Source organism: Heloderma suspectum, chromosome 2 (genome assembly GCF_057233095.1).
Source record: "Heloderma suspectum isolate Gila_16-S chromosome 2, 16-S_ref, whole genome shotgun sequence".
In the NCBI taxonomy this organism is placed as follows: Eukaryota; Metazoa; Chordata; class Lepidosauria; order Squamata; family Helodermatidae; genus Heloderma; species Heloderma suspectum.
This window is the reverse complement of record NC_139459.1, coordinates 379,774,027-379,844,906: the sequence shown is the minus strand read 5'-3', so window position 1 is coordinate 379,844,906 and position 70,880 is coordinate 379,774,027. Positions and strand designations below refer to the sequence as shown.

Here is a 70,880-nt window from a genome sequence, read left to right as displayed (position 1 = left end):
AAATTACAGCTGCGGGAGAAGGAATAACCCGCTGGCCATTCTTGAAGGGGTTGAATCTGACCTGTCCATCCTCATTTCCACCATGTCAGGCATCTACAAAATCCCACAGGTAGGAATGGGGAGGGGAGGGGAGGGGAGGCCAGCGGCTTGTCAATGGGAGCTGAGCACCAGCTCGGCATGGACTCCTTTCCAAAACACCTCTGGCCACTGAGGAAGCTTGGAGGTGTGTAGTGGTGGTGGAGACACCTTTGAATGGGAGGCAGGGCATCAAAAAGCAAAGCCAGGGGAAGAGCATAATCACGACTGGCGTCAGGGATCAGCATGGTGGGGCAGTTGCTGAGAGCTCCTGGGTTCAGAAGGGCCCAACACTGCCAAACCCTCCTTCTTGCCTTTTGGTGGTGACTGAATGGAAGCGAAGCAAAGGCAGTGCTTGAACACAGGGAGGTCGGCACAAGGCACGTGACCACATGGGTGAAGGTAAAGCAGAACTGGGCAAGAAGCAGCCAGCAGGTCATCTAAGGCTCCCCTGGTGATTTTTGCAGACCCCTATCCAGTCGCTGCAATTGGGGTCTGAGAATCATCCAAGCAGTAGAGATGTACGAAAGGCACTTAACTTTCACGGATTTTGTTTATGGTTGGGGGGAGGTGTTCCGTCCCTTCCCCGGAATCCTCGCTGGGGGGGAGGCGCTCCATTCCTCCCCCCCCGGAACCCTGGCTGGCCGGCTGTGCTCCACAGGGATTCTGCGGAGCCGCCAGCCGGCTCCGCCAGCAGCCGGACATCCGACCGCTGGCTAGCAGGGACACAAATGGCGGCGGCCATGGCCGCCGCCATTTGCGTATGCACATTGTTGTTGTTGTTTTTAAAAAGGTCAGACATGATAGGCTACGTAAAGATTTACGTAGCCTATCATGGTTTTCTTAAAAAACCTATCTGTGATAGGCTACGTAAATCTTTACGTAGCCTATCACGTTTTTTTTTTTTAAAAAAAAAACTGGAAATGGCGGCGGTGGCAGCCGGTCGGAAGACCGGCCACCGCAGCCGCCACTGCCACCCTGCCTCTGGAGCCACCTCCGGAGCCGCCGCCACCAGGAAGATCCGCCCAAGGTATGTCTCGTCCCGGGGGGGCAGGGCGTTCCGCCTCCGATTTCAGGGGGCCAAATGTGCTGGCATTCAACCTCCCCGAGATCCGTGGCAGAATTTTCGTACATCCCTACCAAGCAGCTTTTGGGCAGGCTGTGGGGAGCCCAATTCTTCTGGGAAACAAAGTGCACTCTCCCTGCACAAAATGTTCTCCAGTACTCCAGGATTTTGGCCATGTGTGGTGATATCAGTAAAGTGCAGGAGCTCCGGGCTTTGAGGGCTGGCACTGCACCCTCCGGACAAATGAAATTGTCCTCTCCTGAGCTAAAGGGATGACCTTGCAGGCCTTTCTGCTCGTGTTGCCCCTTCTTGGTGGTAATTCCTGGAAAAGGCTCTAGTGTGCCCTGAGAACAGTATCTGGAAGAGAGGTGGGAGTGTGGCTACACCTTCCCTTTACAATGGGTTCAGTCATTTCGGGGAGCAGGATTAACCCATATCTTGTAGTGTCTTCAATTGCACTGCTCTACTGTATTTTGAAGAAGTGGAAGTTTTGGATTCCCTCATATGGGGAAAAGGAAAATACTGCCTTTAGCATCCTGTTTAGTAGTAGTAGTTGTTTGTTTAAATCCTGGGTGGGAGGCTTCTGTGCCCAGGACCCCCATGGGCAAAGACCCCAGTGTACCTTAGGTGTACCATAAAGGATCCTTGGGATATTTCTGCTCTCCACCTCCACATGCACCCCACACCTTTCTTAGTGGCAGCCATTTTGTTAGATATTTATAATTTCAGGTTAATAAATATCTGACCTTTATCCTGAAAACAACACAATGCAGAAAGCCAGTTTCTTCCATTCCTCTCTAGATCAGTTATGGTGTTGTTGATCGTGTTCTGAGTGATAGAACTCAGTTCCCTTTTGTGCACCGGATGGGCCCAAGGGAAGAAACCCAGTACCCAGGGATCGTGCAACTGCTCCTGTTTTTTGGATGGACGTGGATGGGTCTCTTTGCTCCAGGCAATGACAATGGAGACAGGTTCATGAGAGCCCTGACACCCCTCTTGACCAGGAGTGGAATTTGTGTTGCCTTCTCACAAAGACTACACATAAGAAACAGACATGAGACTGAACTATCTGTTGTGTGGGGACAAGTCAATGTAGTTGTATTCTATGCGGATGTTCAATACGTATTTCTTCCAGTTATCATTATGCAAAGAATGCTTGAAAAGAAAGAAACTGGGCCAAAAGTCTGGATCACAACAACCTTTCCGGATATCGACTACAACTTGTTATTTGCACCTACTGCCTTCAGGTTCATCCATGGTTCTTTGACCTTCAAAGTGAATACACAGAAAAAGACCAAATATGACTATTACAAACCATTTTCCTCTTTTCTGTATGTGTTTTGGAATGAGTCCTTCCATTGTTTGTCTTCAAACCACATGTTGTCCAAAAGAAGCTGGAAAAGTTGCACAGAGAAAGAGAAACTGGGGGAGCTGCCCCTGGAGGAGGTTGAGAGAGCCCTGTCTCAAGACAGCTTCAGGACCTACAACAGTGTCCAAGCTGTGGCCCATGCTTTAAATGCTGCTTATTTATCCCGATCCAAGCAGATAATGATGGTGGGTAGACAAAACAGGCTGGAACACGAATGGCTGCAAGCATGGCAGGTATTCCATTTTTGTTTTGTGACACCACCACAAATAGTGAAAGACTCAGCGTAGAGACATCATAACATGTCCTAAGCATTGAAGTGTGGGCAGGAAACAGTCTAATTTTCTCAGTAGTATCCTCAAGGATCCCCCTGGGGACATGTTTGGCATTTTTCATTTTATACCATCTACTCTGGTATCCTTCTGGACAGTCTCAGTAGGTTGAGTATTGGAGTGTCCGTACACCATTGCTTCCATCTTCTACCTACAGGTCAAGTTTCAGTAGGTAACACTGGAGGATCATTCTTCAACCCCTTAGCTCTTGCACTGTGGTATTCCCCAGTTTACAATCTTGTCTCCAATGTGACTTAGCATCTGTATGAACTCCTATTCAGTGCTGGACTCAGTAACATGCTGGATGAGAGCCAATAAACAAAGTACAAATAAATTGAACCTGGTCAGATGGAGACTATGTGGGTGAGTGGTTTCCATGTCTGAGAGATAGCCTGGTATCCTGTTGTGCTCCCACTGTAGGAAGAACAGGTTCATAGTCTGGGGTAGGCCTAGATCCATTTTTGTTGCTGAAGTTTTCACTGACCTCAGTAATTTGGCCTGCAATTTAAAGCTTTGTCTAGTATGACAGCAACATCCTCAATGGGGATAGCTTGGCCCCAGTGGTAGAGGTGTTGGTTACTTCAAATCTGGATTAACACAATGTGCTCTATGTAGGGCTGCCCTGGAGACTAGTCTGGAAAGAACAGCTAGTGCAGAGTGCAGCTGCTTGACTGTTGTCATGTGACACTCCATATCAGCATGTGACACTTCTGCGGAAAGTGTTGCACAAACTGCCCATCAGCTTCCGGGCCTGGTTGAAGGATCTATAAAGGTCTATAAAGCAAAGAACATTTTGGGACCAGGATACTTGAGGACTTGCCTTCTCCCTTATCATCCTGAGGGATCACCGAGGTCTTCTCAAGAGGCAATCCCGGTGGTCCCACATGGGTTGGAGATCTGCTTGGAAACCACCAGGAGTAGGCGCTTTAGTGTGATGTCTCCCAACCAAAGATTTGCCCTTCCAACTGCAATCATGGATACACTGACACCACTTTTCCTTTCAGGCAAACATTTCTTGACTGAGTTTCTGCTCAGACTAGACCAGGACAGATCCAGCTTTCTTAGCTGAAGTTGGACTCTTTGCATCAACCTTTTCTCTGTTAGTCCCATTCCATAGGCTTCCTCTTTGGTGGTGGTGGGGAATCTATGCAGGGGTCTTTCAGACAGGGGAGCCCTCTCTGGCTCTGTCAGTCCCTTCTTCCTCCTTGCTCATGTCACCCTTGGGTCAGAAGACCATGCTGGGTTACGGTCCTTCCCTGATACACTTCTGGCTCAAGTCCCCACCCCGTAAAACTTGGGACAATCATTTGGATGTCTGGGTAGTTGGACCAAACACACACACACACACACACACACACACACACGCGTAATTACCAAACAAGAGTATGTATTGACATTAATAAACAGGAATAGCAGAAGCAAACCATAAACATAGACAAAAACAACAACTATATCCCCAACTTCAAAAAAGCTTCCCACTTCATCTGAAGATCTAGATGTGCCCAGGAATGTCTTCATCCTTTCACTTTACACACAGTTAATCCCAAAAAAATGCAAACCCTTCTTGCATGTCCCAATTCTCTTGGATTCCAATTTTGTCAAAACTCCAAAACAACCACAACCCAATGACGAATGATAACGCATCCAATTTATACATTGAGGGAGCAATCCTATGGCTACCAGACAGTGGCTTGACAGCCATAGGATATCTGGTGTTTTGGGATCAGCCCCATCCTCCACACTTGAAAAAGGAGCTCAGAGCGGCTGAAAAGGGGCTTGTCTGGAGGCGTTCTGGGGCAGGGAGGGCCAAAATGCCTGTATGACACCTCCAATGTGTTATACAGCAGCTTCGTACCCCGCTCCGTCCTCCCGCAGCTAGACAGCTGCAACAGGCTTAAAATGTGAAATGTTTTGGCATAAAATATGAGATTCAGTCACAAATAAGAGCATGCTACAATGCCTCTAATAAACTGAGCCAGAAACTATCAGGAATAGGCCAATTTTCCACTGGGGAATCCACGATTCTGTCAAGATGCAAAAATTAGGTGTGTTGCAAATATATTTAGTGAGTGGATGTCGGCAGTGGTCTCCACTAGGTCTCCACTTGCTCCTTGGGGGAAGAAAATCATGGGTGCATCACAAAATATAGTAGCCAAGTAGGTAGTATGGAAGCTGTTGCCCAAAATATATCTGGAGGGCACCAGATTGGAGAAGGCTGCCTTAGCATGCAAATTAATGTCTCTGGTCCTCTCAAAATGGCTGAAGCAGAAAGTTGAGATTGCAGAGGTATCTCAGCTGTGCTATAAAAAACCAATGACTGACATTCACTCGGAGTGCAGATGGGATGTTCTTTGGCCCCTGTTTATAGAGGATTAGAGCTCAAAGGGAGAGGTACTAAGATAATGAATCATAGAATCAGAATAGAAGGGTTGAATGGGACCTACAAGGTCATCGAGTCCAACCCCCTGCTCAATGCAGGAATTCAAGTCAGAGCATCCCTGACAGATGACTGTCCAGCCTCGTCTCAAAGGCCTCCAGCGTGGGAGAGCCCACTATCTCCCTAGGTCATTGGTTCCATTGTCGTATTACTTTAACAGTCAGGAAGTTTTTCCTGATGTTCAGCCAGAATCCGGCTTCTTGTCCCTTGAGCCCATTACTCCGTGTCCTGTACTCTGGGATGATCACAAAGAGATCCTGGCCTTCCTCTCTGTGACAACCTCTCAAGTACTTGAAGAGTGCTATTATATCTCCCCTCAGTCTTCTCTTCTCAAGGCCAAACAGGCCCAGTTCTTTCAGTCTCTCCTCAAAGGGCTTTGTTTCTAATCCCCTGATCATCTTTGTTGCCCTCCTCTGAACCCTCTCCAGTTTGTCTGCATCCTTCTTAAAATGTGGTGCCTAGAACTGAAAATGCTAGCATCCTTGCTAAATGCTGGTTGTTTTCTCTGTCGCTCTAGTTTCACAGTTTCTTAAGAGAAGGACGGCTTTCTAATATTTCCATGGATGGACTGTATCTAGATGAGAATGGGGAGCTGGAACCTGACTTCGATATTGTGAATTGGGTGCTGTTTCCCAATGGGTCTCATGGTAGAGTGAATATTGGGAGTGTGAAGAGACAGGCATTCACAGACGTGAAGCTCACCATTCGACCAGAAGCCCTTGTGTGGCCCAAGTATTTTAATGGGGTAAGAGAAATTATTCATGTCACATTATTGACTTGTTAAGTTCTAATAATACATTGAATACTGCTTGTGAGACTTCCAGTACAATGCTATGCACCATTACCTAGAAGGAAGTCCCATAGTGCATAGTGGGCTTTGTTGAGGAATCACCTGTAGGATTGCATTGTGAAAGAACCAGCCTATGGCAGTGCTGGCTGGAGTGTGTTTAGCTCCCCCAAGCCACCTCGTTTTGTAACTATGGTTTTGGCTTCTGAACACACCTTAGGATGCATGACTCTCTGGGAAATTTGCATGACAATTCACACTTTTAAAGTGTTGCTATATTGGTTGACTTGGTTGACTTGACAGCAATTCTGTCAAGACTCTAGGTGCTGTATGGAATGGTGAGATGCAACGCCCTCTCCAGTGCTGTGAAGGAAGGCTGTGCACGGACCACCTGCTTCACTTCAGATGGTGCTTTGGACCTTCTGAAGCAGCCCTGCTTTCCTTCGGACCAATTCAGACCCAACCCACTTTGCTCCAGATTTGGAGCTGAAGCGAGATTCGGGTATCTAAATTATTCAGATTTGACATTTTTTCTTTGACTTGCATTGGAAAACAGAAACCAAATTGGAAATAGAGACAAATGTCATGATAAATACATGAAATCTGGCAATCTGTCAGCCCCCATTGAGCCAATTCACCTGCCATATCTCAGACAGTGTGGCATGGTAGGTTTTGTGCTAGGCAGAATTAAAATTGGATTTTGTCACCCAAAACTCTCAAAGCAAAGAGCTATAACTTTTCATTGTTTCCACAGAAGTGCACAACGTTTGGGCACCCATCAGCCCCCATAGAGGTGATTCAGCCTGCCAAATATCAGAGAGTTTGGCCAAGTAGTTATTGTGCTAGGCACAGATAAATTGTGCTGTTCTCAGAAATTCAAACCAAGGGTCAAAAAGGGATAATCAGAGAAGTTGTGTGTGTAAGTGGTGATTAGGAGGAGGTCACTATCCCTAATCTCTGCTGTAGGTTTCTTTGAAGTGCAAGTAACCCCTCTCCCCTAGTACTACTTTCCTAGGGATGTACGAAAGTCACTTACTGTTTCACGGATCTGCTTCGCGGTGGGGGAGAGGCGCTCCATCCCTCCCCCCGCAATCCTCGATGGGGGGGGAGGCGATGCAGTCCTCCCCCCCAGAATCCTGCCCAGCCAGCTCCTAGCAGCTGCCATTTGCTTCCAGCCAGGCTGCCATGATAGGCTACGTAAGTATTTACATAGCCTATCACGGAAAAGTAAAAAAAAAAAAAATACGCAAATGGCGGTGGCTACAGCAGCTGCCATTTGCGTTCCCTATTTTTTGCCTTTTTATCCTACGTAAAGAATTATGTAGGCTATTACAGAGAAAAAAAGGGGAACGCAGATAGCGCCCACTATGCTATTCGCATTCCCCTTTTTTTCTCCATAATAGCCTACGTAAATATTTACGTAGGATAAAATGGCAAAAAATAGGGAACGCAAATGGCGGCCGCCATAGCCGCCGCCAGTTGTGTGTGCGGTTTTTTTTTTTACCTTGCCGTTATAGGCTACGTAAATACTTACGTAGCCTATCACAGCCTCCACAAGGACGCAAAAGGCGTCCATGCGTTAGCCCTGATAGGCTATGTAAGTATTTACGTAGCCTATCATGTCTATGAAGAAAAAGAGAATGGCGGCTGCGGACGCGGACATCATTCAGAAGTCAGCGGAGACAGCAGCAGGTAAGTGCTCCATTTCGCATGCCTGTAGTGGGTTGGAGGCTCCGTTCCGGGCCCATTTTGCAGTGGGGGGGCTTCGTTCCGCCACGGATTCCGGGGGTCAAATTCGGCCACACCAAGTCCCATGGTGGAATTCTCTGCCATCCCTGTACTTTCCTGTTCAGCTTCATAGTGGGCGACCTCAGGCTCTCTTTGGCTGAATGGAAGACAGATTACCTGGGAAAACAGCATGGCAGGCAGGCTGTGCCATGTGCTTTTTTCAACACAAACTCTCAAAGCAAAGAGCTATACGTTTTTACTGGTTGCAAAGAAGTGCATGAAATCTGGGCAATGGGCAGCCCCAATGCCAAGACCCCAAAGATGCTTCTATATTGAGCTTGCTTTGACACACCGTGCAGTCTTATATTTAAATTGTATATGTTAATGTGCATAGTGCTTTGCCCACTGGAATTTGAAATGTGGACTTGTGTGTAGTGCTTTGCCACTCACTGTTTGCTTGACCACAACACTCGCGCGCGCACACACACACACACACACAAGCAAAAGAAAAGCAAATGCAGAACTACCTACAAGAAAAGGGTTCTTATTTTTATTTATTTTTTAGGGAAAAGTTATAGAATTAAAAAATGGGCAGGGAAGGAATACAGGAATTGAGGGGTGGGGGTGGAAAGCCTAGAACAAGGAAAGGAAAGGATGGAGAGAGAGAGAGAGAGAGAGAGAGAGAGAGAGAGAGAGAGTTTTAAAATGATCTAGCAAGAAATACAGGGAACACTATGAAGAAAGAGTTGAATTGAGAATAGTCAGGGGGGGGAGGGGGAGCCAAAGGGCCAAGTAAGGAAACAAAACTACTTTTTATATATTTTTTTTTAAAGAATCTAGAAAGAAAGAAAGAGAGAGAGAGAGAGAAAACTAACAAGATTGGTTGAATAAATTAGAAGGATGGGGAGGGGAAGCCAAAGAATAAGACAAGGAAAGGAGGAAACTAAAGGACTTTTAAAATGTTTTGGTTTTTCAAATAAATAATCTAGAAAAGGAAGAAAGGGTATAGTTGAGTTGAAAAGGGCTGGGTGGGAAAGAAAAGGGCAAAGCTGCAGTCACACACACACTCACACACACCCCACAGATCTAGCCAAGTAACTAACCAAACAGCTCTCTCTAACCACCCCCACTAACAGCACTCTCTCTTGCAATGAAACAAATGCAGGCTGATCTCTCCAATATATGCAGTATTCCCCACCCCTCCACCGCTGTCACCGATTGCAGACTGCAGGGTGAAGTTCAGCATGAATTTGGCAACTACATTTAGAGACATGCTGTCTGGGTTTCAGAAGGCATCAAAATAACTCCAAATCTCTGAGGTGGACTGACGCACTTTGGCCATGACTCGCTTCCCTTCGGACTGCCTTGGTGCTGGTCTGATCTGCTTTGGATCTCACTGAAGCAGCCCCGAAGCACCCCAATTATCTTTGGAATTCAGATTTGGCACGGAAGTGAGGCACAGCTCTACTGTGAAGCCTGACATAGGCCTTGGTTCTCTGGTGGGCCCTGGGAAATGAAACAGGCATAAGACGCATTGTCAGGCCAATCGTACACTAGTAAAAACACATTATTGCACCTACAGAACAGCAGTGAGGGCAGCAAAGAAGGTCTCCTTGCTGCCTCCATTGCATCCTCAAGTAGCCATCCAGCAGAGCGTTTCTGGCTAGTTGTTGTCATATATCCCAGTATTTCCCATGGTAAAGCCCTGGGAGGCCTGCTGTGTTAATTTTGTGATGTACTTTGGGGATCAATCTCTATGCTCGCTTGAATGTTATTTGTAGTACAGTTTGCAATGAGGTGTCCAACATGTCTTTTGGTTCAACTGTGTGGAATCACTTTCCGTTTTTGAAAACTGAGGATGCAGAGAAGATGCTTGTCACTGTTAACCCTACAAACTGCTCTCTTGACCCTTACCCATCCTGGCTTATCTGAGCTAGCCAGGAGTAGATCCATGGAGTCAGGAATGTGTCTTTGCTTGATGGAATGGTACCCACCATCTTGAAGGAGGGGGTGGTGTGGCCACTGCTGAAAAGTCCTCCCTGGAGGTTTTTGCAAACTTCTGCCCACTCACAAATACTCCTTTTCTGGGTAAGGTTCTTGAGAAGGCAGTGATTGGGCAATTGCAGATGTTGTTGGAAGATACTGATTATCTTGACCCATTACAGTCTGGGTTACTTATTTACCTTATTTATATACCACCAAATATAATAATAACCCAAATATTATTTCTCCTGCAATATTCCATGGTTTTTGAAACAATCTTTATGATATTTTTCTGTCTACTCTGCAACCAAGAAGCAAAAAGTAAGAAATACAAATAAAATCATAGAAAGACAAGAGGAGATTTTCTAGTTCTGGTGCCAAGATTATGCAGTTGTCTCCTTGAAAAGTTAAAATTTAAGAGCAATCACACTGAGACTGACTGCACAAATACCTTTTGAAGACGTAACAAAGAAATCTGCTTTATATATAATATAAAGACTACAATCTGACAGTCCAGTTAAATGGTTTTAGTTGTATTGGTGCTGTTTGTAATTTTTATTGTTCTAGGACTGTACGTTAGTTTATTTTGATATTGTACCTTAGACATTTCAGTTTTGAAAAGTGCCTTGTGCACGTGTATAGAAAAGGTGTCTATAAATGTTGAAACGAACAGACCAAAGAGGTCTCCCTGCCATGTTGCTGTGCATAAATAGTGTTTCCATAAGAAAACCAAGAAGGCAAGATGCTGTCTGCTGAGACACTGGAAGCAGCCCAAGAAATAAGGAAAGCAAAAGACAACAGTGATAGGGGGAGATATGCCCAATTAAATGCAAAATTCCAGAGGTTAGCCAGAAGAGATAAGGAATTATTTTTAAACAAGCAATGCACAGAAGCGGAAGAAGATAATAGAATAGGAAGGACAAGAGACCTCTTCCAGAAAATTAGAAACATCGAGGTAAATTCCAGGCAAAAATGGGTATGATCAAAAACAAAGATGGCAAGGACCTAACAGAAGCAGAACAGAGCAAGAAAAGGTGGCAAGAATATACGGAAGATCTGTATAGGAAGGATAATAATATTTGGGATAGATTTGATGGTGTGGTCAGTGATTTAGAGCCAGACATCCTGAAGAGTGAGGTTGAATGGGCCTTAAGAAGCATTGCTAACAACAAGGCAGCAGGAGAAGACAGTATCCCAGCTGAGCTGTTTAAAATCTTGCAAGATGATGCTGTCAAGGTGATGCATGCATGCCATATGCCAGCAAATTTGGAAAACACAAGAATGGCCAACAGATTGGAAAAGATCAACTTATATCCCCATACCAAAAAAGGGAAACACTAAAGAATGTTCAAACTATCGAAGAGTGGCACTTACTTCACATGCCAGTAAGGTAATGCTCAAGATCTTGCAAAGTCAACTCCAGCAATTCATGGAACGCAAATTGCCAGATGTACAAGCTGGGTTTAGAAAAGGCAGAAGAACTAGAGACCAAATTGTCAATATCTGCTGGATAATGGAGAAAGCCAGGGAATTTCAGAAAAACATATATTTCTGTTTGATTGACTATTCTAAAGCCTTTGACTGTGTGGATCATAACAAATTGTGGCAAGTTCTTGGTGGTATGAGGATACCAAATCATCCTGTCCACCTCATGAGGAATCTGTATAATGACCAAGTAGCAATGGTAAACACAGACTACAGAACAACAGACTGGTTTAAGATTGGGAAAGGATACTCTCACCCTACCTATTCAACCTGTCACAGAACACATCATGCAACGTTCTGGGCTTGATGAATCCAAGGCTAGAGTTAAAATCGTTGGAAGAAATATTAACAATCTCAGATATGCAGACGATATCACTTTGATGTAGGGGTGTATGAAACTCAACTTACCTGGCTCCGCTGAGGTCCGCAGGTGGGGGAAGGTGATCCGTTCCTCCCCCAGAATCCTTGATGGGGGGAGGCAATCTGTTCCTCCTGCTTGGAATCCTGCCCGGCTGGCTCCACTCCACAGCCAGTCCACGGAGCCGCCGGCCGACAACTCACAGTGGGGCCTCCAGCCGCTGCCGGGCTGCTGTGGATGCAAATGGCGTCCTGCATAGGGGTAAATATACCCCTGTGGATGCAAATGGTGTCCTGCATAGGCATAAATATATATGTAGCCTATCATGGGCTAGCATAGGGACACAAATGACGGCCACTATGATGGCCACCATTGGCGGCCACAGCAGCCTGGCAGCGGCCGCAGCCGCCACTGCCGCTTCACCCGCCACCAGAGCCGCTGGTGGATCCGCTGCCGCATCCACCACCAGGTAGATCTGTCCTGGGGGGATTCTGCAGGGTGGCCGGGGGGAGGCTACTTTGATGGCTGAAAGTGAGAAGGAGCTGAGGAACCTTATGATGAAGGTGAAAGAAGAAAGTGCAAAAGCTGGGTTGTAGTTAAACCTCAAAAACCCCAAGATTTAGGGATGTCAGAGAATTCCGCGACGGATCTTGGTGAGGCTGAATGCCAGTGCATTCAGCCCCCCGAAACCCATCGCAGAACAAAGCCCCTGGCCCCCAACCCACAAAAGGTGCATGGGACGAAGTCCCCACCGCCCCCACCCCATGAGAGGCACGCGAAACGGAGCACTTACCTGCTCCCGTCCGCACTGCTGTGCGAATGGCTGCCATTCTGCGGCCACCATTCGCTTGCTCCTCTTCAGCCATGATAGGCTACGTAAATACTTATGTAGCCTATCACAGCAGGGGGAAGAAAACCCCAGCGTACGCAAATGGTGGCAGCTACCGCCATTTGCGTACACTCAGGTTTCCCCCCTCCCGCCGTGATAGGCTATGTAAATACTTATGTAGCCTATCACAGCCTCCACAGGGACGCAAATGTCCCTCAGGGTTTTCCCTCAGGGTTTTCCCTCAGGGTTTTCCCCCTTCCGTGATAGGCCATGTAAATTTTTACGTAGCCTATTACGGTGAAAGAAAGGGATGCAAGTGATGGTGGCTACGACAGCCGCCATTTGCGTCCCTGCAGGGCTACCCAGAGGACGGAGCGCCTCCTCCCCCAGTGAGGATTCCGGAGGAAGGGATGGAGCGCCTCCCCCCCCTGCAGCGGAACCCGGCGGAGCCAGGTAAGTGGGGTTTCGTACACCCCTACCAAGATTATGGCAACCAGCTTGATTGAGAACTGGCAAATAGAGGGAGAAAACATGGAGGCAGTGACAGACTTTGTTTTTGTAGGTGCAAAGATTACTGCAGATGCTGACTGCAACCAGGAAATCAGAAGATGTTTATTTCTTGGGAGGAGAGCAAAGAGAAATCTTGATAAAATAGTGAAGAGCAGAGACATCACACTGACAATAAAGGTCCACATAGTTCAAGCAATGGTATTCCCCGTAGTAACCTATGGCTGCGATAGCTGGACCATAAGGAAGGCTGAGTGAAGGAAGATAGATGCTTTTGAACTGCGGTGTTGGAGGAAAATTCTGAGAGTGCCTTGGACTGCCAAAAGATGAAACTAGTCCATACTCCAGGAAAGAAAGCCAGACTGCTCACTTGAGGGAATGATATTAAAGGCAAAACTGAAGTACTTTGGCCACATCATGAGAAGACAGGATACCCTGGAGAAGATGCTGATGCTAGGGAAAGTGGAAGGCAAAAGGAAGAGGGGCCGACCAAGGGCAAGAAGGATGGATGATATTCTGGAGGTGACGGACTTGACCTTGGGGGAGCTGGGGCTGGTGACGGCTGACAGGAAGCTCTGGCGTTGGCTGGTCCATGAAGTCATGAAGAGTCAGAAGCAACTGAACAAATAAACAACAAAAGATAAAGACCTGAGGTAACTTTGGGGTCACTAAGGCTAGAAAGCTTGTTGGGTCCTTCCCAGACTTTATGATTGATTTCCATAGGCATAAATAACTCTCAAACATTTTTCTTGGTGCTCCTTCTCTTTATTGCTAGACTGTGCCTCGTTCCAGGTGTGTCAAGAGCTGTCGCCCTGGATATACCAAAGAGATTCAGGACGGAGAGCCACCTTGCTGCTATGCCTGTGCTCCATGTGCAGAAGGGACAATCTCCACTCAGGATGGTAGGTTCAAGTGAATGGGCATTCACTTGAGGAACAGGGCAAGTATTTGAGTCCATCCAATATTCTCCCCTGCTCTGTTTTGATTCCCTCCTCTATTCTTTTCAAACACTGTAGCAAAACTTTCCATGGATGTATAAGATAAGGAGACTGTATGAAAGAGTCCTGCTGTATGGATGTAACTTAATGGGAGTTCCGTGGAATTAGCCACTTGCTACAACTTAGCCTCATGTAGCTCACAAGAACATGGTGAAGACAAAAATACAATAATCACATAGACACTCCCCTGAAAAGTGTTTGGCTTAACATTCTTCATAATTCATATCTGCACAACTCAGGAAGCTGTTTTATATCCAGTCAACCCCCAAATCCACCAAGCCCAGCACTGACTATTTTACTCTGACTGGCAGTAGCAGTTCCATAAGGTGTCCCAGATGCAGCTTTCCTGCTCTGACTACCTGAGATCCTTCTTTGGTGATGAGGCCTCATGTTGAACCTCCTGATCAGAAAGTATTTCATCTACAGGGAACGTTTCTCTCTCCCCCTCCCCTGCTGCACATTGTTGTTTGATCACCTCTCCCACATCCCCATTTTTCTTCCAAATGGAATCGAACTCTGAGTGGGTCTCCCAGAAGGGGCACAGTAAACCCACCCTCTTCCATAGTCTCCCTAATCACAGAAGCAAACATGTAAGTGCAGCGAGCTTTTCATTCTACGTCTTCTTTCCCCCAGATACAGCATGGAGGACTGGCAAGATTATAGGCTTACAACTCCGGATAAGGAACTGCGCCTCCCTCCCTCCCTTCCTGTCTTTCAACTAGGAAAGCATTCCGCTCTCCCCTTTAGATGTACTGGCCTTTCAGGGGGCAACACTTTATGGTTGTCCTTCAATGGATGTTGTCTATTTGCAGACCAGGCAGAGGGTGTGTGGCACACCAGGCCAAACTTTCCTATTGGCATCATCTTATCCCTGCTGCCCAATAAGGAAATTCCATAAGCAAACGCCTCCAGGAGAATTCTGGAATTAAAAATGAGACCCCAATGCGTAAGGCAAGCAAGGTTTGCCTTCCGACCCGGGAGTAGTAAAAGTGTGCCATCACTGAGACAGTACCACGACATTAGAGATAAATCATTTGCACCCTTTACTGATTTGAGAGGAATCCAGGTAAGGAGGTGTGAAATGTTAAATTTAGGGTTATGATTTTCTAGGGATGTATGAAAGTTCCGTCACGGATCTCGGGGAGGCTGAATGCCAGCGCATTCGGCCCCCCGAAATCGGTGGCGGAACGGCCCGCCCCCCCCTCCCCCCCTGGGATGGGACTTACCTTGGGTGGATCCTCCTGGTGGCGGCGGCTCCGGTTGCGGTGCGGCGGCGGCAGCTGGTCTTCCGACCGGCTGCCACAACCACCATTTCCAGGTTAAAAAAAACAAACAACATGTGATAGGCTATGTAAAGATTTACGTAGCCTATCACAGCTAGATTTAAAAAAAACACTGTGATAGGCTACATAAATGTTTATGTAGCCTATCACGGCTGACTTGAAAAAAAAAAGCGCGTACGCAAATGGCGGCGCCCATGGGCGCTGCCATTTGCGTATGCGCTTTTTTTTTTTCGAAGTCAGCCGTGATAGGCTACGTAAAGATTTACGTAGCCTATCACGGCTGACTTTGAAAAACTATCTGTGATAGGATACGTAAATCTTTACATAGCCTATCACGTTGCTTTCTTTTTTTTTTACATAACTTTTTTCTTTTGCGGCCGGAGAGGCGGGGCGCTCCCCCCCGGCCAGAATTTCGGCGGGGAGGGACGGGGCGCCTCCCCCCCAGCCAGAATTTTGGCGGGGAGGGACAGGGCGCCTCTCCACCTGCCAAGAATTTCAGGGGGAGAAATGGAGCGCCTCCCCCCCCCCGAAAACAGCTGCGGGACCAGGTAAGGGACTTTCGTCCATCCCTACTTGTCCGTGACAGCTCCCTGTTGGGCAGCCCCAGGGACGGTAGCGGCCAGCACTTTTGAGACTGAAGGTGGGGGGGGGGGTGGACTCGATGGTCTTGTAGGCCCCTTCTAACCCCACTATTCTATGATTCTACAACTGGGAAGGAGGGTATTGTCTGGCTCTCCTTCATGCAGAAGTCATGCACCAGTCCCACACAGCAGCAGAGATCGCAGAGGTCATGAACCGCCTGGTGGAGGGGTGTCTGGCTGGGTACCTGCTGACTTGTGGTTACATGTTCACGGATAGGGGAGCCAACATGGTGAAGGCTGTGTGTGATGGTGGATGGTTTGAGGGAATCTGCCATATTATGCACATCTTTGACCTGATAGTGAGGGATGCAATTGGTATGGGCAGCACCAAGGTGTATCCCAATCCCACCCCCTGGTCTCGTGTCCATAATCTCTTGGGGAATTGCAGGAAGGGAGCTGGGCACTTCCACTACAGCATGAAGGACTGTGTGCTGCTGTGGGAGAAGCAGGAGGACTTGGGCCTCCCGCAGCACAGGCTGGTGCAGGACGTGGCAACAACCTGGATGTCCACATACTTCATGCTGGAGCATATGGTGGAGTGACAGCATGCTGTCCACAAGGCGTCCAGGTTCGGGGACACTGGCATCCAAGCACGCATGGGCAGGCAGCAGTGGGATGCTCTGTCCCAGCTTGTGGTGGTCCTCAAGCCATAGAGGCCACAGAGGCCTTGAGGCCATAGAGAGCCTGAGCACCAGCACTGCCCTCCTCAGCCAGGTGATCCCTGTGACCGGGCATCTCCAGAAAGTTGGGCGAGTTCCTGGATTCCAGGGATCCCATCACAGGCAGGCGCTTCCTGCCCGACATATGGGAAGTGGTGCCAAGGCTGAGGGATGGCCTAGTATGGCAGGTGGAGCCCCTATCCTGGGAGAGGGCATACGTGCTGGCCACCATATGCTTCCCCCATCTCCAGGATAGGCTTTGTGCAGAGAACTCCTGGAGGGGGTGGAAGGAAATTCTGGTGGGGCAAGTGGGGGAGGCACAGGTGAAGAGGCTGCGGCAGGTGTTGGAGGAGGAGGAGGAGGAGGAGGAGGAGGTGGAGGGAGAATGGACCATCCCTTCTAGCAGCAACAGCCCACAGCAGCAGCTGCACTCCCAGGCCAGGACCACAGGCCAGGGGTTCTGTGCCAAGGCAGTGCAGGCAGCAGTTGCAGGGAGAGGCACCCGCCACATCCACCAGGATAACACTGCAATGTCTGTGCAGCGTTACCTGGTGGAGCCCATGGGGGACTCTCCCATGGACCTCATGGCCTACTGGTCATCCCACAGTCAGGTCTGGCTCGATCTGGCTAAGGTGGCCATGGAATGACTCAGCTGCCCACCAACCAGCGTCCCAAGAGAGAGGGTGTTTTCAACAGTGGGAGACATTGTGACACCCCACTGCTCCTGCTTGGATGCTAAGTTGGTGGAGTAGCTGGTCTTCCTCAAGGTCAACCTGAGCCTGCTGGGATACCCCACCCTCAAGCCCTCGGGTGAGGGAACAGCCCTCTTATTTTGGCTGGCTTTTTGTCTTTATTTCAGTCAGGAAGGGCAGTGTGTGTGTGTGTGTGTGCGCGCGCATCTCTGTGCTTTCAGAGCAGCAGCTAAAGTCTGACTTCAAAGGGTTGCTCTAGCATCCAATAGAGCCAAAACAAGAGCTTTTGCTATATAGGGCATAACCGAAGATCCATTGAAATGTCCAATACAGATGCCAAAACCGCAGTCCATGGATTACGCAAAATAGGACGTTCCAATTCCCTGTTCCATTCCTGCTATAAACCATTTGTGCCATATTGATTCATTGATAATAAATGTTTATAAACATGAATCTCAGGGCAATACATCTGGTCAGCTTCAATAAGTGTTTCCAATAGTGAAGGAGACTCCGAAGGAGTAAGAGCAGCAGGACCAAATCTAGATGCCAACAAATGTTTCAATTGCAAGTACTGCCATTCCACTGAAGCCGGCAAATCAAATTGAACTTGCAGAGCTGAAAATACTAGGGTTGGTGGAGAATTTCTCCCCGAAACTTTGGGGGGCTGAGCGCCAATGTGTTCAGCCCCCCGAACAAGTTTCGGGGAAAAATTCTCTGCACTCCCCCGCACCCCGCACCCCCCCCCGGGACAGGACTTACCTTTGCCGAATGTCCCTCTCGGCGGCGGGTCCGGACGGAGGTTCGTCGGGTCTTCGTCTGGAGTGGGAGTGGCAGCCGGTCTTTCGACCGGCTGCCACCACCGCCATTCCAATAAAAGAAAAAAGAAAAAAACACCCCCGTGATAGGCTACGTGACGATTAACGTAGCCTATCACGGCTAGATTTGCAAAGTCAGCTGTGATAGGCTACGTAAATCGTCACGTAGCCTATCACAGGTGACTTAAAAAAAAAAAAAGTATGTACGGATAATGGCAGCCCCCATAGGGAGCCGCCATTCCCGTTCCTTATTTGGTCGCTGTAGTCTACGTAAAGATTACATAGACTACGGTGAAAATAAGGGCAACGCTATTTGCGTTGCCCTTATTTTCGCCGTAGTCTATGTAAATCTTTACGTAGACTACAGCGACCAAATAAGGAACGCGAATGGCAGCTCCCTATGGGGGCCATCATTTGCATACGCGCTTTTTTTTTTTTAAAGTCACCCGTGATAGGCTACGTGACGATTTACGTAGCCTATCACGGCTGACTTTGCAAATCTAGCCGTGATAGGCTACGTTAATCGTCATGTAGCCTATCATGGGGGCGTTTTTTTTGTTTTTTGTTTACTTTTTAGTTCACGACCGGGCGAGGCGAGGCGCCTCCTCCCCGGCCTGAATTTCGGCCGGGCGAGGCGGGAAGCCTCCCCCCCAGCCTGAATTTTGGCCGGGCGAGGCGGGAAGCCTCCCCCCCCGGCCTGAACTTCGCGGGGGGAGCAGCGAAGCACCTCCCCCCCACCGCAAAAAGCTTCGAGGACAGGTAAGGGACTTTTGTGCACCCCTAGAAAATACCAAAAATTCATAATCAATCCACACTAACTGACCTTAAGTAAAGATCACCTTATCAGTCCAGGTCTGCCATAAAAACATTTTCTTGCCAGTTCTTAAATCCGGATTTCCCCATCAACTCCATTTAGCAAGGGAAAATGGATCAAACTGTAATTGACATGACATTACATGCCAAACTTCCCTAACTGCCCAAATTGTGGGAGGAGCTCTGTCTACCTTGATATGCTGAGAACCTAAAGCCATCCATTTAAAGAAAGGCTCCAGACAAGAAGGTAAGATATGTATAAGATCACAAGCTCACTAGAAAAAAAAGATACCTGTGACATGTCAAAGAAAGCTAAAATGTAAGTATGTTCTCATGCACATTAATCTCAATAAAAAGCTTCAAAATTCAATAATCTATTTATACATGTAAAGATTTAAAGTAGAAATGCTACAGTATTGCTAGGATTCTTAGATAAGAAAGTTAATTTGTACTAAGCATAGTTTTGAGGTATTTTATACCATCCCGAAAGTATATAAAAGAGACTGAGAACACGCAACAGTGGGCACTATGCCTTAGGATCAGCTTCCTTTGATGTGTTGCCCGTAGAATCAACTTGGCAAGCTTGACTTGTTTATCATTGAGAAAGGGGAAATGTGCCTGGCTCTGCTTACGCAAAAGAGATGCTAAGCCCAGGCTGTGATATGCTGAGGTCTTCCTGTGCCTGCCAATTAGGAATGTCCAGGTCTCCCAGAGAATGAAGGCCTGGGTGGTGCTTGCAGGTGAGACACTCCTGCAGCATCTGCCTTGGCAGTCATGGTCTGCCCTCTTGCCAGCCACTTTGACCAGCCTGCCTTCCCTTACTTTGCTCTCCCCACAACCCTCCTGTTCCTGCTCTTTATCAGTAGGGATGTCAGAGAATTCCGCCACGGATATCCGTGAGGCCGAATGCCAGCGCATTCGGACCCCCGAAATCCATGCCAGAATGAATCCCCCCACACATGAAAGGCTCACGAAACAGAGCACTTACCTCCTGCTGTCCACGCTGACTTGCGAATGGTGGCCGCCCTGGGGCCGCCATTTGCTTCATCATTATAGACGTGATAGGCTACGTAAATACTTGCCTTTTGCGTCCCTACGGAGGCTGTGATAGGCTACATAAGTATTTAAGTAGCCTATCACAGCAAGCAAAAAAAAAAACCCAACAGTGTACGCCAATGGCAGCGGCTACGGCGGCCACCATTTGTGTTCCCTATTTTTCACCATTTTATCCTACATTAATATTTACGCAAATGGATCTCTGGCTGCAGACAGCCCTGGCCAGCAGCTCTGCAGAGCTGGTCAGGGAATATTCCAGGGGAAGAGACAGAGCGCCTCCCCCTCCCCACCGTGAATCACATCTGCAAATGGTAAGTGACTTTTGTACATCCCTATTTCCCAGGGCCTGATAGTAGCAGCTTGAGGAGTCCCAGCTGTTGCCACTGAGGAGTCACTTTTCTCCCACAGCTATGGCGTGCTTCCCTCAACAGCTTGGGCCCTCCACAGGCCGTACTCCATGTTAACTGCATACTCACACCCAGCTCCCTCCTGCCCCTCTGCCTGGGTGTCTTTAGCAAGAGAAGGAAGAGGACTTGACCCAGTGAGTCCTGATGGGCTCTTACAAGAATACAGACAGTTCTGGATGTATGACCAGTGTTAATGATAAAGTCACCCTCTTTCTTTTCAGATGCAGACCACTGCAGCAAATGTCCAGAAAATCAGCATCCAAACAAGGCCCATGATGAATGTATCCCCAAGGAAATGACCTTCCTCTCCTATGGAGAACCTTTGGGGATCGTCCTGGCTTCCTTTGCAGTATTCTTGTCTTTAATCACAGCCTTTGTGTTAGGAACCTTCATTAAAAACCTAGACACACCAATAGTCAAAGCTAACAACAGGGACCTCTCCTACGTTCTCCTCCTCTCCCTCCTGCTTTCCTTTTGGTCCTCCATTCTGTTCGTTGGCCGCCCAAGGAAAGTGACTTGCCTTCTCCGACAAACAGCCTTCAGCATCATCTTCTCAGTGGCTGTGTCATCTGTGTTGGCCAAAACCATCACTGTGGTGCTGGTCTTCCTGGCCACAAAGCCAGGGAACAAGGTGAAGAAATGGCTGGGGAAGAGTCTGGCCAACTCCATTGTAATTTCTTGTCCCAGTGTCCAGGTTGTCATCTGCTCCATCTGGCTGGGCATCTCTCCACCCTTCCCAGAGTCTGACATGCACTCCCAGCCTGGGCAGATCATCCTGCAATGCAACGAAGGATCTGTCACCATGTTTTATACTGCCCTTGGCTACATGGGCTTCCTGGCTGCCATCTGCTTGACGGTGGCTTTCCTAGCCAGGAAGCTGCCTGGGGCCTTCAATGAGGCCAAGTTAATCACTTTCAGCATGCTCGTCTTTTGCAGTGTCTGGGTGTCCTTTGTGCCCTCCTACCTGAGCACGAAGGGGAAATACATGGTAGCCGTGCAGGTCTTCTCTATTTTGGCCTCCAGTGTTGGGTTACTGTGCTGCATCTTTCTTCCCAAGTGCTACATTATTGTACTGAGGCCTGATCTGAATAAAAAGGAGCATCTCATGATGAAAACTAAAGGTGGGATGTTATCATAGCTAGAAATGAAAAAAAAAATCTATCCCCATTTCAGTCTGGATAAGAATCACATGTTCTGACAGAGGCAAAAGTACTATGGAACAGATGCAGGGCCTGTTAGTTTGCCATGGGTTGCAGTTACATCCAAGAACAGAGGGAGGCCTTCAATGAAAGGAGGGAGAGCCCTGGGAATTTATTTTGAAACCCTCTCTTCAGGGCATCACATCACTCTAGCAATGGTTACCTTACATTTGTTAGACAAGGACTGATATTGCAACCATTCCGGTGGGTACCCTTAGAATTTTCCATAAAAGCTATAGATTAGGACATGGGTGGTTTACAACTCCCATCATCCCCCACCATTGTCGATGCCAGTCAGTGCATTTCAGGGGAGGGAACTGGTGGTCTAGTGTCACCTGTGTTGCAGCATCACCAACACTGCAGAGGGCCAGAGAGCATCACTCCAGCCTCCAGCCCAGCAGGGGTCAGGTGGCACATGGAGGCAACAGGGTCTCTCTGCTGCCTCTTGCCTGGCTCACGAGGCTGAGCAGTTTTGTAGTTTCTGATCCTTCTGAATGATCACATGAACGATCAGCCATTCTTTTCAGGGCAACCAGACTCTGACCTAATGCAGTTCCCGCACCACCTAATACAGTTCCCGGTGATGATCGGATGCATTACTCAAATGCAGTTCTTCATTTGGTGACAGGGGGAAAGGTGGGCAAAGATCCCCTCCCGGCCTTGATTCAGCTGAACTGTCCATCCCTTCCCACACAGGTCTCCTCTGCCCTCAAGCGCCCTGTGAGACTTATGAGTTTATTTATTTATTTATTTATTTATTTTATTAATTGCCCATCTGGGCGATGTACAGAATATATAATAAAACAGTTTAAAACAATAAAATTCTACAATAAAAACATTTTCTACAATACCCTAACCCGCCCCAAATGCCTGCCTGAACAACCACATTTTTAATGCATGGCAGAAGCTCATTAAAGAGGGGGCATGGTGGAGTTCCCTAGGGAGGGAGTTCCACAGAGTTGGGGCCACCAAAGAGAAGGCCCTCTCCCTCATCCCCACCAGTCTAGCTGTCCTGGCTGATGGGACAGAGAGAAGGCCATCTGAGGCTGATCTTGTTAAGTGGCCTGCCTGGTGTTGCTGGAGGTGCTCCTTAAGATAGGCTGGGCTGGAACCATATAGGGTTTGAAAGGTCAAAACCAACACCTTGAATTTGGCACAGAAAACAACTGGTAACCAGTGCAATGCCTTCAGCACTGGAGTGATGTGATTTAGCTGGCGGCTGCCTTTAATCAGGCAAGCTGCCGCGTTCTGTACCAGCTGCAGCTTCCGAACTGTCTTCGAGGGTAACGCCATGTAGAGTGCACTACAGTAGTCTAAATGAGAGGAGACTAGGACATGTACTACTGATTGGAGCAGATGGTTGGGAAGGTAGGGGTGCAGCTGTCGTATCAGACGGAGTTGATACAGCACTGTCCGGCTCACAGCTGACACCTGAGCCTCCATGGACAGCTGGGAGTCCAAAATGACCCCAGGCTGCAAACCTGGTCTTACAAGGGTAGTCGTACCCCATTCAACACCAGGTCAACATCCCCCAGCCTCTTCTTGTCTCCCACCAAAAGTACCTCAGACTTGTCAGGGTTCAGCTTCAGCTTATTCCTCCCTGTCCAGACATTTACTGTCTCCAGACATTTGGACAGGGATTCTACAGCCAACCTTGGTGAAGATTTGAATGAGAGGTAGAGCTGCATGTCATCCGCATATTGATGACACCACATCCCAAACCTCCTGATGAGAGCCCCCAGCGGCTTCACATAGATGTTAAATAGCATCGGGGAGAGGATGGAACCCTGTGGCATCCCACAAGTGAGTGGCCATGGGTCCGAAACCTCCTCTCCCAGTGCTACCCTCTGGTACCTGCCATAGAGGAAGGACCGGAACCACCACAATACAGTGTCTCCAATGCCCATCCCCCCCAGGCGGTCCAGGAGGATACCGTGTTCAACAGTATCAAAAGCCGCTGAGAGGTTGAGGAGAACAAGGAAGGAGCATTCACCCCTATCCAGAGCCCTCCTCATATCACCCACCAAAGCCATTTCTGCCCCATGCCCAAGCCTGAAGCCTGACTGAAATGGGTCTAGATAATCGGTTTTAAGTAGACACTACGCTATTTGCGTTCCCCTTATTTTTGCCGTCTTAGTCTACATAAATGTTTACGTAGACTGAGACGTGCCAAAATAAGGAACACAAATGGTGGCGGCCATGGCCGCCGCCATTTCCGTACGTGTGTTTTTTTGTTTTAAATCAGCTGTGATAGGCTACAAAGACGTTTACGTAGCCTATCACGGCTGACTGCAAGGATGCAAATGGCGGCGGCTATGGCCACCGCCATTTGCTTCCCTGCTAGCCAGTGGCCGGATGTCCGGCTGCTGGTGGAGCCGACCGGCAGCTCCACAGAATCGCTGCGGAGCACAGCCAGCCGGCCAGGATTCCAGGGGGAGGAATGGAGCACCTCCCCCCCGGCGAGGATTCCGGGGGGGGGACGGAACACCTCCCCCCGCACCATCAGCATAATCCCTGAAAGGTAAGTGATTTTCGTAAATCCCTATTTGTCCACTTCATCAGAAGGAAGAAGCTGGAACCGATCCCACAAAACCAGTTTGCCACAGGCCGCCTCTTGCTCACTAACTGTATCCACAGTGCATGGAGTAACACTCCTAATCCAATCAATTTTATCTGCAAAGTGCCTTGCCAAGGCTTCACAGGAGGCCTTAGAACGCTCCAGTGGTTCTGGAGCCACTGGATGGACCAGGCTCCAGACCACTTGGAACAGCCTCCTGGGACAGCACTCTCCGGACACGATAGAGGCAGCATAATATTCCTTTTTTGCTGCCTTCACCACCATGTGATAGGCTGAAGGTACAGCCCTAGCCCGTGTCTGATCGTCTTTAGAGCGAGACTTCCGCCACGGGCGCTCTAGCCGTCGCACCTGTTTCAGAGCTCATAACTGCGGATTGAACCATGGTGCAGTCCGAGCCCTGTTCCAGGGGAGAGGGCGTTTCAGAGCCACACAATCTAATGCCCCAGTGATTGCGGCGTTCCAGCCACCCACCAGGGTCTCGACTGAGTGGCCGTTGGCATACTCCAGAGAATCTTCAAGCGCGTTTAGGAATCCATTCAGATCCATAAGATGCCTGGGGCAGACCATTTTATTGGGTCCTTCACCCCTGCGGAGGGGTTGTGGAACCGAGAAGTCTAATGTCACCAGATAGTGATCTGACCATGACAAGGGGGTGGGGGGTATACCCCCGACTTCCAGATCATGCCCCGCTTCTCCAGAAACAAACACAAAGTCTAGTACATGACCGGCTACATGGGTGGGCCCAGTTAGAATGTGGTGCAGCTCCCAGGAGGCCATGGTCTCCATGAAGTCCTGAGGTGCTCCTGTGAGGATGGCCTCTGAGTGTACGTTGAAGTCCCCCAACACCAATAAGTTAGGGGACTGTACACGCACATCAGAGACCACCTCAAGCACCTCGGCTGGGGAATCAGTCATGCAGCAGGGTGGACGGTTGTTGTTGTTGTTCAGTCGTTCAGTCGTGTCCGATTCTTCGTGACCCCATGGACCATAGCACACCAGGCCTTCCTGTCCTGTGCTCTCTCCCGGAATGTGCTCACATTCATATTCATTGCATCAGTGATGCTATCTAGCCATCTCATCCTCTGCCGTCCCCTTCTCCTTTTGCCTTCAGTCTTTCCCAGCATCAGGGTCTTTTCCAGGGAGTTTTCTCTTCGCATTAGGTGGCCAAAATATTTGAGCTTCAGCTTCAGGATCTGTCCTTCCAATGAGCACTCAGGGTTGATTTCCTTTAGGATGGACTGATTTGACTTCCTTGCAGTCCAGGGGACTCGTAAGAGTCTTCTCCAGAACCACAGTTCGAAGGCATCAATTCTTTGGCGCTCAGCCTTCCTTATAGTCCAGCTCTCACAGCCATACATTACTACTGGGAAAACCATAGCTTTGATTAGATGGACCTTTGTCGGCAAGGTGATGTCTCTGCTTCTTACTATGCTGTCTAGGTTTGCCATAGCTTTCCTCCCAAGAAGCAAGCGTCTTTTAATTTCATGGCTACAATCACCGTCTGCAGTGAGCTTGGAGCCCAAGAAAGTAAAATCTGTCACTGCTTCCATTTCTTCCCCTTCTAGATGCCAGGAAGTGATGGGGCCAGATGCCATGATCTTCGTTTTTTTAATGTTGAGTTTCAAACCAGCTTTTGCACTCTCCTCTTTCACCCTCAACAAGAGGCTCTTTAGATCCTCTTCACTTTCTGCCATTAGGGTGGTATCATCTGCATATCGGAGATTGTTGATAATTTCCCCCAAAGTTCTCTCCCCGATATCTGAACCATGTTGTTTGTGACTTAGTTCTGCTTTCATGTGATTGGCAGCTCCTTTTTTCTTCCCTTTATTTCCAGACAGGGAAATCCCAAACCACAACATGTTCTTTTCTATGATCCCTTACCTTTTACCCAGTTTCCTTATAGGGAAGAGACAGTTGACATTCCAACTGACATGGCATCTCGTATCAGTTCCTATATGACATCTAGCAAGCTTCCAATACAGTAGATTTTGCTCCCCTACTTGCCCCATTACACATCAACATTAATCCCCCTATAAGAACCATCTCTTCCCCCTTAAACTTTAACCTCCCCATACTGTACCCAAATGTGAATTGCAAGGCCCAAGAAAAGCCTTACACTGAGATTTATGTAGCATGAAAACAGCTATAGATTTTTAAAAAAAGTGACGTTTTGTTTTCTTTGAATGAAGGATGATGGTGTGACACATATATTTTAATTTTTATTATTGTTTTCCACTTGTGTATATCTGAGGTACTGGCACAGCTTGTCCTTCTTGTTTACCATCTAGGGTCCGGTGGCGGCGACTACGGCTGGTTTCCTGGCCACTACTGGGCTGCTGTGGCCGCAGATGGTGGCCGTCGCAGCGGCCGCCATTTGCATGGCTACCTTTCTTTGTGATAAATACTTACGTAGCCTATCATGTCAAAAGGCAACCACGCAAATGGCGTAGCGGCTGCCATTTGCGTCCCTGCCTTTTGCCGTGATAGGCTACGTAAATATTATGTAGCCTATCATGGCTTAATGCAAGGATGAAAATGGCAGGCACTATGATGGCCACCATTAGCGGTTGCAGCAGCTCGGCAGCGGCCAGAAGTCCAGCTAGGGCTGTCCTCATGTGGCTTGTGCCGACTTCCCTGCGTTCAAGTGCTGGCTTTGCTTCACTTCCATTCAATCACAGCCTAAAAGTGAGGAGCAGGAATGGACAGGGTTGGGGGCTTGGCCCCGCTGAGCCCATGAGGTCTTGGCAAGGCCCCCCCCCCCACTCCATGCTGATACCTGATTACGGTCCTCCTTCAGCCGCACATTCTGCTGCCTTGGCTCCCATTCAACAGTGTCTCCACGGTCACTACTCACCTCCAATATAGACTCCAGAGGACCTGATTCCCCAGTGGGCAGAGAGGCTTTGGAATGGAGTCCAAGCTGACAGAGGCCAGCTCCCATTGAAATGCAGCTGGCCTTCCCCCCCCCCCCCATTCATACCTGTGGGATTTTGTAGATGCCTGACATGACTGAAATCAGGATGGAGAGGTCAGATTCAACCCCTTCAACAAGGACCAGCGGGTTATTCCTTCTCCCACAGTTGTAATTTGGAAGATTGCTTTCCCCACCTGTAAGCAGGTATAGCATGGCATAGGAAGTGGTTCTTCCATAATAATGGCTCTCATAGATGTTGTAGCCCGAGGTGATGTTGGGTAAGAGCCTGGGATTCTGATTGATCTCCTGGATGGCAAACAAGAAGGACAAGCTGTGTCAGGATGTGATGGGGCCAGATGCCATGATCTTCATTTTTTTAATGTTGAGTTTCAAACCAGCTTTTGCATTCTACACTTTCACCCTCAACAGGAGGCTCTTTAGATCCTCCTCGCTTTCTGCCATTAGGGGGGTATCGTCTGTGTATCTGAGGTTGTTGATAATTCTCCCAGCAATCTTAATTCCGACCTGTGATTCATCCAACCTGGTGTTTCTCAAGATGTACTCTGCATATAAATTAAATAAGCAGGGTGACAATATACAGCCTTGTCGTACTCCTTTCCCAATTTTGAACCAATTGGTTGTTCCATGTTCGGTTCTTACTGTAGCTTCTTGACCCTCATACCAGTTTCTCAGGAGACAGGTAAGATGGTCTGGTACTCCCATCTCTTTAAGAATTTGCCACAGTTTGTTGTGTTCCACAAAATCAAAGGCTTTAGCATAGTCAATGAAGCAGAAATAGACGTTTTTCTGGAATTCTCTTGCTTTCTCCATGATGCAGCGAGATTTGATCTCTCATTCCTCTGCCTCTTCGAAACCCCGGTTGTACTTCCGGTAGTTCTTGGTTCCCGTACCGCTGAAGCCTAACTTGTAGGATTTTGAGCATCACCTTGCTGGCATGTGAAATGAGTGCAATTGTACGGTAGTCTGAACAATCTTTGGCATTGCCCTTCTTTGGAATTGGAATGTAAACTGACCTTGTCCAGTCCTGTGGCCACTGTTGAGTGTTCCAAATTTGTTGGCATATTGAGTGCAGCACTTTAACAGCATCATCATTTAGGATTTTAAATAGCTCAGCTGGAATACTGTCATCTCCACTAGCTTTGTTGTTAGTAATGCTTCCTAAGGCCCACTTGACTTCACTCTCGAGGATGTCTGGCTCAAGTTCAGTGACCGCACTTTCATGGCTATCAAGGACATTCAGATTTTTCCTGTATAGTTCTTCTGTGTATTCTTTCCACCTCTTCTTCATCTCATCTGCTTCTGTTAGGTCCCTGCCTTCTTTGTCCTTTATCATGCCCGTCTTTGCACAAAACGTTCCCTTGAGATCTCTGATTTTCTTGAAAAGATCTCTAGTCTTTCCCATTCTATCGTTTTCCTCAGTTTCTTTGCATTGTTCATTTAAGAAGGCCTTCTTGTCTCTCCTTGCTATTCGCTGGAACTCTGCATTCAGTTGGATATATCTTCCCCTTTCTCCCTTGCTTTTCACTTCCCTTCTTTCCTCAGCTACTTGTAAATCCTCATCAGACAGCCACTTGGCTTTCTTGCATTTCTTTTTCTTTGGGATGGATTGAGTTGCTGCCTCCTGAACAATATTACAGACCTTCATCCATAGTTCCTCAGGCACTCTGTCTGTCAGGTCTAATCCCTTAAATCTATGTGTCACCTCCACTGTATATTCATAAGGGATATGATTTAGGTCATACCTGAATGGTTTAGTGGTTTTCCCTATGCTCTTCAATTTAAGCTGAAATTTTGCAACAAGAAGCTCATGATCTGAGCCACAGTCAGCTCCAGGTCTTGTTTTTCCTGACTTCTCCATCTTTGGCTGCAAAGGACATAATCAATCTGATTTTGATATTGACCATCTGGTGATGTCCATGTGTAGAGTCGCCTCTTGTGCTGTTGGAAAACAGTGTTTGCTCTGATCAGTGTGTTCTCTTGACAGAACTCTATTAGCCTTTGTCCTGCTTCATTTTGTACACCAAGGCCATGCTTGCCTGTTACCCTGGTGATTTCTTGACTTCCTACGTTAGCATTCCAATCCCCTATGATGAAGAGGACATCTTTTTTGGGTGTTAGTTCTAGAAGGCGTTGTAGGTCTTCATAGAACCGGCCAACCTCAGCTTCTTCAGCCTCAGTGGTTGGGGCATAGACTTGAATTACTGTGATGTTGAATGGTTTGCCTTGGATTCGTACTGAGATCAGTTCCAGAAAGTAGTGGTTTACCAATCCATCAAATAAATAAATAAATCCTTGAGACAGCTTAATATCTCCTAAAGCTTGTCTTGGTCCTCCTCAAAATTTACCACTTGGACCTCCCTGTCTCACTCTTTCTTGTCTCCCACCTGTCTGTCTCTCCAATGCCATTTATATAGCAGATAATGTGTGTGTGGCTTTACACACATCTCCAGAATGCCATAATCCTGTTCAGATGGCACAACATTAGGAGCAAACCCATCCAGATCTCCATCCACACTCAGACTCTCATACTCTCTCCTTGCCACCATGCTCTGAGTGCAATACTGCAGGAGGTCTCTGCAGTACTCCAGAAATCTGACTGGAAGCTTGGAGGGGCCAGATCGGGCCACCATTGAAGGTGGGCACTGGGGCAGGTCATAAAGGCAGCATCACATCTATTTTAGAAGCACTTCATTGGCTCCCAGTCAACTTCAGGATGCACATCAAGGTGCAGAAACAATTGAAGCACTGCACAATCTAGGGCCAGGGTAGTACAAGGGATGTCTTCCATATGACTCATGTATGTGTTCTCTCAGAACAAATGATCAGGCCTCCTCGAAGTAGCACAACCATGTGAGGTTTGGCTGGTAACCATCTGCAGGAAGGTATTTTGTTCTGTGGCATTGTCCTTGGATAGTTCAGTCCACCATGAGCATCAAGTAAGAAGTCCAAGGGTCCTTTTGGTCATTTCAATGGGATTTTTATGATGTGATGCTTCAGTGTTTACTTGTTCATTTTTGCTTCATTTATTTGTTTAATTTGATGTATTCTGTGATTTTGTATATGGGTTTAAACCTGTGTGAGCCATTTCAGGGAATTATTTTGGGGCAAAAAGGCATGATAACAATAGAAACACAAATGAAAACCATCCATTCTTATTTACACAGATCTGATTCACAGTGGGATTTTCCCCCACCCTGAACCTGTGAAATTATATGTACTCCATACTGCTTTGGGTGTCTTGGCATTGAAGGCGGCTTTCTTGTTTGTTGATTTTACTCTTTTGTATTGTGAGTTACCTTGGAAAGTCCCCAGTCTTGAATGGTGTCTACAAAATATATTAAGGGTGCAATGCTATGGAGATAGGTGGCTGCCTCCAAACTCCGAAGTGGCCGCTTATCCAATGCAGGGCAGGAGAAGCATGGAGGGGATCATAGGGATGGCAGATAATTCCACCACGGACCCCAGTGAGGCTGGATTCTTTAGAATCCATGACAGAAAGGCCTCCCCCCCCCCCCGTGGAATCCCCCAGGGACGGAGCTTACCTGGGTCGGATACGGCAGTGGCTCTGGTGTTGGCTCTGGTGGTGGATCCAGTGGTGGCAGCGACACCAGCTGGTCTCATGGCTGGTCGCGGCCATGTTGCTGCGGCCGCAAATGGCGGCCATCGTAGCGGCCGCCATTTGCATCCTTGCAGGCTGCCGTGATAGGCTACGTAAGTATTTATATAAGCATTTGCATGGCTGCCTTCACCATGATAGGCTACGTAAATACTTGTGTAGCCTATCACGGAAAAGAGCAGGTTTGCAAATGGCATAGTGGCCGCCGTTTGCATCCTTGCTCTTTGCTGTGATAGGCTATGGAAATACTTACGTAGCCTATTACGGCAGCCTGCAAGGATGCAAATGGCGGCCCCTACGACAGCCACCATTTGCGGCTGCAGCAGCCCAGCCAGGGAGGATTCTGAGGTGAGGGACGGAGAGCCTCAACTAGGGATGGCAGAGAATTTCTCCACGAATCTCGGGGAGGTGAAATTGGAGGTGAAATTCTCCGCCACCCCTTGCCCTCCCCCGGGATGGGACTTACCTCCCTCGAATGTCCCTCTCGGCGGCGGGTCCCGGCGGCAGTTCGGCGGTGGTTCGGCGGGGGTGGGGGCGGCGGCTGGTCTTCCGACCGGCTGCCGCTGCCGCCATTACAAAGTAAAGTAAAAAAAAAAAGTGATAGGCTACATAACGATTTACATAGCCTATCACGGCTAGATTTCCAAAGTCAGCTGTGATACGCTACGTAAATCGTTACGTAGCCTATCACGTGTGACATTGGAAAAAAAAAAAAGCGCATATACAAATGGTAGCTCCCATGGGCGCCGCCATTTCTGTTCCTTATTTGGTCCCGGGTAGTCATAGTCTACGTAAAGATTTACGCTATTTGCATTGCCCTTATTTTCGCCGTAGTCTACGTAAATCTTTACGTAAACTACCCGGGACCAAATAAGGAACGCAAATGGAGGCTTCCATGGGCGCCGCCATTTGCGTACGTGCTTTATTTCCCCCCCCCAAAGTCACCTGTGATAGCCTACGTAACGATTTATGTAGCCTATCACGGCTGACTTTGGAAATCTAGCCGTGATAGGCTACGTAAATCGTTACGTAGCCTATCACGGGTGGTTTTTTTTCCCCCCACTTTTGTATTTCACGGCCGGGGAGACGGGGAGCTTCTCCCCGGCCTGAGTTTTGGCCGGGCGAGGCGGGGCGCCTCCCCTCCGGCCTGAATTTCGGCTGGGCGAGGCAGGGCGCCTCTACCCCCGGACTGAACTCCAGGGGGAGAACCCGAGCGCCTCCCCCCCACCGCGAAGCAAGCTGCAGGACCAGGTAAGGGACTTTCGTCCATCCTTACAAACAGCCTTCAGCATCATCTTCTCAGTTTGCATCCCTTCTGTGTTAGCCAAAACGATCACTGTGGTGCTGGCCTTCCTGTCCACAAAGCCAGGGAACAAGGTGAAGAGATGGCTGTGGAAGAGTCTTGCCAACTCCATTGTAATTTCTTGTTCCAGTGTCCAAATTGTCATCCGCTCCATCTGGCTGGCCATCGCTCCACCCTTCCCTGACTCTGATATACACTCCCAGCCTTGACAGATCATCCTGCAATGCGACGAAGGGTCTGTCGCCATGTTTTATACTGCTCTTGGCTACATGGGCTTCCTGGCTGCCATCTGCTTGATGGTGGCTTTCCTAGCTAGAAATCTGCCTGGGGCCTTCAATGAAGCTAAGCTGATTACCTTCAGTATGCTGGTCTTTTGCAGTGTTTGGGTCTCCTTTGTGCCCACCTACCTGAGCACGAAGGGGAAATACATGGTAGCTGTGCAGGTCTTCTCCATCTTGGCCTCAGGTGCTGGTTTGCTGTGCTGCATCTTTCTTCCCAAGTGCTACATTCTTGTTTTGAGGCCTGATCTGAATAGAAATGAGCCTCTCATAATGAAAATTAAAGATGAAACTTTAACAGAGCTAGAGATGAAAAAGAATTCCACCCCAACTACCATCTGGATAAGAGTCACATGTTCTGATACAGGCAAAAGTATTATGGAACAGGTCCAGGGCCTGTTCCTTTCCCATGGGTTGCAGGTAGATCCAAATATAGAGGGAGGCCTTCAATGCAAGGAGGGGGAACCCTGGAAAAAGTATATTTTTTAGCCTTCTTCTCATGAGGTCACATTGCTCTAGCAATGGTTCTCTGACCTTTGTTAGATGAGCACTGACTGATACACCATTTTGACCAGTGGGTGCCTTTTAAAAATGTAAATAAAAACTATGGATTAGGAAATGGGTGGGGAAGTTGTGACCCTCCAGATGGTTTGGCTGGCAACTCCTATCATCCATCACCAGTGGTAATGCTGGGCAATGCTGATGGGTGTTGTAAAATGTAAACATCTGGAGGGCCATGAGTTGTCCACCCGGAGATTAAGAGGTTCTGTAGGACACCAAGAGTAGTCTTGAATCAGGGACACGAATATCAGCATCCAAGCACCTCCCTGCTCGTCCCAGCGTGCAGCCATTCAAGGGGAGGAACTGGTGGCCTGGTCTCACCTCTGTTGCAGCATCACCAACACTGCTAAGGGGCAGAGAGCCTCACTCCAGACTCCAGCCTAGCAGGGATCAGGAGGCACAAGTAGGGATGGCGGAGAATTTCTCCCCGAAACTTCGGGGGGCCGAGCGCCAACGTGTTCGGCCCCCCGAACAAGTTTCGGGGAGAAATCCTCTGCCCCCCCTGCCCCCCGCCCCCCCCTGGGACGGGACTTACCTTCCCTGAATGTCCCTCCCGGCAGCGGGTCCGGCCGGCGGTTCGTCCGGTGTTCGAGCGGGGCGGGAGCGGCAGCCGGTCTTTCGACCGGCTGCCGCCCCCGCCATTGCAATGAAAGAAAAAAAAAAAACATGTCCCCTGATAGGCTACGTGACGATTCACATAGCCTATCACGGCAAGATTTGCAAAGTCAGCCGTGATAGGCTACGTGAATCGTCACGTAGCCTATCACGGGTGACTTAAAAAAAAAAAAAAAAGTGTGTATGGATAATGGCGGCCCCCATAGGGAGCCGCCATTCCCCTTCCTTATTTGGTCGCTGTAGTCTACGTCAATGTTTACGTAGACTACGGCGAAAATAAGGGCAACGCTATTTGCATTGCCCTTATTTTCGCCGTAGTCTACGTAAACATTGACGTAGACTACAGCAACTAAATAAGGAACGCGAATGGCGGCTCCCTATGGGGGCCGCCATTCGCGTACGCGCTTTTTTTTTTAAAGTCACCCGTGATAGGCTACGTGAATCGTCACATAGCCTATCACGGCTGACTTTCCAGATCTAGACGTGATAGGCTACGTGAATCGTCACATAGCCTATCACGGCTGACTTTCCAGATCTAGACGTGATAGGCTACGTGAATCGTCACGTAGCCTATCAGGGGACGTGTTTTTTGTTTTTTTTTTACTTTCGAGTTCGCGGCCGGGCGAGGCAGGAAGCCTCCCCCCCCGGCCTGAATTTCGGCCGGGCGAGGCGGGAAGCCTCCCCCCCTGGCCTGAACTTCGCGGGGGGAGCAGCGAAGCGCTCCCCCCCACCGCGAAAAAGCTTCGGCGAAAGGTAAGGGACTTTCGTCCACCCCTAGGCACAAGAAGCCAACAGGGTCTTTGCTGACTCTTGCCTGGCTCATGAGGCTGAGCAGTTTTGCAGACTGAGTTTCCGATCCTTCTGCTTGATCACCTGAGGGACCAGCCATTTTGCTCAGGACCACCAAACTCTCTCCGAACATACTTCCCTCAACATTGAGTGATGATTGGATGCATTACTCAAATGTGTTTCTTCATTTGGAGACTGGGAGGAAGGCAGGCAAAGTTCCCACCTGGCCCCTGATCCAGCTGGATTGTCCCTCCCTTCCCTCACAGGGCTTTCTGCCATCAACCACCCTGTGAGACTGATGAGTTGTTCTTTTTAATACTGTTTTACTGTGGTTTCTGTGAATGTATTATTGTCTTACTTGTAGACCACTTTGCTTTGAGTTTACAGTGAAAGGCAGTTTATAGTTAATTGTGAAGCATAAATAAAATTTCTCAGAAAGAAACAACCCTTTGGTTTAATTCTGTTCCTGATAAAAACAGATGCTACATTTGTTCCAGCTGAACATCAGGAAAAATGTCCTGACTGTTGGAGCAATTCGACCATGGAACCAATGACCTAGGGAGGTGGTGGGCTCTCCCACACTGGAGGCATTCAAGATGAGGCTGGACAGCCATCTGTCAGGGATGCTCTGACATGGATTCTTGCATTGAGCAGGGCGTTGGATTTGATGGTCTTATAGGCCCCTTCCAACCCTACTATTCGATGATTCTATGTTTCTTGCTCTTTCAAATATGAAGCAACAACTGCAGCCTTCATTTGTTCTTTGTACTGTGCTGTAGGCCATTCAGCAATGCCTTATAGATCTCCGAAGATGATTTGAAACTTGGTCAACTGAAAAAAACAAACAAAAAATATTTCTATGTCACTCCTGGATGTTTTTTGCCCTGCTCTGAGATCATCCAGACACACACTTGTTCATGTTATGCACAACCCCCTAGAATCAGAGAACATCACAAACTGACATGTTGACCCCATGCTTTCACTGAGAAGAAACATTTTCCATTTTCCTATTTAAAAAACAAAAACAATAAAACCATCAAATGAGTCAGTCAATCAATCAACCAATCAATCAATCACCTAGGGAAAAAAAAGCTCATTTGCTTATACCTCTGAAGCCTGCACAAATAAATAGGCCATCTAAGGATGGACAGGTCCGTCTCGTCTGAGGTGGGGGGTGCTCAACAAGCTGACCCCCCAGCTTGTGTGGCCAGGACCCACTTGGCAAAACTCCCTGCTTGCCCTGCCCACCTGCCCAGCTATGTGAGCTGCCCTTCCTCTCTGCACTATGGACTCTGTCAGTCAAGCCCTTGTGCTTCACATGTACAAGGGCTTTACTGCCAAGTCCTTGGCATGGCCAGCCCCCAGCTTTCTTGAGGAGGCCAGGGCAAGAGTGCTGGGGTGTGGCCAAGGCCCTTCCTCCTCATGCCAGCTGTTAAGGAAGCCCTTGACAGCTGGCAGAGGCAGGAAGGGTCCCAGCGTGGTCAGCCCCAGCACTCTCGCCATGGCCTTGTCAAGAGGAGGTAAGGGCGAGAGCGCTGGGGTGCTACGATCCTTCCTGGAGAAGCAGTCTCAGAATGTGGTGCTGGGGAATTTCTGTTCCACTCCATGGCTATTAGACTGTGGGGTGTCACAAACGTCCCTACTGTCCCTCATATTTCTTTCATTCCTGAATGAAGGGAGATTGCAATGAGTGACCCGACCTTTTCTTCACTCCCTGCCATGGTATGAGCTCCCTAGACTGATGGTGCCTCCAATTCAGTGAGTGTCAGTCTCTGACTGTACCTCGGAATTTGGCAGCACCTTTCATTTCTTGCAACCTGTGGAGACCTCCTGATTGTTTTCCTGTGTGAATTGAGGATGGGGTCAGATTCTTCCAAAGAAATTCCACAGCCCCCAAAGGGACGCCTTCAATGTACATGTACAGGAATCAAGGACCTAAGACTTGCAAGTTTTAGACAAATGGAACTTGACCCATCCAAACCATTGTGTATAGATTGTGTATATTTTGTGGATGGGTCTTATCAAAAAAATGCTAAAGAGAGATGCTGTCTGTACTTGCCATATTGTAATAGAACAATAATCTTTTGCCTAACTGTACTTCTACTTAAGTGGCAGAACTTTTTGCTCTCTCTAGGGCTGCTGCCTTATTCCTTTCAGCAATAAACCAGTCTCCCATGGCAACTTCTGAAGATGTTACACAACTCCCAAATGTTGAAAAAGTAGAGACTGGCTGGTTGTCCTCAGTACACTGACCATTTGTGGTGCTCCCCGGATGGCCGCCTGGTAGCACCGATGGTCCTTCTTCCCCACCTTGTGGTAGCAGATAAGAAGGGTAGAATCAATTGAGTCAATCCCTTAGGGCCACAATGATTTAGCTCAAGCAAGTTGCATAAATGTGAATAATGTGTTTAATGCACTCAGTAACTTTGCTTTGGCTTTTTGAGAAAATGTCTTCATATCTCTATTTTTGGCTATTGTTCTCGCCATGTGACAGTGTGAGCTTTTTATTCCTCGTAGTCATCAAATGCCTGTCCTTTGAGTCTGCTAGACAGATTGTCCTATATGTCACCTAAAACCTACAACAGCATCAGCTTCTCCCATGTAGAAATCAAGATGCAATGACTGTGTGTGACTGGGAATAGAGAGTGAGTGTTGGCCAAGGATCGTCTGTATGGTCATGTTTTTGCTAATGTGTTTGAACATGTATTGTAGCTTGGGCTCAACCTTCTGTGTACACCGGTAAGTGTTACTTCACAAAGAAGAAAATGCAAGCTAAACTGAATGTTTGTTGAGGGATGCTTCATGTGCTAGAATGAACCTGTCAAGACAAGAATGAGATTTTAAAGTGGTCTAAGTAAGTGTAAACTTTTATTGAAAGTCACTGGTGAGATATGTTTGTACACTGAGGTAACAGCGGATTTGAAATACTATGTGTTGTGCATTGTCCCATTGTTCTGTTGTTCTTGTTGCTGTTGTTGTTGTTGTTGTTGTTGTTGTTCAGTTGTTAAGTCATGTCCAACTCTTCGTGACGCCATGGACCATAGCACACCAGGCCTTCCTGTCCTCCGCTCTCTCACAGAGTGCGCTCAAGTTAATATTCATTGCATCGGTGATGCTATCTAGCCATCTCATCCTCTGCCGTCCCCTTCTCCTTTTGCCTTCAGTCTTTCCCACCATCAGGGTCTTTTCCAGTGACTTTTCTCTTCGCATTAGGTGGCCAAAATATTTGAGCTTCAGCTTCAGTATCTGTCCTTCCAATGAGCAGTCAGGGTTGATTTCCTTTAGGACATTGTTCTGTTAGGTATTGTTATTTCCTTGCTTTGTCTTTTTGCTTTGTATGTAGCCTAACAAGCTTAATGATAAAGATTTATTTTAATTGTTTAATTGTTGTTGTTTATTTGGTTAGTCGCTTCCGACTCTTCATGACTTCATGGACCAGCCCACGCCAGAGCTTCTTGTTGGCCGTCGCCACCCCCAGCTCCCCCAGAGTCGAGTCCATCACCTCCAGAATATCATCCATCCACCTTGCCCTTGGTCAGCCCCTCTTCCTTTTGTCTTCCACTTTCCCTAGCATCAGCATCTTCTCCAGGGTATCCTGTCTTCTCATGATGTGGCCAAAGGACTTCACTTTTGCCTTTAATATCCTTCCCTCATGTGAGCAGTCTGGCTTTCTTTCCTGGAGTATGGACTGGTTTGATCTTCTTGCAGTCCAAGGCACTCTCAGAATTTTCCTCCAGCACCACACTTCAAAAACATCTATCTTCCTTCACTCAGCCTTCCTTATGGTCCAGCTATCGCAGCCATAGGTTACTATGGGGAATACCATTGCTTGAACTATGTGGACCTTTGTTGTCAGTGTGATGTCTCTGCTCTTCACTATTTTATCAATATTTGTCATTGCTGTCCTCCCAAGAAGTAAATGTCTTCTGATTTCCTGGCTGCAGTCAGCATCTGCAGTAATCTTTGCACCTAGAAAGACAAAGTCTGTCACTGCCTCCACGTTTTCTACCTCTATTTGCCAGTTATCAATCAAGCTGGTTGCCATAATCTTGGTTTTTTTGAGGTTTAACTGCAACCCAGCTTTTGCACTTTCTTCTTTCACCTTGGTCATAAGGTTCCTCAGCTACAAAAGAATCTGTGAGAATTCAAGGGAGGAGTGCATTAGATTGTTTCAGAAAAATAGCAAGCAGTCAGGTGTGAATTAGCCCAGAATCATATGCAGTAATAACACAGTAATCAGCTGGATACACAGAGAGTGAAAGCTAGGGATATACGAAAGAAACTTACCTTTCGCGGATTCTGTTTAAGGTTGGGGGGGAGGCATTCTGTCCCTCCCGCCGGAATCTTTGCCAGGGGGGGAGGCGCTCTGTTCCTTCCCCCCCCCGGAATCCTGGCCAGCTGGCTGTGCTCCGCAGCAATTCTGCGGAGCCACCCGCCGGCTCCACCAGCAGCCGGACATCCGGCCGCTGGATAGCAGGGACGCAAATGGCAGTGGCCGTAGCTGCCGCCGTTTGCGTCCTTTCAGTCAGCCGTGATGGGCTGCATAAATGTTTACGTAGCCTATCACGGCTGACTTAAAAAAACAAAACAAAACGCGTGTGCACAAATGGCGGCTGCCATGGCCGCCACCATTTGCGTTCCTTATTTTGGCATGTCTTAGTCTACATAAACATTTACGTAGACTAAGACGGCGAAAATAAGGGGAACGCAAACACTGTAGCGTCTTCGCTATTTGGGTTCCCCTTATTTTCGTCATCTTAGTCTACGTAAATGTCTACATAGACTAAGACATGCCAAAATAAGGAACACAAATGGCGGCACCCATGGGCGCCGCCATTTGCGTACGCGCTTTTTTGTTTTTTTAAAAAAAGTCTGCCATGATAGGCTACATAAACATTTACGTAGCCTAGCATAGTTTTTTTTAAAAAACCTAGCCATGATAGGCTACGTAAATCTTTACGTAGCCTATCACGTTTTTTGTTTGTTTGTTTGTTTTTAAACTGGAAATGGCGGCGGCGGCAGCCAGTTGGAAGACCGGCCGCCGTAGCCGTCGCAGCCGCAACCGCTGAACCACCGCCGCAGCCGCCACCGCGGCTGCCGCTGCCAGGAAGATCCACCCAAGGTAAGTCTCGTCCCGGGGGGGGTGGCGGGGGGGTGGCGGGCCGTTCCGCCACTGATTTTGGGGGGGCGAATGCGCTGGAATTTTCCATGGCGGAATTTTCGTACATCCCTAGTGAAAGCCATATTTTTTCCTAGTCACAGAATCTAAAATAATGCACCATACTCACTGTTCACCCTGTATACCTTCTAAGTGATAAAGAATGCTTCTTTCTGTACTGTGAGAAAACGTATTTTGCTGCCAAAAGAGAAAGGCCTTGGTGAAGGGGGCCCAGCAGTGTGTGTACGTTCTGACAGTTTTCTAACTTAGGGAGACTTGCTATATAAAATCATGAGTGGATTAGCCTGTTATCTGTTCTCATCTAAGAGAAAAAAGGGGCACCATCTGCTCAGATAACCAGCCCTGGAGTATGGCTCCCTGGCACTCCCCTAGAAACCGAAGTGACTGAACCAAGAGTTAAGAGATGTGTAAGCTTTCTTTTAACATACTAAGATTTCATTCAAATGAAGAAATGTTGTTCTTTTAAATATGTATTAGTAGTTGTGTGTACAAAACTCTTCAAATTCAATGGCATTTCCAGTGCCCCTACCATCCCCAACCAGTAGAAAAAAAAGAATGTCGTCTTAAAGAACAAATTAGCCGAAATCTGTGCTAAAACTGGACTTCAATGGCCAGATGCAATACCTTTGGCCCTGATAAACATATGTGCCACTTCACACTGACAAACTGTGCTCAGTGCCCATGAGATCCTTATAAAGAAGCCCATGAGACTCCCGTCTTCAGCACCTATTCAAGAACGTCTTACTAACTTGCATTTAAGGGATGAGGCTATGTTGAACTACTGCCAAGCATTAATGAAGTGTGTGAAGGCTTTCCATTCACAGGTTAAAAAGTGCTTCCAGACGTTCCTACAGTACAGTGTCACAACCTATAGCCTAGAGATTGAGTCTACATCAAAGTCCATCAGAAGAAGTCTTCCCTTGAGCCTCACTGGAAAAGACCCCATCAGCTGTTGACCACCCACATTGCCATGAAGCTGCAAAGACAGCCGACCTGGATCCCTCCATCCCACTGCAAGGAAGTGTTGCCCCCTGGAGACAATGTGCCCCAGAACCAGATAATGCTAGATATGCCCTAATCCTGAGTTCATCAGCCCTTTGAGTCATTTTGGACCCAGAAAGAGAAGAACATCTCTGGTTGCCATGGTGGAACTGGCTTGTTGCCCTTGTTCCTGCTATCGTGTGAGATCTTCTTAGACTTCAGGCACTTTGGCCTCCTCTAGATTATAAAATAGCCACCTCTGGATTACAAGATAGCCACCTCTAGAGGACCAGTAATGAGCCAAGTGCTTGCTAGCGAGTTGAGCATAAGCCTAACAGTGAGCTCAGCTCCTGTTAGTAAAGAAAGAGTTGTCTCAGCCTCCACCAGAGACACATTCTCATGATGTGGCCCATCTGCATCCTGGTCCTGCTTGACATCTTGAGTGGCATGAAAGCAAAGAACACTTTCCTGAAAGCAGTGAACCAGATTCAAGTAGACGTGAATGTATCCAGCTCCTAGATCTGCAGCCATGTGCCAGTCCATGCTCATAGAAGCATAGCACTGATCCTAGTTCCACAAAATGAGACTAAAATGATTAAACCCTATTACCCAGATCTACCAGAAACAGCCACCTAAGAAGATGTGCAATGGAATAAGCATAGTTATTGTTTGTATTATTTTGTTCCATGTGATCAATGCTTTGATTAAATGTTGTATCAAATTCCTTACAAAAACTATACATAAAGCTGAACTGCACCAGATGGTCCGTAGAATGCAAAGAAAAATGTGTATGAAGAGAAAGAGAGAGATAAAGAGATTGAACAACTGATAACCATACAAACACAATTGGTAAGCCTGATAGGCTCAAAGGGGGGATTGTGAAGGTAGGCCTGACTAGGCCTTGTAAGTAGTTTGGTTCAGTCGAGGTGCCTGATGGGATTGTGTGTGTGTGAGTGACCATGAGAAATTAATTGTAACTTACTCATAAGGTGGCCCTATGAGCATTACCAGTGAGCCCATCAAAACTGTGTGTAATCTTGTTTGGGAAAGGAGTAGAATAAAGCTGGCATATTCAGAATAATGCAGTTCAAGGCCACCAGCCTAAATTTTTGACTGCCAGTAACTAAGGCCACCTTCACTAACTGGGTGCATGACTGCAGCTCCCATAATTCCCTGCCAGCATGGTCACTGAGAATGATGGGAGTTACAGGCCAACACATCTGTAGTTCCCATGTTGGGCAAGGCTGTAAATGGTATCATCAGCTACCATTTGTTGATTGATCATGGTCAAACCTGGCTTATCCATCAACAGAGGTACAGTTGGGGTTATGAAAAGCAGCAGGGCTGGGAAAGTGTCCCAAATTGTGTGCACATCCATTGACATCAGGAACAGGGAAGGTGAGGCCTTCCAGATGTTCTTGACTGGAACTCCCATCATCCATCACCATTGGCTATGGCGTCGAGGACTTGCAGCCCAATAATATCTGGAGGCCCACATGTTCCCAACCACTGATATACATCCAAAATACTGTATGTTTTTGATCCTGGCTCTTTTGTACATATTTCTTTACAAAAGGTCAGGCAAAACTCACCTTTCCCCCATCGCTGTCCCAGCTCAAAAGATGGAGCCACATCTGTGACTTCTCACAAACATGTTTTTCTCCAGCCTGGCACCTGCGTCTTGAGCCATGTGGGGACTTCATGAAGCTGCAGACATGACTCTTCCCCCCTATAACTATCAAAAACACAGTGTTTCATTCTGGTTCTTGCCAAAGCTCAAGAGGGTTTTTTTTGAATGGAGATTTGAAGGACCTGAATATCAGATTCAAGGGCAACATGAGGTAACTTTTTGCATGGTGTCTGAAAGACCCAGTGCATAAAATTACTGCTACACCACTGAGAGCTTGGATGGAGATCTAGAGCAATTGGCTGAGCCTGAGGAGCCATTTAATAGAACTCCCCCATGGCTTAGAACTCATTGTGTTTGGAAGGACACAGCAGCTGTTTTCTTCTCTTCTTCTGTCCAGCAGGCCTTGGAGGTGAGATGACCCAACTACCATACATGGGTAGTTGAGGAGCAAAGCCAGGATGATATCAGCACTACCGCTGCTGCTGCTGCTGCTGGTCCTCCTCCTCCTGCCTCATGGAACCCGGGAGATGCAGCATTTGACGTGTCCCCCACATCTGCTGAAACATCAGAAGGGAGCATCGAATTACTACCGGCCAGGAGACGTCCTCATTAGTGGAGTCCTATCTTCACAAATGTTTGAATATCACGACCCATACATCTCTTCAGAGTCCCCTTTAAATAGGCGTGATTGGTACGTAAATGTGATTTCTTTGCTCCCAACCTGCACTTCAGTTATGCCCATTTATTGGAGATGACCGATATTTCCTCAAACCCCTGGTCATCCCTGGCAAATCGTTCTCCCTACTTTTCCCAGTTGTGCCTTTTGAAGGAGAATTAGTATCATGAGGGCAACATTTAGTTAAGTATGATGACGTATGGTTGGATAATTAGATTTTCCTTACACAGTTCCAACCAAAACCAGAAACACCCCATATCTAATAAATATGAATGTTACTATGGCTGTCTTCAAATTAATAATGTCAGTTTCCTTATGAAGATCAGCTTAGGTTTATGCATTGAATATCAATAAACGGATCAATTTGTTGCAATTCAATTTCTGAGTCTGCAGTCTTTTGCACTGGTCATACATTAAGTTCTGACCCGCTGGGTTTCAAAGGTGGAGATCTAGTTGTAATGTGTCCACAGAATGTTTGCTATTAGACAGATGAGAAATGGATTAAAGGCATATATTAAACAAATCATAAACATCTGAACTTAGCTGAGACCACCAACTTAACAGCTGAAAGCTATGTGTGTAGATCTCATTCTCCTGAGACTGAAGGCGCAGTTTCTGCATAGGAATATCCACCTGCTCAGATCTGTTTAAAGCAGCTAATGCCACTAAAGATACTGCAATCCTCTGCAGGCATTTCCAAAACTTTCATGACACACACACACGTGTGTGTGTGTGTGTCTGTGTGCATCCATGCGTGCGTGCATGTGTGTGTCTGTGCGTGTGCGTGTATTTTGAAGCTTGTCAATCTCTCCTCTGAAGAAATCGTGCACAATCATTACATCTTCATACAAAGCGTTATGTGACAATTGGCCCTTCTGAGACTTATATTGCATGGAAATGGCTATAGATGGTGACGTTTAGTTCTCCTTGAAAGGAGGATGACAGTGTGACGCATCTCCTCTAACTTGGACTTCTTGCTTTGCAGTCGTGTACTTCTGAGGTACTGGCACAGCTTGTCCTTCTTGTTCTCCATCCAGGAGGTCAATCGGAATCCCCGGCTCTTGCCCAACGTCAGCCTGGGCTACAACCTCTATGAGAGCCATTATTACGGAAGGACGACATCCTATGCTATGCTGCAGCTGCTTGCTGGTGGGGAAAGCAACCTCCCAAATTACAACTGTCGGAGAAAGAATCACCAGCTGGCCATTCTTGAAGGGGTTGAATCCGACCTGTCCATCCTCATTTCCACCATGTCAGGCATCTACAAAATCCCACAGGTAGGAATGGGGAGGGGAGGGGAGGCCAGCTGCATGTCAATGGGAGCTGAGCCCTGGCATGGCATGGATTCCTTTCCAAAGCACCTCTGGCCACTGCTTGTCCCCTGGAGTGTAAGTTGGAGGTGCGTAGTGGTGGTGGAGACACCTTTGAATGGGAGGCAGGGCATCAAAAAGGGAAGCCAGGAGAAGAGCATAATCAGGGCTGGCGTCAGGGATCAGCATGGTGGGGCAGTTGCCAAGAGCACCCAGATTCAGAAGGGCCCAACACTGACAATCCCTCCTTCTTGCCGTTTGGTGTTGACTGAATCTGAATGGAAGCTAAGCAAAAGCAGTGCTTGAACACAGGGAGGTCGGCACAAGGCACACAACCACATGGGTGAAGGTAAAGCAGGGCTGGGCAAGAAGCAGCCTGCAGGACATATAAGCCCCCCCTGGTGATTTTTGCAGTCCCTCATCCAGTCGCTGCAATTTGGCTCTGAGAAGTGTCCAAGCAGCTTTGGGGCAGACTGTGTGGAGCCCAATTCTCTGGGAAACAATGCGCACTCTTCCTGCACAAAATGTTCCCCGGCACTCTAGGATTTTGGCCACATCTAGTGAAATCAGTAAAGTGCAGGAACTCCAGGCTTCGAGGGCTGGCACTGCACCCTCCGGACAAATGAAGTTGTCCTCTCCTGAGCGAAAGGGATGGCCCTGCAGGCCTTTCTGCTCGTGTTGCCCCTTCTTGGTGGTAATTGCTGAAAAAGGCTCTAGTGTGCCCTGAGAACAGTATCTGGAAGAGAGGTTGGAGTGTGGCTACACCTTCTCTTTACAATGGGCTCAGTCATTTTGGGGAGCAGGATTAACCCACGTCTTGTAGTGTCTTCAAGTGCACTGCTCTACTGCATTTTGAAGAAGTGGAAGTTTTGGATTTATTCATATGGGGAAAAGGAAAACACTGCTGTTGGCATCCTGTTTAGTAGTAGTAGTATCTGTTTGTTTCAGTACTAGGTGGGGGGGGCTTCTGTGCCCTGGACCTCCACTGCCAAAGACCCCACTGCACCTCTCTTAGCAAATCACACAAAGGATGTGTGCACCAGAAAGGATCCTTGGGAGATTTCTGCACTCCACCTCCACATACACCCCACCCCTGTCATAGTGGCAGCCATTTTGTTAGATATTAATTATTTCAGGTTAATAAATATCTGAACTTTATCCTGAAAACAACACAATGCAAAATGCCAGTTTCTTCCATTCATCATTAGATAAGTTATGGTGTTGTTGATCGTGTCCTGAGTGATAGAAGTCAGTTCCCTTTTGTGCACCGGATGGGCCCAAGGGAAGAAACCCAGTACCTGGGGATTGTCCAACTGCTTCTGTTTTTCGGATGGACGTGGATCGGTCTCTTTGCTCCAGGCAATGACAATGGAGACAGGTTCATAAGAGCCATGACACCCCTGTTGACCAGGAGTGGAATTTGCGTCACCTTCTCACAAAGACTACACATAAGAATCAGACACGAGACTGAACTATCAGTTGTCTGGGGACGAGTCAATGTAGTTGTATTCTATGCAGATGTTCAATATGTATTTCAACCAGTTATCAATGTGCAAAGAATGCTTGAAAAGAAAGAAAATGGAGCAAAAGTCTGGATCACAACAACCTTTCCAGACATCGACTACAACTTGTTTCTTGCACCTACTTCCTTCAAGTTCATCCATGGTTCTTTGACCTTCAAAGTGAATACACAAAAGAAGACCAAACGTGACTATTATAAACCATTTTCCTCTGCTCTGTATCGGTTTTGGGATCAAGCCTTTCATTGTTTGTCTTTAAACCATGTGTTGTCCAAGAGAAGCTGGAAAAGTTGCACAGAGAAAGAGGACCTGGGGGAGCTATCCCTGAAGGAGGTTGAGAGAGCCCTGTCTCAAGACAGCTTCAGGACCTACAACAGTGTCCAAGCTGTGGCCCATGCTTTAAAAGCTGCATATTTATCCCGATCCAAGCAGATAATGATGGTGGGTGGACAAAACAGGCTGGATCACCAATGGCTGCAGGCATGGCAGGTATTCCATTTTTGTTTTGCAACACCAGCACCAATGCTGAAAGACTCGGTGTAGAGACATTATTACATGTCCTAAGCATTGAAGTGTGGGCAGGAAACGGAGTCCAATTTGCTCACTCAGTAGTATCCTCAAGGATCCCCCTGGGGACTTGTTTGGCATTTTTCATTTGATACCATCTACTCTGGTATCCTTCTGGATAGTCTCCATGGGTTGTGTATTGGAGTCTCTGCACACCAGTGCTTCCTTTCTACCTACATGTCCCATTTCAGGAGGTAACACTGGGTGATCATTCTTCAACCCTTCAGCTCTTGAGCTGTGGGATCCCCCAGTTTGCAATCTTGTCGGCAATGTGACTTAGCATCTGTATGAATTCCATGTCTGAGAGATAGCCTGGTATCCTGTTCTAGACACAGTTGTGCTCCCACTGTAGAAAGAACAGGGTCATAGTCTGGGGTAGGCCTAGATCCATTTTTGTTGCTGAAGTTTTCACTGACCTCAGTAATTTGGGCTGCCTTTTCACAGATTTGTCTAGTATGAGAGCAACATCCTCAATGGGGATAGCTTGGCCCCAGTGGTAGAGGTGTTGGTTACTTCAAATCTACCGCAATGTGCTCTATGAAGGGCTGCCCTGGAGACTAGTCTGGAAAGAACAGCTAGTGCAGAGTGCAACTGCCTGACTGTTGTCATGTGCCACTCCAAATCAGCATGTGACACTTCTGTGGGAAGTGTTGCACTAACTGCCCATCAGTTTCCAGGACAGGTTGAAGGATCTATAAAGTTTTATAAAGCCAAGAACATCTTGGGGCCAGGATACCTGAGGTCATGCCTTCTCCCTTATCATCCTGTGGGCTCACTGAGGTCTTCTCAAGAGGCAATCCTGGTGGCCCCACATGGGTTGGAGATCTGCTTGGAAACCACCAGGAGTAGGCCCTTTAGTGTGATGTCTCCCAACCAAAGATTTGCCCTTCCAACTGGGTTCACGTATGCACTGTCTGACACCACTTTTCCTTTCAGGCAAGCATTTCTTGACTGAGTTTCTGTTCAGAACCAGACCAGGACAGATCCAGCCTTCTTAGCTGAAGTTGGACTCTTTGCATTAACCTTTTCTGTTGGTCCCATTCCATAGGCTTCCCCCTTTGTTTGGGGGGAATCTATGCAGAGGTCTTTCAGACAGGGGAGCTGTCTCTGGCTCTGTCAGTCCCTTCTTCCTCCTGGCTCATGTACCCCTTGGGTCTGAAGACAGTGCTGGGTTATGTTCCTTCCATGATACACTTCTGGCTCAAGTCTCCACCCGGTAAAACCTGGGACAATTATTGGGATGTCTGGGTAGTTGCACCAAAGACACACACACATGAGAGTTATTAGCAAACAACAGAATGTATTGACATTAATAAACAGGACTAACAGAAGCAAACCATAAACATAGATAGAAACAACAACTATCTCCCCAACTTCAAAAAAGCTTCCCACTTCAACTGAAGGTCTAGATGTGCCTAGGAATGTCTTCATCTTTACGCACAGTTAATCCAAAATCACTTTACACATGGTTAATTCAAAAAAATGGAAACTCTTATTGCGTGTCCCAATTCCCTTTGATTCCAATTTTGTCCAAACTTCAAAACAACAACAACCCAATGATGAATGATAACGCATCCAAAGTAGGGATGTACAAAAGTGACTTACCTTTTCACGGATTCTGTTCATGGTGGGGGGGAGGCGTTCCATCCCTCCCCCTGGAATCCTCGACAGGGGGGGAGGTGATCCGGTCCTCCCCCCTGGAATCCTCGACGGCCGGCTGTGCTCCGCGGCAGCTCTGCGGAGCAGCCGGCCAGGCCCAGGCCAGGGCCATCTGCAGCTGGATTTCCGGCTGCGGAGGACTCTGGGTAAAAAAAAAAATGCGTATGCAAATGGCGGCGGCTATGGCCGCCGCCATTTGCATTCCTTATTTTTCGCCGTCTTAGTCTACGTCAATATTTAAGTAGACTAAGACAAAGAAAAGAAAGGGGAATGCAAATAGTGTAGTGGGTGCTATTTGCGTTCCCCTTTCTTTTTTTCGTCTTAGTCTATGTAAATATTGATGTAGACTAAGATGGCGAAAAATAAGGAATGCAAATGGCAGCGGCTGTAGCCGCCACCATTTGTGTATGTGTTTGTTTGTTTGTTTTTAAAACCCAGATGTGATAGGTTATGTAAGTCTTTACATAGCCTATCACATCTATGGAGAAAAAAAGAGAAAAAGACCAGACTGCAACAGCCAGAAACAATCAGGAACAGGCCAATTTTCCATTGGGGAATACCATATTTTGTCAAGATGCAAAAATTGGGTGTGTTGCAAATACATTTAGTGAATGGATGTCAGCAGTGGTCTCCACTAGGTCTCCACTTCCTCCTTGGGGGAAGAAAATCATGGGTGCTTCACAAAATACCCTGGTCAAGAAGGTAGTATGGAAGCTGTTGTCCAAAATATATCTGGAGGGCACCAGATTGGAGAAGGCTGCCTCAGTGTGCAAAGTACTGACTCTCGTCTTCTCCAAAAGTCTGAAGTAGAAAGAGGAGATTGCAGAGATATCTCAGTTGTGTTGTAAAAAACCAATGACTGACATCCACTCCGAGTGCAGATGGGATGTTCTTTGGCCTCCATTCATCAAGGATTAGATCTCAGAGGGAGAAGTACTAAGATAATGAAGATGCTAGCATCTTTGCTAAATGCTGGTTGTTTTCTCTGTCATTCTAGTTTCACAGTTTCTTAAGAGAGGGACGTCTTTCTAATATTTCCATGGATGGACTGTATCTAGATGAGAATGGGGAGCTGGAACCTGACTTCGATATTGTGAATTGGGTGCTGTTTCCCAACGGGTCTCATGGTAGAGTGAATATTGGGAGTGTGAAGAGACAGGCATTCACAGACGTAAAGCTCACCATTAAACCAAAAGCCATTGTATGGCCCAAGCATTTTAATGGGGTAGGGGAAATAGTTTGTATCACATTAGTGACTTGTTAAGCTCTAATAATCTGTTGAATACGGCATGTGAGAGTTCCAGTACAATGCTATGCACAACTACCTAGACAAGTCCCATTGTGCATAGTGGACTTTGTTGAGGAATCACCTGCAGGATTGCATTGTGAAAGAACCATCCTAAGGCAGTGCTGGCTGGAGTGTGTTTAGCTCTCCCAAGCCACCTGGGTTTGTAACTATTGCTCTGGATTCTGAACACACCTTAGGATGCACAACTATCTGGAAATTCACATGACAATCCACACTTTTAAAGTGTTGCTATAGTGGGTGACTTGGATGACTTGACAGCGATTCTGTCAAGACTCTAAGTGCTCTATGGAATGGTGAGATGCAACACCCTCTCTGGTGCTGTGCAGTAGGGCTGTGCACAGACCCCCTGCTTTGCTTCAGATGGTGCTTTGGACCTTCCGAAGCAGCTCTGCTTTGCTTCAGACCAATTCAGGCCCAACCCGCTTTCCTCCAGATTTCGAGCTGAAGCAAGATTCGGATATCTGAATTATTCAGATTTGACATTTTCTCATTGACTTGCATTGGGAAACAGAAATGAATTTGGAAACAGAAACAGTTTTCATGATAAATACATGAAATTTGGCAACCTCTCAGCCCCCACTGAGCTGATTCCACCTGTGAAATCTAAGACAGTTTCACATGGTGGATTTTGTGTAAGGCAGAATTAAAATTGGATTTTGTTACCCAAAACTCCCAAAGCAAAGAGCTATAACTTTTCATTGTTTCCACAGAAGTGCATGACATTTGGGCACTCCTCAGCCCCCATGGAAGTGATCCCACCTGCCAAATATCAGAGAGTTTGGTCAAGTAGTTTTTGTGCTAGGCACAGATAAATTGTGCTGTTCTCAGAAATGCAAACCAAAGGTCATAAAGGGATAACCAGAGAAGTTAGGTGTTTCAGCAGGGAGTAGGAGGAGGTCACTATCCCTAATCTCTGCTGTAGGTTTCTTTGCAGTGCAAATAACCCCTCTCCCCTAGTACTACTTTCCTATTCAGCTTCAAAGTGGATGACCTCAGGCTCTCTTTGGCTGAATGGAACACATATTACCTGGGAAAACAGCCTGGCAGGCTGGCTGTGCCATGTGCTATTTTCAACACAAACTCTCAAAGCCAAGAACTATAACTTTTTACTGGTTGCAAAGAAGTGCATGAAATCTGGGCAATGGGCAGCCCCAATGCCAAGACCCCAAAGATGCCTCATATTGAGCCTGCTATGCCACACAGTGGAGTATTAAATTTAAATTGTATATGTTAATGTGTGTTGTGCTTTTCCCACTGTATTCTGAAATGTGGACTTGTGGGTAGTGCCTTGCCACACACTGTTTGCTTGACCACAACACAAGCATGCGCACACACGAGCACACACACACATGAGCCAAAGAAAAGCAAATACAGAACTACCTACAAGCAAACAAAAGCTATAGAGTTCAAAAATTAGCAGGGAAGGAATACAGGGATTGAGAAGGCGGGGGTGGGGGAGAGCCAAGGGCAAGGCAAGGCAAGGTAAGTATAAATGGATAGACAGACAGGCAGACAGATAGTTTTTCAATGATCTAGCAAGAAATACAGGGAAAACTACAAAGAAATAGTTGAATTGAGAATGGGGGGTGGGGGAACCAAAGGGCAAAGCAAGAAAACTAAACTGCTTTTTATATTTTTCTTGTTTTTGTTAAAAAATAAGAATATAGAAAGAAAGAAAGAAAGAAAGAAAGAAAGAAAGAAAGAAAGAAAGAGAAAACTAACAAGATTGGTTGAGTAATTCAGAAGGATGGGGAGGAGAAGCCAAAGAATAACACAAGGAAATGAGGAAACTAAAGCACTTTTGAAATGTTTTTGGTGTTTTAAATAAATAACCTGGAAGGAAGGAAGGAAGGAAGGAAGGAAGGAAGGAAGGAAGGAAAGAAAGAAAGAAAGAAAGAAAGAAAGAAAGAAAGAAAGAAAGAAAGAAAGGGGAGAGTTGAGTTGAAAAGTGTGGGGTGGGAAAGAATAACAAGGGCAAAGCTACAGTACAACACACATACACACACCACAGATCTAGGCAAGTAACTAACCAAACAGTTCTCTCTAACCACCCCCTTTAACTGCACTCTCTCTTGCAATGAAACAAATGCAGGCTGATTTCTCCAATATATACTGTATTCCCCACCCCTCCACCACTGTCACCAATTGGAGACTGCTGGGTTAAGTGCAGCCCTAATCTGGCAACTAGAGTTGCTATTCACCAGAGCTCACTCCCTTGTCCTCCTCCAGCATTCCCCTTCCCCTTCTGTCTTCTTCCTCTCCCCCTCCCTGATCTTTCACAAGTTGATACATTTAGAGACATGCAGTCTGGGCTTCAGAAGGCATCAAAATATCTCCGAATCTGGGAGGCAGACCGAGGCACTTTGGCAGTGAACCGCTTCGCTTCGGACTGCCTCGGTGCTGGTCTGATCTGCTTTGGATCTCACCGAAGCAGCCCTGAAGCACCCCAATTACCTTTGGAATTCAGATCTGGCACGGAAGCAAGACATAGCTCTAATGTGAAGCCTGACACAGTCCCTGGTTCTCTGGTGGGCCCTGGGCAATGAAACAGGGTGGGAGATGGCTACAGCGTCAATGGTATAAGATGCATTGTCAGGCCAATCGGACACTCATAAAAACGCATAATTGAATCTACAGAACAGTGACAAGGGCAGCAAAGAAGGTCTCTTTGCTGCCTCCATTGCACCCTCAAGTAGCCATCCGGCAGAGCATTTCTGCGTAGTTGTTTCATGTTTCCCAGTATTTCCTATGCTAAAGCCCTTGGAGGCCTACTGTGTTAATGTTTTGGTGTAGTTTGGGGATCAGTCTCTATGCTCACTTGAATGTTACTTGTAGTACGCTATCTGGTGAGGTGTCCAACACACCTTTTAGTTCAACTGTGTGGGATCACTTTCAGTTTTGGGAAACTGAGGATGCAGAGAAGATGCTTGTCGCTGTTCAGCCTACAACCTGCTCTCTCGAGCCTTACCCATTCTGGCTCATCTGAGCTAGCCAGGAGTAGATCCATGGAGTCATGAATGTGTCTTTACTTGATGGAATGGTTCCCACCATTTTGAAGGAGGGGTGGTGCGGCCCTGGAGGTTTATGCAAACTTCTGCCCACTCACGAATACTCCTTTCCTGGGAAAGGTACTTGAGAAGGCAGTGGTTGGGCAATTGCAGATGTTCTTGGAAGATACTGATTATCTCGACCCATTACAGTCTGGGTTACTTATTTATTTTATTTATACACCTCAGAATATAATAATAACCCAAATAGTATTTCTCCCACAATATTCCATGGTTTTTGAAACAATCCTTAGGATATTTTTTGTCTGCTCTGCCACCGAGGAGCAAAAAATAAATAATAAAAAACATACGAAGACGAGAGGGGCTTTTCTAGTTCTGGTGCCAAGGCTATGCAGTTGCCTCCCTGAACAGTTAACATTTAAGAGCAATCACACTGAGACTGACTGCACAAATATGTTTTGAAGATGTAGCAAAGAAATCTGCTTTATATGTAATATAAGGGCTACAATCTGACAGTCTCTAGTTTTATGGTCGCAGTTATATTGGTGCTGTTTGTAATTTTTGTTGTTCTAGGACTGTATGTTCATTTACTTTGATATTGTACCTTAGATAGGGATGGCGGAGAATTCCACCACGGATATCAGTGACCCCCAAAATCCGTGGTGGAACAGCCTCCCACCCCCCCCCACCCTGTGGAATCCCCCCGGAACAAAACTTACCTGGGGCTCTGGCGGCAGAGGCTGGTCTTTTGGTAGGCTGCTGCTGCCACCATTTGCGTCCTGCCAAGCTGCCGTGATAGGTTACGTAAGTATTTATGTAGCCTATCATGGCAAAGAGCAGGGATGCAAACAGCGGCCGCTATGCAGTTTGCCCCACTGCTCTTTCTGTGATAGGCTACGTAAATACTTACGTAGCCTATCACGGCAGCCAGGCTGGATGCAAATGGCAGCTGCTACGGCCGGAACTCTGGCTGCGGACGGCCCTGGCCGGTGGCTCCGTGGAGCCACCATGGAGCAGAGCTGGCCAGGGAGGATTCCGGGGTGAGGAACAGAGCTCCTCCCCCCACCACGGAAGCCTCACAATGGAACAAGGTAAGGGATTCGTACATCCCTAACCTTAGATCTTTCAGTTTTGAAAAGTGCCTTGTGCACATGTATAGAAAAGGTGGCTATAACTGTTGTAACAAAGGGACCAAAGAGGTCTCCCTGCCATGTTGTTGTTCATAAATAATGTTTCCTTAAGATAAAGTCCTGAGGTCACTTGGGGTCACTAAGGCTAGAAAGCTTGTTGGGTCCTTTCCAGACTTAATGATTGATTTCCACAGGCACAAAAAACTCTCAGACTTTTTCCTTGGTGCTCCTTCTCTTTATTGCTAGACTGTGCCTCGTTCCAGGTGTGTTGAGAGCTGTCACCCTGGATATGCCAAAGAGATTCAGGACGGAGAGCCACCTTGCTGCTATGCCTGTGCTCTGTGTGCAGAAGGGACAATCTCCACTCAGAATGGTAGGTGACCTCCAAGGATCATTGAATCATAGAATAGTAGGGTTGGAAGGGGCCTACAAGGCCATCGAGTCCAAAATCTGCTCAGTTCAGGAATCCAAGTCAGTGCATCCCTGACAGATGGCTGTCCAGCCTCGTCTTGAATGCCTCCAGTGTGGGAAAGCCGACCATCTCCCTAGGTAATTGGTTCCATTGTCATATCGCTTTAACAGTCAGGAGGTTTTTCCAGATATTCTGCCAGAATCTGGCTTCCTGACACTTGAGCCCATTATTCCGTGTCCTGCACTCTGGGATGATCAAGAAGAACTCCTGGCCTTCCTCTCTGTGACAACCTTTCAAGGACTTGAAGAGTGTTATCATATCTCCCCTCAGTCTTCTCTTCTCAAGCCTAAATATGCCCAGTTCTTTCAGTCTCTCTTGATAGGGCTTTGTTTCTAGGCCCTTGATCATCTTCATTGCCCTCCTCTGAACCCTTTCCAGTTTGTCTGCATCCTTCTTCAAGTGTGGTGCCCAGAACTGGACACAGTACTCCAGATGAGGCCTAACCAGATGAGTAGAGGGGAACTATTACTTCCCGGGATTTGGAAGCTATGCTTCTATTAATGCAGCCCCAAAGAGCATTTGCCTTTTTTGTAGCCACATCACATTGTTGGCTTATATTCAGCTTGTGATCGACAACAATTCCAAGATCCTTCTCACTTGTAGTGTTGTTGAACCACGTAGCCCCCATCTTGTAACTGTGCATTTGGTTTCTTTTTCCTAGGTGCAGAACTTGCCATTTATCCCCGTTAAATTTTACTCTGTTGTTTTCTGCCCAGCACTCCAGTCTATCCAGATCACTTTGAATTTTGTTTCTGTCTTCCAAAGTGTTAGCTATCTCACCCAATTTGGTGTCATCTGCAAATTTGATCAGCATTTCCTTCACCTCCTCCTCCAAGTCATTCATACAAATGTTGAAGAGCACTAGGCCCAGGACTGAGCCCTGCGGTACCCCACTCGTTACCTCTCCCCAGTTTGAGAAGGTCCCATTGATAAGCACTCTTTGACACCAATTCTGTAGCCAGCTGTGGATCCACCTGATGGTTGTTTCATCTAGCCCACTTTAAGCTATTTTTCTCATCAGGATATCATGCGGCACTTTGTCGAAAGCTTTGCCGAAGTCAAGGTATATTATGTCCACAGCATTCCCACAGTCCACAAGAGAGGTTACTCGATCAAAAAATGAGATCAGATTCATCTAGGGATGGACGAAAGTCCCTTACCTGTTCTCGAAGCTTGCTTCGCGGTGGGGGGGAGGCGCTTCAGTTCTCCCCCCAAAGTTCAGGCGAGGGGGGGGAGGTGCCCCGCCTCGCCTGGCCAAAATTCAGGCCGGGGTGGAGGCGCCACATCCCTTGCTGACGAAATTCAGGCCAGGTAGAAGCTCCCTGTCTACCCGGCCGCAAAAAAAAAACGTAAAAAAACAACAACACCCCCGTGATAGCTACGTAACAATTTACGTAGCGTATCATGGCTAGATTTCCAAAGTCAGCCATGATAGGCTATGTAAATCGTCACATGGCCTATCACGGGTGACTTTGAAAAAAGAAAAAAGCGCGTACGCAAATGGCGGCCCCCATAGCGCGTCGCCATTTGCGTTCCTTATTTGGTTCCTGTAGTCTACGTAAAGATTTACGTAGACTACGACGAAAATAAGGGCAACGCTATTTGCGTTGCCCTTGTTTTCACCGTAGTCTACGTAAATCTTTACGTAGACTACAGGGACCAAATAAGGAACGCAAATGGCGGTGCCCTATGGGCGCCGCCATTTGCGTACGCATTTTTTTTTTCAAAGTCACCCGTGATAGGCTACATAATGATTAACGTAGCCTATCATGGCTGACTTTGGAGATCTAGCCATGATAGGCTACATTAATCGTTACATTGCCTATCATGGGGTTGTTGTTGTTTTTTTACTTTCCTTGTAATGACGGTGGCGGCAGCCGGTCGAAAGACCAGCTGCCGCCCCCGCCCCTGACGAAAACCCGCCGAACTGCCACTGGGACCCGCCGCCGGGAGGGGCATTCGTCAAAGGTAAGTCCCATCCCGGGGGGTGGCAGGGAGGTGGCGGAGAATTTCACTGCCGATTTCGGGGGGCTGAATGCATTGGCACTCAGCCCCCCGAAGTTTCGGGGAGAAATTCTCCCCCATCCCTAGATTCATCTCGGAGGATTTGTTCTTGACAAATCCATGTTGGCTTCACTGCATTGTTTTCAAGGTGCTTAAAGATGGATTGCTTTATCATCTGCTCCAGAATTTTCCCAGGTATTTATGTCAGACTGACTGGTCTGTAGTTCCCAGGAATGGGCATTCCCTTGAGAAACAGGGCAAGTATTTGTATCTGCCCAATATTCTCCCCTACTCTGCTTTGATTCTCTCTTCTATTCCTTTCAAACACTCTAGCAAAACTTTCCATGGATGTGTCAGATAAGGAGGCTGTATGAAGGATCCCTTTTGCATGGTTGTAGCTTAATGGGAGTTCCCTGGAATTAGCCCCTTGCTACAACTTAGCCCCATGTAGCTCACAGGAACATGGTGAAGACAAAGATACGATAATCACATGGAGACTCCCCTGAACAATGTTTGGCTTAGCATGCTTTATAATCCATATCTGCAGAACACAGGAAGCTGTTTTTATATCCAGTCAACCCCCAAATCCACCAAGCCCAGCACTGACTATTTTACTCTGACTGGCAGTAGCAGCTCCATAAGGTCTCCCAGATGCAGCTTTCCTGCTCTGGCTACCTGAGATCCTTCTTTGGTGATGAGGCTTTGGGTTGAACCTCCTGATCAGAAAGTAGGTCTTCTACCAGGGAATGTTTCTCTCTCCCCTCCCCTGCTACACATTGTTTTTTTATATATATTTTAATTTTTTAAAAAAGAAAAACATAACATAACTACAACATAAACACACAATACACATACAGTAAAATATCTCTTAAGATTATAAGGTATCTACCTTTGGCTCCACTTACACAACAAATGTTTATTATTATTCTCTAGTTCTTATCTTAGTTGTATATCATACATTGACTTCACAGACATTATCTCATTTCTCTCATAATTTGAACAACAAAAAAAGAGAATTAACCATCTCAAAGTTCAAAATCCACATACATAGATATCATTTTTCTCTATTTCTTGTACAAATTCTATAAAAGGTTTCCAATCTAACAAAGATGTAGTTGTTGATCCTTCTTTAATTATAATAGTAAGTTTTGCCATCTCTGCAGCTCCATCATTTTCATGATCCACTCACTCACAGTTGGTATTGTTCCATCCTTCCATTTTTGTGCATACAGTAACCTTGCCATTGTCATGTAGAGAAAGAGTGTTCCCCCCTTCTCTTTTACGTGTTTATCTGGTAGTCCCAATAAAAATGTTTCTGGCTTTAATTCTATAGTAGGCTTTAATATTCTTTGCGCTAAAGACTGTATTCATTTCCAAAATGTTTTAGCTTTTTTACAAGTCTACCATAAATGATAAAATGTTCCCTCTTGATCTTCACATTTCCAACATTTTCAAGAAACAACTTTATACATTTCAGACAATTTAAATGGTGACATACACCATCTATACATCATCTTATAAAAAATCTCTTTAAGACTTGTACGTCAAGTAAATTTTAAATCTTTTCCCCACATCTTTTCCCACTCTTCCATTGATATATTATGACCAACATTTTGTGCCCATTTTATCATACAGTCTTTTACTTGTTCCTCCTCTGTCTTACACCTTAACAATAATTTATACAGTTTAGCAATAACATGTTCATCATTTGTACACAGTGCTGTTTCAAACTCAGATTCTGTTTGTTCAACTCCACCGGTTTTCTCAGCTATTTTAAACCTTTCTTTAATTTGCAAATATGAAAACCACTGACGGACATGACCTTCTTCCAATAAACTTTCCCTTGATTTTAACTTATATTCCCCTTGTGACAGTTCCAGTCAATCATTATATCTTATCCATTTATGCATACTATCAAATTCTCTTCTATGTCTTGCTTCTTGTGAAGATATCCAACGTGGTATTTTTTGATAGAACCTTAATTTATATTTATTCCGAATTCTTCATACAGCCCTTCTTATATACTGATTATTAAAGTCTACATTCACTTTTGTTTTATCATACCACAAATAACCATGCCACCATATCTCAATTCATGTCCTTCTAGTTCTAAATGTCTTCAATTTTTCAGCATCACCCCTTCCTTCATCCACATGAAGCAGCAGGCAGAAAAATAGGTTTTAAAATCTGGTAATCCCAAGCCACCTCTTTCCTTTGCATCTTGTAAAATTGTTATTTTAACTCTTGGGTTTTTTTGCTTGCCATATAGACTTTGTTATATCTCTCTGCCACTGCTTAAAAGGTAAATCTGATGTAATGATGAGTATCATTTGAAACAAAAATAACATCCTAGGTAATAGATTCAGTATGGATGTTGCGATTCTTCCCCAAAGTGATAGCTGTAATTTCCCCCATTTTAATAGGTCTTGTTTAATTTCATTCCATACTTTTACAAAGTCATTTTGAAAAAGCATACAATTCATATTCATCAAAAAGATTCCCAAATATTTTACTTTCTTTTCCATTTGGAAGCCAGTCTTATCCATCAGCTTCTTTTCTTGAACATTCATATTCTTTGTTAAAATTTTTGTTTTCTGTTTATTAACTTTGAACCCTGCCACTGCTCCAAATTCTTTTAATTTTTTCATTAAGATTTCAATTCCTTTTAAAGCTTCTTCCAACATAAACACCAAGTCATCTGCAAAAGCCCTCAGTTTATACGTATTTCTCCTTTTTATTCTTTATTCCTGTAATTCAATCATCTTGTCTTATATCTCTGTTCAGTAATTCCAAAACCAATATAAACAGTAGCGGTGACAATGGGCAACCTTGTCTTGTTCCTCTTTGTATCTCCCAAAGTTTAGTCAAATCCCCATTTATAATGATTTGAGCCTTTTGATCAGTACATACTGATTTCACCCATTTTATAAAGTTTTCTCCAAAGTCCAGTTCTTCTAAAGTCTTAATTAAACATTTCCAGCTGAGATTATCAAATGCTTTCTCTGCATCTAAAAAGATCAGAGCTGCTTGTTTTTCTGGGTGTTTTTCCAAATATTCCACCACATTCAAGACCGTTCTTACATCATCTCTCATCTGTCTCCTTGGTAAGAAACCACTTTGGTCCTCATCTACAAACTCCTGCAATATTTTCTTGAGCCTTTCTGCCAAAACTGTTGCAAAAATATCTTATAGTCATTGTGTAATAATGAGATTGGGCTGTAGTTTTTTTGTCGAGGTTAAATCCTGTCCTTCTTTAGGTATTAATGTTATATATGCAGTTTTCCATGTTTCCGGTACCTCCCCTTTTCTAAAATATGGTTCATCATATTTTTCAGCTGTTGTAAAATTCCGTCTTCACACTTCTTATAATATAATCCTGATATTCCATCTGGTCCTGGAGTTTTTCCCAATTTAATTTTTTTATTGTTGCTTCCACCATTTCATTTACTGTTATTGGGCCATTCATCGTTTGTTTTTGTTCCTTAGTAATTTTTGGTAAGTTTTGTTTATGAATATATTTATCCATTAATTCTGGGGAGATATCGTGTCCTTTATACAAATTTGAATAATATTGATAAAAGGCTTTCTGAATTGCCACATTATTGGGTAATTCTAATCCACTTTCACTTATTTTCACAATTGTTTTCTTTTCTTTTTTCTTTCTAAGTTTATAGGCCAACCATCTTCCTGGTTTATTAGCAAATTCAAAATTTCTTTGTTTTACAATTTTTTTTTTTTTTTGCATATCCTGAACTATTAACATCGACAATTGTTGTTGGACTAATTTAATCTGTCGGAGGACACTTGCCTTTCCTGGTTTCTTCTTTAGAAATTCTTCTTTCTCCTTTATCTGTTTTAGAATATTTTGTACCTTCTCTTCTCTTTTCTTTTTCAGTTGCGTGTTTTCTTGTATAAAATAACCTCTCATGCCTTACTTGCATCCCATACTGTTTGGATATTTGTTCCCTTAACCAGATTCAATTCAAAAAATTATCTCAATTTCTTTTTAGTGTCACCCACAATACTTTTATTTTGAAATATCATTTCATTCAATCTCCATCTAAAAGTAGTGCTTTTTTTACATATGATATAGATATAGGGTAATGGTCCAAAAATGATCTTGGTAGAACTTGTACTTTGCCAATATTTTTAGCAAGCTCTTCAGTTGTCCGAATCATATCAGTCCTTGAAAAAGATTTATGTCTTTCTGAAAAAAATTGTATATTCTTTTGAGTATCCATTTTTATCTCTGCATAAAATTGTTGTTTGATCACCTCTCCCACATCCCCATGTTTCTTCCAAATGGAATCGAACTTTGAGTGGGTGTCCCAGAAGGGGCACAGTAACCCCACCCTCTTCCACAGTCTCCATAATCGCAGGAGCAAACATGTAAGCACAGCCAGCTTTTCTTTGTGCATAGGGATGTCAGAGAATTTCGCCACGAATCTCGGGCCCCTGAAATTGGTGGCGTAATGGTCTGCCACCCCCACCCCGCCCACCCCGGGACAGGACTTACCTTGGGCGAACCTTCCTGGTGGCAGCGGCTCCGGAAGCAGTTCAGCGGTGGTTTGGAGGTGGCGGCTGTGGTGGCTGGTCTTCCGACCGGCTGCCGCCGCCTCCATTTCCAGTAAAAAAAACAGAAAAACAAAAAAAATGTGATAGGCTACGTAAAGATTTATGTAGCCTATCATGACTGATTTAAAAGAAAAAAATGCGCGTACGCAAATGGTGGCGCCCATGGGCACTGCCATTTGCATTCCTTATTTTGGCACATCTTAGTCTACGTAAACATTTACGTAGACTAAGACAGCGAAAATAAGGGGAACGCAAATAGCGTAGCTTCTACACTATTTGCATTCCCTTATTTTCGCCATTTTAGTCTACATAAATGTTTACGTAGACTAAGACGTGCCAAAATAAGGAACGCAAATGGTGGCGCACATGGGCGCCGCCATTTGTGTACGTGCATTTTTTTCTCTTTTAAATCAGCCGTGACAGGCTACGTAAACATTTACGTAGCCTATTACGGCTGACTTCAGGGACGCAAATGGTGGTGGCTACGCGAATGGTGGTGGCTCGGGGGGGAGGGATGCAGCACCACGCCCCCGGCCAGAATTTAGGGGGGGAGGGACAAAGTGCCTCCCCTCTGCCAGAATTTTGGGGGGAGGGACAGAGTGCCTCCCCCCCACCGCTAATGTCACCCTTCGAAAAGGTAAGTGATTTTCTTACATCCCTAATTGTGCGTCTTCTTTCCCCCAGTCACAGCACTGAGGACTGGTAAGCATATAGACTTACAACTCCGGGAAAGGAACTTCGCCTCCCTCCTTCCCTTCCTGGCTTTCAACTAGGAACACATTCAGCTTTCCCCTTTAGATGTACTGGACATTCAGGGGTCAAGACTTCATGGTTGTCCTTCAATGGATGTTGTCCGTTCACAGGGAAGTAGCTCTGCAGACCAGGCAGGGGGTGTGCGGCACACCAGGCCAATCTTTCCTCCCAGCATCATCTTATCCTTGCAGCCCAATTAGGAAATTCTATAATCACACACCATCAAGAGAATTCTGGAATGATAAATGAGACCCCAATGCATAAAGCAAGCAAGTTTTGCCTTCCGACCCGGGAGGAGTAAAAGTGTCTCATTGCTCAGACAGTACCAGGCCATTAGAGATAAATCATTTGCACACTTTACTGATTTGAGAGGAATCCAGGTAAGGAGGTGTGAAATGTTAAATTTAGGGTTATGATTTTCACTTAACAGGGTTAAAGAGGGCACCATAACATAGGGCTGTATACCACTTCAGTTCTGGATCCAAACCAAAGCAGGGTGATTCAGACCGAATCATTCCAGATCCAAATAGGATCCAGATTGGTTCAAAGCGGGTCATATTGGTCTGAATTGCTTTGGATTGTTTTGGACTGATCCAGATGATTCTGAAGCCCAGACAGCCTGTCTGGGAAATGTCACCATTTGCTTAAGATTAGGGAGGGGGAGGGGAGGAGTTGGGAGGGGGGAACTGAGCCTTGGCAAGTAACATCTCTAGGGGCCAGTAGGGCTGAATTTTTAACCCAGCAGTCTCCAATCCCAGGGGTGGAGGAGGGGTTATATATAACAGGAGATTCTGCTTTTGTTTCCCAGTGGGCAAGAGAGTTGGTAGAAGGAGGAGAGTTCTTTAGTATTGCATTGTACTAGTGCAGCAGTTCTCTGCCCTTCTCAATTCCATTTCTTAGTCTTCCAGTTGCATAAAATCCATCTTCTAGATTCCTTGAATTCCCTTAAATTTCGTAGTCTTCCATGTCCCTTAAAACCTTCTTCTAGATTCTTTTTTTAACGCCCTACAAAAAATATATATGTAGAAAACAACACTCACTCTTCCAGTTGTTAGACTTGAGTTTGTTTTCTTGCTTACTGCTTGTTCTTTGGCTCGCCCCTCCCTGCCCTTCTCAATTACTATTCCTGCCCTTCCCATTTTTCAACTCTTCATCTATATTCTGATATAAAATAAAATATACCCCACACACACAGACACACCTTTCTCTTCTGTTCAGCTTTGCACAGCTGGTTAGTTTGAGTGTTACTTGTCCCTGACAGCTCCCTATGGGGCAGCCCCAGGGACGGTAGTGGCCAGCACTTCTGGGACTGGGAAGGAGGGTATTGCTGGGCTCTCCTTCATGCACAAGTCACGGACCAGTCCCACATGGCAGCAGAGATCACAGAGGACATGAACCGCATGTTGTAGGGGTGGCTGGCCGGGTACCTGCTGACTCGCGGCTACATGATCACAAATGTGGGAGCCAACGTGGTGAAGGCTGTGTGTGATGGTGGATGGTTTGAGGGCATCTGCCACATTGCACACATCGTCAAACTGATAGTGAGGGATGCTCTTGGTATGGGCAGCACCAAGGTGTATCCCAATCCCACCCCCCTGTGTCATGTCCATAATCTCTTGGGGAATTGCGGGAAGGGGGCTGGGCACTTCCACCATGGCATCAAGGGCAGTAGGCTGCTGTGGGAGAAGCAGGAGGAGCTGGGGCTCCCACAGAACAGGCTGGTGCAGGACGTGGAACAACCTGGACGTTCACGTACCTCATGCCAGAGCGTATTGTGGAGAAACAGCATGCTGTCCACAAGGTGTCCAGGGTTGGGGACATTGGCATCCAAGCATACATGCGCAGGCAGCAGTGGGATGCTATGTTCCAGCTTGTGGTGGTCCTCAAGCCGTTCCTTGAGGCCATAGAGAGCCTGAGCACCAGCACTGCGCTCCTCAGCCAGGTGATCCCTGTGGCCGGGCATCTCCAGAAACAGATGGGTGAGTTCCTGGATTCCAGGGATCCTGTCACAGGCAGGCACTTCCTGCCAGATGTATGGGAAGTGGTGCCAAGGCTGAGGGATGGCCTAGTACGGAAGGTGGATCCCGGATCCTGGGAGAGGTCATCCATGTTGGCCACCACGTGCAGACCCCATCTCAAGGATGGGCTTTGTGCATAGAACTCCTGGAGGGCATGGAAGGAAATCCTGGTGGGGCAAGTGAGGGAGGAACAGGCGAAGAGGCTGGAGCAGGTGCTGGAGAAGGAGGAGGGAGAGTGGACTATCCCTTCTATCAGCAGCACCCTGCAGCAGCAGCAGGACCACAGGCCAGGGGTTATGGGCCAAGGCAGTACAAGCAGCTGTTGGGGGGAGAGGCACCCAACCCATCTGCAAGGATAACACTGCAATGTCTCTGCAGCATTACCTGGTGGAGCCCATGGAGAACTCCTCCATGGATCCTATTGTCTCTTGGTCATCCCACAGTCAGGTTTCGTTGGATCTGGCTAAAGTGGCCATGGAATGATTCAGCTGCCCACTGACCAGCATCCCAAGTGAGAGGGTGTTTTCAACAATGGGAGGCATTGTGACACCCCACCACTGCCCTCCTCCTCTGCCAGCCTCTGACACTCATGCCTGCCCACTGTGCTGCCCTCAGTGCAGTAAATCAACTCCGAACAGGCAAGACACTCTTCTTAGCCTGTTGTGCATGGTTCCTCCACTGCCAGGCTGACTGTGCCAGCCTTGAACGTGCCCACCGGAGTGGTGGCTGGATGGTATGGATGGTGGCTATGAACTCACTGAGCTCTGTGTGACTTATTCCCAGGTAATGTGTATTGCAGCCAAAGAGAGATTTAACTTTTCTCCCTTTAACTTTTCCTCCTTTGAAGTGTGTCAGGTCATACACTGAAGCTGAACAGTGGCAGATTCAGGACAGGCAAAAGAAAAGTACTAGGGGATGGGGGTTGTTTTGCACTTCAAAACACCTACATGAGAGTTAGGGATAGTGACTTCCTAATTGTCACCTTAACCTTCTGATTAGCAACTCTAATCCCCTCTGTGGCTTGGCAGTTCTTGTCACCTTTTGCTTTAGTTTTTGAGAACAGGAAGTTTTATGCATGGCTAGCACAAATGCCACTGGACCTAACCATCTGAAATTGGGCACTTTCAGTCATCTCCATAGGAGCTAACAAGTCCCCAAATTCCATTTACTTATGTGGAAGTAGGGATGGACGAAAGTCACTTACCTGATCCCGAAGCTTGCTTTGCGGTGGGGGGAGGCGCTCCGTTTCTCCCCCCAAAATTCTGGCTGGGGGGGAGGCACCCCGTCCCTCCTTGCCGAATTTCTGGATGGGGGGGAGGTGCCCCATCCCTCTCCGCCGAAATTCTGGCCGGGGGGGAGCGCCTTGTCTCTCCGGCTGCGAATCCTGTTGTCCTGCTGGGACGCAAATGGCGGCGGACATAGCCGCCGCCGTTTGCGACCCCGGCCTGCAGTCAGCCGTGATAGGCTACGTAAATCCTTACGTAGCCTATCACGGCTGACTTTGAAAAAAAAAAAGCATGTACGCAAATGGCGGTGCCCATGGGTACCGCCATTTGCATACGCGCTTTTTTTTTTCCCCCAAAGTCAGCCATGATAGGCTACGTAAGGATTTACGTAGCCTATCACGGTGTTTTTTGAAAATCTAGCTGTGATAGTCTATGCAAATCTTTACGTAGCCTATCACGTTTGTTGCTGTTGTTGTTGTTTTTTACTTGGAAATGGCGGCAGCAGCAGCCAGTCGAGAAGACTGGCTGCCGCCGCCGCCAAACCGCTGCCGGGAGCCACCGCTGCGAGGGACATTCACCAAAGGTAAGTCCCATCCCTGGGGCGGGCGGGGGGGTGGACCGTTTCTCCACCAGTTTCGGGGGTACGAATGCATTGGCATTTGGCCTCCTGGAGATTCGTGGAGAAATTCTCTGACATCCCTATGTGGAAGCACTGAAAAATGATTGCTATTTGCTTTGACAGATTTTCTTGAAAAAAGCAAAGTTTACCTGTGCCTAGCACAGATTTCACTGGACCTAACTGTCTAAAAATTGGCAGGTTCAATCATCTCCATTGGGACTGCCAGGTCTCCAAATTTGATGTGTTTATCATAAAACTAAAAAAGTTATGGCCATTTCTGTTTTCCAGTGCAAGTCACTGGGAAAATGTAATATATGAATAATTCAGATTTCTGAATCTTACTTCGGAAATGGAGTCCGAAGTTCATCAGATCAGGTCTGAAGCCATCCAAAGCAGATCAGGGCCAAATCCGAAATGGCCTCTGAAGCAGGTTGGGGGTGGGGGTGGATGTGCAGAGCTCTGCTATAAACCATAGTGAGACCAGATAGGCCATCAGATAAGTTACTTAAAATCTCATCCCAAATCATAAATATAATGAAATACGTATAAGATATTTTAAAATTAACCTTTTATTGTGAATCTTTAAAAAACAAAACAAACTGAAAACCTTACAAAACCGAAAAAAGAAATTAAAAAAATAGAAATACATGTTCAAAATCCTCAGTTTCTATCATTAAAATATTCACACACAAAAAAAAGTGGGGGGAGGTTACACATGCACTCCAGTAAAAGCTGTCCAAATATCTGCATATAAGTCCATTGGCAAGTTACGCCTATACCACTCTTTCAAACGCTGCTAGTTTTTTTAAGTCTTCAGTCCATTGTGTTATAGGTGGTGAGCTTTTATCCTTCTAATATTGTAGTATCAGTCCTTTAGCAACCAAAAGGGCATGAAAAATCCATTTATGCTGACCATGTGTTACGTTCCGAGAAGCAGGTAAGTAGTTGAAAAGAGTATTTACATCAGTAAATATTAAAGAGCTTTCCAATACAAAATTTATCTGTACAATAACTTCCTCCCAAAAGGAGGCCGCCATTGGGCATTTCCAAAACATGTGAATAAAAGAAGCATTGACTCCATTACACCTCCAACAATTAGCCGAACTTGACAAGCAGTAACAGCAGCAGGACCAAATCTAGATACCAACTAATGTTTCGATTGCAAGTACTGCCATTCCACTGAAGCCAGCAAATCAAATTGCTCTTGCAAAGTTGAAAATACCAAAAGCTCATCATCAACCCCCCACTAATTGATCTAAAGTAAAGATCATCTTATCGGTCCAGATCCGCCATAAAAATATTTTCTTGACCGTTCTTAAATCTGGATCTCCCCATCAAATCAATTTAGCATGGGAAAATGGATCAAACTGTAATTAACGTGACATTATACATCAAACTACCCTAACTGCCAAAATTGTGGGAGGAGCTCTGTCTACCTGGATATGCCAAGAACCTAATGCCATCCATTTAAAGAGAGGCCCGAGACAAGAAGAGAAGATACGTATAAGATAACAAGCTCACAAGACAAAAAAGATACGTGTAACGTGTCAAAGAAAGCTAAAAGGTTTGTGTTGTTATGTTGTTATGCATAACAATAAAAAGCTTCAAAATTCAATAATCTTATTTAGACAGATAAAGTTTTAAAGTAGAAATGATACAGTATTTTTGGGATTCTTAGATAAGAAAGATAATTAGTAGTAAGCATAGTTTGGAGGTATTTTTTAGCATCCAAAAAGTATATAAAAGAGACTGAGAACATGCAACAGTGGGCACAATCCCTTAGGACCAGCTTCCTTTGATGTGTTGCCTGTAGAAGCAACTTGTCAAGCTTGATTTGATTATCAAAGACTGAAGGCAAAAGGAGAAGGGGATGACAGAGGATGAGATGGCTAGACAGCATCACCGATGCAATGAATATGAACTTGAGCACACTCCGGGAGAGAGCGCAGGACAGGAAGGCCTGGCGTGCTATGGTCCATGGGGTCACGAAGAGTCAGACACGACTGAACGACTGAACAACAACAACAACAAGGGATGTACGAAATGCTTACCTGGTTTCGTCCAGGGACATCCGTGGTGGGGGGGTGGTGCTCCGTCCCTTCCCCCGAAATCCTCGACAGGGAGGGAGGCTATCCATTCCTCCCCCCCGGAATCCTGCCCAGCTGGCTCTGCTCCCCGGCCAGGCCGCAGAGCTGCCACCCAGGCCAACCCACAGTGGGGCCTCCAGCCGCTGCTGGGCTGGTGCAGACGCAAATGGCGTCCTGAGTAGGGGACGCCATTTGCGTCCCTATGGTAGCCCGTGATAGGCTACGTAAATATTTACGTAGCCTATCATGGGCTACCATAGGGACGCTAGTGGCGTCCCCTACTCAGGACATCATTTGTATCCGCACCAGCCCAGCAGCAGCCGGAGCCATGGCCACCGCCGCCAGAGCCGCAGCCGCAGCCAGAGCTGCAGCCAGGTAGGCTTCGTTTCACAGGGCTTTCACGGGGTGGTGGGGCGTGTTGCTCCATTCCGCCATGGATTCTGCGGCGGAATTCTCTAACATCCCTAATTATCACTGAGAATGGGCAAATGAACTTGCTTAGAATGATGATGGAGGTGTCATGTGTTTGAATCTATGCATGCACGAGTGCTTGAATTTAGTACTGTTATTACTTTTGTGGTAAAGAAACAAGACAAATCTTGTCTGAGAGTGTGTTTCTTAAGTAATAGAATTCTGTATAACCCATATTGAGAGTGAAGGATTAAACTCTAGATGGTAGCTGGTTTTAGGAGAAATCTGACTATTGGAGAGAATCTCTGAACCAGGGCAATTGCCACAGGTGGGACTCTTTATGCGCCCCAGAGAGAGATGCTAAGCCCAGGCTGTGATATGCTGAGGTGTTCCTGTACCTGCCAATTGGGAAGGAACAGGTCTCCCAGCAAAGGAGGGCCTGGGTGGTGCTTGCCGGTGAGGCACTCCTGCAGCATCTGCCTTGGCAGTCATGGTCTGCCCTCTGGCGAGCCACTTTGACCAGCCTGCCTTCCCTTTCTTTGCTCTCCCTACCATCCTCCTGTTCCTGCTCTCTCCCAGTGTCTGATAGTAGCAACAGATAGTAGTCTGATAGAGGAGTCCCAGCTGTTGCCACTGAGGCGTCACTTTTCTCCCACAGCTGTGGCATGCTTCCCTCATCAGCTTGGGCCCTCCACAGCCAGTGCTCCATGTTAACTGCATACTCACACCCAGCTCCCTCTTGCCTCTCTGCCTGGGTGTTTTCAGCAAGAGAAGGAGGATGACTTGACCCAATGAGACCTGATGGGCTGTTACAAGAACACAGACAGTTCTGGATGTAGGACCAACGTTAATGATGCTACAGTCACCCTCTTTCTTTTCAGATGCAGACCACTGCAGCAAATGTCCAGAAAATCAGCATCCAAACAAGGCCCATGATGAATGTATCCCCAAGGAGATGACCTTCCTCTCCTATGGAGAACCTTTGGGGATCATCCTGGTTTCATTTGCATTATTCTTTTCTTTAATCACAGCCTTTGTGTTAGGAACCTTCATTAAATACCTAGACACACCAATAGTCAAAGCCAACAACCAGGACCTCTCCTACCTTCTCCTCTTCTCCCTCCTGCTTTCCTCTTGGTCCTCCATTCTGTTCATTGGCCGCCCAAAGAAAGTGACTTGCCTTCTCCGACAAACAGCCTTCAGCATCATCTTCTCAGTTGCCGTCGCATCTGTGCTGGCCAAAACGATCACTGTGGTGCTGGTCTTCCTGGCCACAAAGCCAGGGAACAAGGTGAAGAAATGGCTGGGGAAGAGTCTTGCCAACTCCATTGTAATTTCTTGTTCCAGCGTCCAAGTTGTCATCTGCTCCATCTGGCTGGGGATCTCTCCACCCTTCCCAGAGTCCGACATGCACTCCCAGCCTGGACAGATCATCCTGCAATGCAACGAAGGATCTGTCACCATGTTTTATACTGCCCTTGGCTACATGGGCTTCCTGGCTGCCATCTGTTTCACGGTGGCTTTCCTAGCCAGGAAGCTGCCTGGGGCCTTCAATGAGGCCAAGTTAATCACTTTCAGCATGCTCGTCTTTTGCAGTGTCTGGGTGTCCTTTGTGCCCTCCTACCTGAGCACAAAGGGGAAATCCATGGTAGCCGTGCAGGTCTTCTCTATTTTGGCCTCCAATGTTGGGTTGCTGTGCTGCATCTTTCTTCCCAAATGCTACATTATTGTACTGAGGCCTGGTCTGAATAAAAAGGAGCATCTCATGATGAGAACTAATGATGGAATCTTATCATAGATAAAAATGGAAAAAAAAATCTATCTCCATTTCAGTCTGGGTAAGAGTCACATGTTCTGATAGAGGCAAAAGTGTTATGGGACAGATGCAGGGCCTGTTAGTTTGCTGTGGGTTGCAGTTAGATCCAAGAATGGAGGGAGGCCTTCAATGAAAGGAGGGGGAGCCCAGGGAATTTTCTTTTGAAACCCTCTCTTCATGGCATCTAGGGATGTCAGAGAATTCTGCCACGGACTGAAATGGGATCGAATTCACTTCAGTCTGTGCCACGGAATCCTCTGCAGAATGGCACCACGAGGTCCTGCGGAGCCAGCAGTCATGTGGCTTTTTGTTTGTCATCTGCACAGAGTCGCAACATTTTCATAAATAAAAATGCAAGGTAGTATATTCCGATAATAAATACATAAGTTTAAAAAATAAAATAAAAAATTAATTGTGCTCACCGCCTTGTTTGTGGGTGTTCTTTTTCTATTGAAATCCTCGTTTACTTTCAGCCAAAACACTTCCTCCTCCTCAGGGCTTCCCAAAACAAGCCCTAGGTGTGCCTGAGTGATGCACTCTTCATTTAAAGCAACGCTGTTTGAAAGAAAGAAAGAAAGAAAGAAAGAAAGAAAGAAAGAAAGAAAGAAAGAAAGAACCTTTAAAATGACCATGCCGGTCTGGAGCCCTGCACGAGGTATTATTACCCCTGATAGGCTTTCTATTCCCACATCCAGCCTTGTTGGTGATGTTGTGAGGCTAAAATGGAGAGGAGAACCAACTCTGTGCATGTCTACTCAGAAGTAAGTCATACTGAGTTCAATGCAACTTACTCCTACACATGTCAGCACCCCACTTGCCCCCAGCTCAGCTTTGTATTTTCACATCCAGCTCATTAGCAAACCTCCTGTTAGTTATCTCACTGGGTGACTTTGGGCTGGAGTCTGGACTCTAACCACTAGATCATACTTCTGTTATGAAACTCATGAAGAATAAGAGACAGTATAATGGAAAGTTCTTTCTGAAGCAGTCACACTTCACTTGAACAAATGCAGCATGAAGAGAAAGATCAGCAACCTTCTCTTCGTTTGAATAAAAAGCACACTCTGCACATGCTCAGGGAATGGACAAAATGAGGAATAAACATACCAGGGAATGTGAAGAACTATATTCTTCGTGTGTGTGTGTGTGTGTGTGTGTAATCTCCCTCAATCCAGCTGTTCCGTGGGAAAAAAAGCCCCATTCACGCAAGGAACTACTGCTATAGAGTTGCTGAGGCTAGCTATGCCCCTAACTAGCTAAATGCCAAACTGTCCCCCTTCCTGTAACTTGCAGATGAAGTTGCCATATTCCCAACAGCAATTGGGAGGGTCGGGAAAAGGATCAGAGCTGGCACTCTTCCCAACTATGATGCTAACATTATTTACTTGTTCCCAGTTTCTTATCTGTATGAAACTTTGAAACAGAGCTCAATAAGGAAATGAATAAGGACCTAACGTTTACATGGCCCCGCATCTGAAATTAAGCAATGGATTGCACCAGTGTCATAAATCTCCTCCTGGATGTGTTGGTGGCCCAATACCTATTGTGTGGGGAAGATCCCCAGTTCTGTAGAAAAAATGTAACCAAACAGCGATTGTATGTGTCTTAAGCAGCAAGTAGTATTGTAAGAGCTGCGCATGCCTGGAATGAGTGAGCAGTAACCCTAAGATAAGGTAGTTAGGCAAACAGCTAGCAACCAATCAAAGTGACACACCAGCTAAGGAATGCAAGCTAAGGTG

At 46.6% G+C, this 70,880-nt stretch overlaps 4 protein-coding genes across 4 annotated transcripts in view; all 4 read left to right on the top strand.

Moving 5' to 3' along the window:
* LOC146356348 (vomeronasal type-2 receptor 26-like) overlaps positions 1-3,193 on the top strand; it is an 8,636-nt gene extending 5,443 nt beyond the window's left edge. The window contains exons 2-3 of the mRNA XM_084832598.1: positions 1-109; positions 1,943-3,193. The exon at positions 1-109 is cut by the window's left edge and continues 183 nt beyond it. Of these exons, the coding sequence (XP_084688724.1) occupies positions 1-109; positions 1,943-2,797 (964 nt within the window). The 3' untranslated portion in view covers positions 2,798-3,193. The remainder of the gene's footprint in view (positions 110-1,942) is intronic.
* Positions 3,194-5,835: 2,642 nt separating this feature from the next.
* On the top strand, positions 5,836-21,455 carry LOC146356347 (vomeronasal type-2 receptor 26-like). The gene is made up of 3 exons (XM_084830065.1): positions 5,836-6,021; positions 13,729-13,855; positions 20,539-21,455. Exons 1-3 carry the CDS (start codon positions 5,836-5,838, stop codon positions 21,453-21,455), a joined length of 1,230 nt encoding a protein of 409 aa, XP_084686191.1.
* A 20,956-nt stretch (positions 21,456-42,411) lies between these two features.
* LOC146356346 (uncharacterized) lies at positions 42,412-45,521 on the top strand. Its single transcript, XM_084832597.1, has 2 exons — positions 42,412-42,672; positions 43,643-45,521. Exons 1-2 carry the CDS (start codon positions 42,440-42,442, stop codon positions 44,271-44,273), a joined length of 864 nt encoding a protein of 287 aa, XP_084688723.1. The 5' UTR covers positions 42,412-42,439; the 3' UTR covers positions 44,274-45,521.
* A 7,483-nt stretch (positions 45,522-53,004) lies between these two features.
* LOC146356345 (vomeronasal type-2 receptor 26-like) lies at positions 53,005-69,563 on the top strand. The gene is made up of 3 exons (XM_084832595.1): positions 53,005-53,121; positions 53,407-53,533; positions 68,207-69,563. The coding sequence occupies exon 3, from the start codon at positions 68,281-68,283 to the stop codon at positions 69,121-69,123; it is 843 nt and encodes a 280-aa protein (XP_084688721.1). The 5' UTR covers positions 53,005-53,121; positions 53,407-53,533; positions 68,207-68,280; the 3' UTR covers positions 69,124-69,563.
* Positions 69,564-70,880: the final 1,317 nt, after the last annotated feature.

What these genes read in the sequence shown, in the direction of transcription:
- LOC146356346 (XM_084832597.1), top strand. Translation starts at nt 42,440, where the DNA reads ATGATATCAGCACTACCGCTGCTGCTGCTGCTGCTGGTCCTCCTCCTC. An exon ending in CCTTTAAATAGGCGTGATTG is followed by an intron (nt 42,673 to 43,642) that starts GTACGTAAATGT and finishes CTTGCTTTGCAG; the next exon opens with TCGTGTACTTCTGAGGTACT.
- LOC146356347 (XM_084830065.1), top strand. Translation starts at nt 5,836, where the DNA reads ATGGATGGACTGTATCTAGATGAGAATGGGGAGCTGGAACCTGACTTC. An exon ending in GGCCCAAGTATTTTAATGGG is followed by an intron (nt 6,022 to 13,728) that starts GTAAGAGAAATT and finishes CTTTATTGCTAG; the next exon opens with ACTGTGCCTCGTTCCAGGTG. An exon ending in GACAATCTCCACTCAGGATG is followed by an intron (nt 13,856 to 20,538) that starts GTAGGTTCAAGT and finishes CTTTCTTTTCAG; the next exon opens with ATGCAGACCACTGCAGCAAA.
- LOC146356345 (XM_084832595.1), top strand. Translation starts at nt 68,281, where the DNA reads ATGACCTTCCTCTCCTATGGAGAACCTTTGGGGATCATCCTGGTTTCA.